This window comes from Sipha flava, unplaced genomic scaffold (assembly GCF_003268045.1).
Source record: "Sipha flava isolate LNK unplaced genomic scaffold, YSA_version1 258_pilon_pilon, whole genome shotgun sequence".
Classification (NCBI taxonomy): domain Eukaryota; kingdom Metazoa; phylum Arthropoda; class Insecta; order Hemiptera; family Aphididae; genus Sipha; species Sipha flava.
Window position 1 is genome coordinate 2,259,876 of NW_020272917.1, and position 62,084 is coordinate 2,321,959.

General features: G+C 29.5%; 4 protein-coding genes across 5 annotated transcripts; 2 read left to right on the forward strand and 2 right to left on the reverse strand.

The window, feature by feature from the left end:
* The first annotated feature begins 6,383 nt into the window (after positions 1 to 6,383).
* LOC112684910 lies at positions 6,384 to 38,258 on the forward strand. Its single transcript, XM_025556643.1, has 20 exons — positions 6,384 to 6,859; positions 17,549 to 17,727; positions 18,519 to 18,725; positions 19,365 to 19,520; positions 20,045 to 20,178; positions 20,248 to 20,398; positions 20,469 to 20,647; positions 20,731 to 21,056; positions 23,255 to 23,427; positions 23,540 to 23,757; positions 29,049 to 29,494; positions 30,079 to 30,283; positions 30,889 to 31,168; positions 32,184 to 32,317; positions 33,288 to 33,399; positions 33,990 to 34,424; positions 37,349 to 37,466; positions 37,545 to 37,705; positions 37,780 to 37,928; positions 37,989 to 38,258. Exons 1-20 carry the CDS (start codon positions 6,820 to 6,822, stop codon positions 38,176 to 38,178), a joined length of 3,993 nt encoding a protein of 1,330 aa, XP_025412428.1. The 5' UTR covers positions 6,384 to 6,819; the 3' UTR covers positions 38,179 to 38,258.
* LOC112684911 (dehydrodolichyl diphosphate synthase complex subunit DHDDS) lies at positions 38,251 to 43,903 on the reverse strand. 2 transcript variants are annotated; one of them, XM_025556644.1, is made up of 6 exons: positions 43,795 to 43,903; positions 40,908 to 41,094; positions 40,221 to 40,382; positions 39,388 to 39,536; positions 38,616 to 38,800; positions 38,251 to 38,533 (listed from the first exon to the last, which is right to left on the reverse strand). In XM_025556644.1, the coding sequence occupies exons 1-6, from the start codon at positions 43,841 to 43,843 to the stop codon at positions 38,327 to 38,329; spliced, it is 939 nt and encodes a 312-aa protein (XP_025412429.1). In that variant the 5' UTR covers positions 43,844 to 43,903; the 3' UTR covers positions 38,251 to 38,326. The 2 variants fall into 2 exon arrangements, with proteins under 2 accessions (XP_025412429.1, XP_025412430.1); XM_025556645.1 differs by lacking the exon at positions 43,795 to 43,903 and adding an exon at positions 41,710 to 42,404.
* A 3,438-nt stretch (positions 43,904 to 47,341) lies between these two features.
* Positions 47,342 to 52,756, forward strand: LOC112684886 (protein wos2). The gene is made up of 5 exons (XM_025556607.1): positions 47,342 to 47,579; positions 50,377 to 50,563; positions 50,631 to 50,846; positions 52,284 to 52,430; positions 52,515 to 52,756. The coding sequence occupies exons 1-5, from the start codon at positions 47,566 to 47,568 to the stop codon at positions 52,584 to 52,586; spliced, it is 636 nt and encodes a 211-aa protein (XP_025412392.1). The 5' UTR covers positions 47,342 to 47,565; the 3' UTR covers positions 52,587 to 52,756.
* A 5,571-nt stretch (positions 52,757 to 58,327) lies between these two features.
* On the reverse strand, positions 58,328 to 60,386 carry LOC112684834 (proteasome subunit beta type-6). The gene is made up of 6 exons (XM_025556535.1): positions 60,186 to 60,386; positions 59,652 to 59,719; positions 59,461 to 59,592; positions 59,268 to 59,397; positions 58,672 to 58,816; positions 58,328 to 58,602 (listed from the first exon to the last, which is right to left on the reverse strand). The coding sequence occupies exons 1-6, from the start codon at positions 60,261 to 60,263 to the stop codon at positions 58,421 to 58,423; spliced, it is 735 nt and encodes a 244-aa protein (XP_025412320.1). The 5' UTR covers positions 60,264 to 60,386; the 3' UTR covers positions 58,328 to 58,420.
* Positions 60,387 to 62,084: the final 1,698 nt, after the last annotated feature.

A 62,084-nucleotide genomic window follows, 5' to 3' on the forward strand; every position in this document is an offset into this window, starting at 1 on the left:
AATAGTCCAATAAACATAATTATACCCAGTACTTGTTTTTCAGTTCTTCATAACCTACATATTTCTAACATCCTACTTATAAAACAATAAAGCTTGAAGTAGGTACAGCTTATAAAAGTAGTTAAACAATAATATTTTCAAACAATTTTAGGTATTCATGACTTATGCGGTCTACCGCACACTTGTCGTCTACCACGTATATTTCTACACGTCATATGCGGTCTATTGCCGCGCATCTAAATATATATTTTAGGTCATTCCCGTTGATCCGACGGCGGCATTTGACGACTATTAAGCTTTATCTTAACAATTTATAATCTTAATGGACTCGATGTCGTCTTATAGCAATATAGGTAATCAAACAGAGCAATAATCGTGTTTATAATCGTAAACGTATGAGAAAATCAGTTACAGTTTAGTTTGTGCCGTTATACGTGATACATTATTTTGTAATTCTGCAATATTATATTGAAATTCTATATTAATAAATATATTGTAATTCCACATTTATGTATTCATTCATTCAACTCAAAGGCATATTTGAGTTGTAGCCACGGAGGGGAACTAATTTTTCTTCAATACAAACTTAAAAATAATTTATAGTTCATTACCTACAGCACATGTTCCTGTTATAATAACATATAATGATAGACTAGTAATTTATATTCTTAATTATTTATACATTCCATTTTTTAAATAAATCAATGTATTATATTCAAAAAAAAATATGAGCTATGGAGGGAGAACGCCCCCTTCGCCCCCCCCCCCATCAAATACGCCCTTGATTCAACTATATGGTAGACGACAAATGTGCGGTAGACCACATATGACGTGTAGAAACGGGTGGTACACCGCATACGACATGAATACCTAATTTTGCAGAAAAATATATCCACTAGAATATCTGATTATCTATAAAAATATTGAAATTATCTTCTGCCAATATAATGAATAAGCGCGAAAAATCTCACGATGTATGCGCGGGTACATTTGACACATTAATACGATAGAAAAATATCGACCGATGTGGAATGTTTCGATGACGCACTCTCGATGATTGAACGCACTGGGATCGTTTTATTTATGCAAGTAAACGATTCGTTTGAATATACATAATACAAGGTCTAATAGCATGAGACTTGGAAAAACAACAATATAAAAGGAAATAGATCATTTTGAAACTCGTTCGATACACGTCATATATCCCTCGAACAGTAATTTTTGTGTATGCAGCTTTCGTAAGCACCAATCAACCACAGAATTATATACGTAGTCAATAGGGTTGAACTTAACTTCTATCGATTCTTTAGATGTGAATAAAAAAAGAATAATATACAATAATAGTTTTATATATGATTAGAAAGTACGGTTTACGAGTAAAGAAACTAGATAGTACAATGTGGGTTGTACAATTGAACAAACCTGTGGCAGTACATTTTATCCTCAGACCTCCATATGTATACAAATACAAGTTGAAAGTATGTTACTAATTATATAAACTAGGAGGCTCAAGAAAACATGAACTTTTAAATTTATGGTATAAGTGATAGAAAACGTTTTTTATATTTTTAATTCTTATTAAATAAATTTCGCATAGCTCGATGTAACATGTTATCAAAAAAGTGATTGCCTTTGGATTCTTGTTTCTGAATTTATAAATATTGTCGAGCGTGAAATGCTGTCTTTTAAATTGTTCTCATTAAAAATTATCCCTAACTGTCAGATCAGGGGATCTCAAATAGTATAGAATTACTCGGCTGTCAAATTGTTTTCGTGTTTCATTCCAAAACTCTGTAATACGAACTAAATACTTATTAAGTGTTATATAAACAGTGGTTATTGATTCCACAATGTCACAAATCTCACGCATCTAATCTACGACGACAAATGACTAACATTTCCATTAATCTAGCCTTACTCTGTGTATATATATATATATATAATACGTCTATCTACCCTTTTCCTAACGGTTTCAAATTTAAATATTTTACAGCTAAAGACAGAATAATTATACAAAGTGCCGTAGCAATCAAACATTACGCCCAGGATGAAATTTCATAATGCGCCCTTATGTATTTTTAATTTAAAAATATTATGCTTATTAGATGTTATTTGTCAACGATTGTTTTAATTAATATGAAGGATGTTAAAAATTTAGTAAACAAAATATACGACATTAACCGTTGTAATTTTTAACATTAAATGCAAGATTTTCATTTTTGCGCTTTTCCAGGAATTGCGCCCGGGGTGTAGGCACCTCTCATCACCCCCTTGCTACGGCTCTGATTATACACGCTTATCTCTTCCCTCACTAATATACCTCAATACCTACTACAATTTGAACCAGCAACTTTATATAATTGGTAATATATGTGCATTAGTTTCAATAAAAGTATAATTATGATTATAAAAAATAACAGGTATACATTTATATACCATGAGTTTAATATTTTCAATCTCTAAATACATATGATATAATGAAGAATTAAAGAAACAGCAATTAATACAGGTGATTACAATTTTTTTAAGAATTTGGAACTTTAACATAAGTACATTACTTTCTAAATATTTTATATATATTATATTATTATTATGTCATTATAAAATATATTATTATTAATGACGCATGCCACGAACTAGTTACCTGATAAATAAGTTAATTACGTTCTGTAAAAAATAGTAAGAAATAATAATTATTTACAATTATTGGCGCGAATATTAAGTAATCTTGAAATATAGTACAACTTCTAAAATATCCTTAAGATTAACATCGGAAAACGAAAAATTTAGTTAATTATCATTGTACCAATTCACAATTGTATACTATAACAGGCGCGGATCCAATCTAAATTAATGGGATGGGTGAATTATTATAAATATGTATACATATTTAGTATTTAGATACCTACTGGCAAATGCGACATATATTATAAAGACATATATATACTAGGTGTACTAGGTTAGGTAGTATAGGCAATAGTACTTAATGCAATAATTATTTTTAATTATGATTAATACTTTTTTTTCATAAACTACATTGAATGTCTTTATTGAATTATTTACAATTTGAAATTGCCCTTTTCTTATAAAAAAAATATGCCACTTTTAACTGCGGCGCGCATTAACAAATAATTAGGTAGGTTGTAAGTATACGTAGTACGTGTGCATCAATGATTGTCAATTTTCGAACTGTTGACAGAGTTATCTTTATTCTACGGTAGACAGTCAACATAACAATATTAGTGTTTTGCGGGAGCAATGAACGGATAACTAATAAATATAGATATATTTCAGATGATGGAATATAGAAGATATTTTAAGAGCAAAGCCCTATGAGCGCGGCGATCGGCAGTTGATAATCGTCATCTCTCAGTCAGTCAAAATATTAATTAGATGTTGATTTTTATGATTTTACATATTTGTTTCTAGTCTATGCAGTTAAATGGGAATAAAATATCTTTACGATTCATAAAATATAGAATTCACAAAAAAAAAATGTATTTTAAGGGTTAGGGAATATTCAGTACGTTACAAAATTTTTGAGCATATTTTATAAACATTTTTATTTTTGAAAGTTTTATTTTTGTAAAATTATTTAGAAGTAAAATAATTTATCATAATTATACGATTATATTACCAATTATTTTCAAAATATTATTATAAATCAAATTAATAATAACAATTAATAAATAATAAATTATAAATTTAAACCGATTAATTAAAATAATTTTTTTTTTTACAGAATATTGAAAGATTATTTGTATTTGTAAGGACATAAAACATCATATATTTGGAATTTTTAAAGAATATTTAAAAAATATATTGTCTTTTTTAAACGAAATAAAAACATATTTTAAAGATTTTATGAGAATATAAATCCAACCTCTAATAATAATGTTGACATCAACAATTTATAAATTTGTTATAAAAATAAAATTCGAAGATTTTTGAATAAATAATATACAAATACATTTACATAGAAAAACACAAGATATTAAATTTAAAAAAATTAAATAGGTAACACATTTTGATTCGAACAACAGGAGTGACGCCCCTCCCCTCCCCTCTTACTGAATCCACATCTTTACTATAATGTTTGAAAATAATAAACGAATCATACACATTTTAATGTAATTTCATCTAATATTAAGGAATAATGAAAGGATATAACCTTTCCATAAATATTTTTTTGGTATGGTCTTGTAATACAATATGCTATTGTGTTTTTTTTAAATTAAATTTAAAAAGTATGGGTATGTATAATATGGACTAAAACAAAAATTTGAACATCGAATACATTTGCTTCATACATTAAAATCATAACTGTTCAACCCCAAAATGTTGTTATTTATCTTCCGATATGACTAAAAATAAATCCAAACATACTCAGATTGAAAACAAAAAACAATCGTCAATTTTGTGAAAAACGATTATAAATGATAGAAGTAACTCAAGTTTAAAGCATTGATTATAATTAGCGATGAAATTAATTGTATTTTTTTTTATCTTTAAGTTAGTTTTTTAAAACCATATAATATTAATCTACTTGCTTTTGCTTAAAATTTTAGTACAAATTAAATTTATTGCTAGAAAATTTATTAACCGAAGAAAAAAACATAAATTTTACAATCAATTCCATTTCAATCTCAGAATCTATAAATTGCAACCTTCTCCCCATCCAAAATATTTACCAGACCATGCGTGTAGGGCCCGTGATTCTCAACCACGAAAAAAATATTTTTGAAATTTGATATTAATTAAATATAATTTATATTATGCGTGTTTCAAAAATATTGACATTTAACACAATTATGACGTTACGAAACTATATGGTTGAAACTGAAGAATTGTTTAAAACGTACTGGCGTGAAAAAAAAAAACGGTCCAGAGGTAAAAACTACTGATGCAGCAAGTGTCTAAAATCAGATACTGTTCAAGTTTTACCGATGTTTTGTAAATTAGTAATGTTAGGATGACCAAAATGGCGTCGACGCCACGGCGTGGCATGTGACAGCCGACGGGCACGAGTGACTCTCGTCGCTGACACACGTGCATTGCAAGTAACAGCCAATAATAAGCGCTCGGTAAGTATAATAGCGAATAGTAAGCGCTACACGTCACGAATAATGTGTGTCACGTTGAATATGTACCCCCTCCCCATAGGCACGGGATATGAGAAAGGAGAAAGAAAAACGACGTTTACCGCCTTTTCTTTTAACATTAGAGCGAGTTGATGAAAAATGTCGTTAAATATCAGTGGCGTGATGCCAAAATCTCAGACCTCGGGCGCAATCATATAAAACCACCCCGTACTGTATAATATTGACCGACACTTTTATCATATACATCGTCGGTGGTTGTTACTTGTAGAAAGTGGCACCCAAGTAGGGTATCAAGTAGTTATTAAAATGTCAAATGACAGGACTGCAAAAATATCAATGTTGATGAACAATCGTCGTCGACAAACACGTCGCGTTTCATCGTCAAATGATTTTGCCCACGCACTTTTTCAATTTTACTTCATGTTCTTGAAGTTATTTTCAGTAGAGGATAAAAAATTACGAATTATATACATTTTTAAAGTTTTTTTTTTTTTTTTCAACCGCCATAAATTCAACGCAACTTATAGCAGTGGCGGTGGCAAGTGCCATTTTAACGAAGAAAAATGATAAAAAAAACGTTCGCTATAAACCAAAGAGTGGTTGTAGTGATAAACTTTAAATAAACTCGTCGGTTCTTATCGAAAAATCCATACGATTCGTAACGATAACTGGCATAACCGTGGTGTTTAAAATCAAACAGTGACAGATATTAAAACTGTGTGATCATATCATCGGTTTTCGATCATAAACTTCGATTTTGCTCGACGCGTTTATTCATAAAGATGGAAATAAACGTTAGTATATAAGGGAAAAGGGGCTAAACGATATAATATTATTATAATATATTCTTTGCGATATTATCAGAGGAATAAAAAAAATAAATATATTTTCTATGCTATGACTTTTTGTACGCTCCATTTCTACTTTCTATTTCTAGTCGAACATAATGATTCTATGTATAAAACACGGTGGACCGTTGAACCTTGTCCATCGGTACGTTTTTCGAATGCTCGTCATAACAATATTATTATTGAATATTTCCGGATCCTAGAAACGAGTTTGAATGCAAAAAGTCTGTCCGATGTACATAATTGGCGTCGAAGGCAAATAAATATTATAATATTATATTGATACAAACTCTCTTATGTGCACATAATATCTCAATCAGTGGGGATTGACGGGGCTATGGTAAAAATTCGATAAGAAAATCCGATCGATCGAGTCCATAGGTCTTGCTCGTCTAAAATGTATGGGTCCGACCTGTTTCGACGATAACCGCTTCTACCAGTCGTCAGTGTGTGATAAAACGCGACGGATGAGAAAAACACATACACGCGCCAAGAAAAATAACATCGTATCATCGTCGTTACAGTTAACCCCATCAGCTCCATCACAATAAATAATAATAGTAATAATAATAATAATTATAATAGTGTAATCAACGAGTCGGATCAACATTCGGTACATTTGCTCGCGTTTCCGGTAACTCATTTCGTGCGACGGTCAGTTTGTTTCCGGTACGTAAACAGTGTGTGCACACGGGTCGAGCGTCCACCCGTCGTCCGGCGAACCGTCGCTGTTGACATGTGATCTTCAAAAACGAAGAAAAATAAGGAAAACCTGAGAAACAGATAAGCCACAGGTTATTGTTTTCAAAGTCGTCTGAACGGGACGCACAACACTCTAGGTCATAGCCACCGCTGAATCTTACTACACCATGCACGATCGACTGGGCATCATAGTCGCTGTCGCATCATGTGAGTATACATTATATTAATGTGTCCATGAAATAATTAGGTGCGTGCTTTTCCAATCTGAAACATGTCTAGGTGAAAGAGGCCATCTCACTTCTGAACAGCCATGTTAAGAGTACAAAATAATATTTCATCGAATAAATAAAAAAACCATCCAAAAATTATCGACAGTCCAAAGTTGACCTGTAATAGCATTTAAATGTGCACGGTTTTCGTATTCTATCGCTACTAAAGTATACGGATTTGTGCCAAATTGCATCAAATTATAGTGCCATTTACAGACACAACTAAGGAGGGGGGATATCTATGAACAGTTGTACAGTGCCTCTTAGAAAAAACTCTATTGTAGTCTATCAAAAGCAAAATAAAAAGTCGACATTTCGGTGATAACCGAATAAAATCACGAGTTCAAGATTATTAAGACAGTCAAGGTATTGAGACTCTTGTAGATTTTAAAAAGTACTTTTTTTTTAATTACATACTTACATAATTACGAATGAGAATGACATGGTTTTTATTTAGCACATTCTCTCGAAATTTAAAAGTACTCTTATTTTATGGAATTCGTTTCGGAAAAAAACTCAGTCGACCAAGAGACATATTATGAGAGAATACTGACTGAAAAGTTGAAGCTTTATTCTAAACAATATTGGTATTCAATCATAGGTGGATATCAAGGGGGGCTTGAGAGGCTTAGACCCCTCCAAATATTTTAATAGCCTCTCCCCCAAATCGAAACTTTGTTAAAAATTGTATTCGTTGTTTCTATAATTTATTTATAATTATCTGTTCATTTTTTTTGAAAATCGTAAAATAAGATATAATAAAAAATTATTTACAATAGCATTAACAATACCAATTACATAGTTTGGCTACTTGCGAAAGAAGTTTCAGTGCAATGAAAAAAATAAAAACTTGGTTAAGGACATTGTTGGTTCAAGATAGGTTCAACAATCTTTCAATATTATATATTGAAAAAGATATATCGAAAAATATAAAAAGCGATGATATTTTGAGTATCTTTGCTAATACAAATAGTTATTTGTCATTCCAATAAAATATCAATTATTTTTAAATACACGTTATTTAATGTTTTTTTATTACAATTTAAACATATCTATATTTTTAATGGTAATAAGTTATACTTGTGTATAGGAAGGGAGTGTGGAGGCGAAGCCCCTACGGGTTATTTTACATTGAATTATTATAGCCCCCCCCCCAAAAAAAATTCAACCAAATGTCCGCCTATGTATTCAATAATAATTAAGGCATTACTCGTGTGAGAAAAATGAAATCCAAAGATTTGATAAAAATGTTATGGCAATGTATGAAAATTATGATTTTGTAAATGCCTTGAAACAGATTGTAAATGATTATATGAGGAGCGCAGGATACTTGGATCTTTTTAAATACCGCGGAAGGATATCCCATGAGAAAAGAGATGCTATTCTTTGCTCATTACACTTTAGATAACGCGTCTAAAAACTTTGGAAACCCTCAATTTGCACGTATTTAGATATGCATAGATAACAGGCGCAACGGTTAATGAGATATATTTAATTAAATGTAATCATTTTAAAGCGTAGGTATATACACATAATGATATACATTGAATTGTCAGATTCGAGTACATAATTATCGAAGTATCGATAAATATACTTGTATTATTGTTATCTTCGATTATTTCCATGCATGATACTCACCAAAAACATCAGTTCGCTATATTCACATAAAATTTCCAAACTTTTTAAACGTCCTAATTCCAAGTACAATGGGATAAGATAAAATGTTCAGCCATCAAACGAATTGTAAGAATATCAAGGGATTTTTCAGTGTTTTATTTTCATTTAACGGCGAGTTTTAAATCATCGATATTGGGCTATAAATATTATCACGCGATTATTGTTATTTTAAAACGTGGTCATTATGACGGACATAAGTAATATTTGGGTCATTAGGTCCTTTATATTTGAAGTATGGGTCAATGTCAGAGAAATTTTTTCGAAAAAAATTTTAACCGCTGCATGAATGATTTTTAGCCGACAACATCTGGTGCATTATATTATACATATTATTTACTTGAGTGTAATCCCAAATAAAATTTTTTGTAGCACAAATCGTACGTATTCAAAACTAGGTATTCGATTATAGTGCTTTTCTGTGAATGTTTTCGTTGTAAATGAACAAATAAACAAAGGTCAGTGCGCATACCCATACAATTATTATAATTTATTATTCTACAAATACCACCAATAAATATAAACATACGTATATCAGTATCGAAATGTTACATGTCAATTTTCATTATTACATTGGTATACAGGGTGTTCAAAAATCTTGGAAACTTTCATTACGCTACGTTAGCCATTTGGACTGCTCGAACGCCCAGTAAATGTTCCTGCTCTTGCGTCATCGTCATCTATAATTGATCTTTAAAACAAATACTAGAGGTTACTTATAATTAACACAATGCACATACAAATACTCAATGTTAAGTTTTAGCATTTTAACAATACATTCTTCGATAAACAATAATTTCTACGTTCGTTTTCATTCTATTGGTGTCGTGTAAATAGACTGCAGAAGTGCAAACTTCGTATAATAATGTACACAATAATATAACATTATAACTCGAAACCGGATATTTATGATTTTAATCTTATGCTATGGTTTGGATTGAATAATATTTTACATATGATTTTTAATTAATATTTATACAAATTATATGACTTTATTGTAGCAAAATACATGTTTCGAGATAGATAAATGTTTCTTTCAACAATCAATCACGCGATTATAATATTTCAGAGGTAGGTAACTGTTATTATTTTTATAAAGTTAAAATATATCAAATATATATATATACATTTAATATGAAGTCTGTAGAATATTTGAGATTTTATTCAGTTACAACGAACCAAAAAAATCATAATTTCTGTGCTATATTGTTAACTTTTAAAATTATAATTGTAATATAATAATTTAAATCCAGTCATTACAATGTTTGAATATATGTAGCTCGATGAAAATAAAAACTTTTTTAGTTAACGCATAAGGATTTAAACTTAAAGTATTTTTAAAACTTTGAAGTAATAAATTCGAAAATGACAAAGAATTATAAAAAATTTGAGAAATTTATATGCCCAATAGGCAATAATACAACAATATATACTACGATGGGTGACCATGGTATAAGTGAAGCAAGCATAAGTTTAAGTTTGAAACCAAAAATAAATCGTCGCAGTGTAAAATTTACTGCGCCGATTTATTAAGCATCGATTAAGCATGTAACATTTTTGTCTAGAAGAACAATATAATTATGTCGTTAAAATATGTAATCACAATTAAGTACCGAAATAAATGGATGGATGAGTAAGGGATAATGAGTAAAGTATACTCGTATATACATTATAATTATGGTCCAACTTGAAATACACAAATCTACAGACAGGCAACTTAAAATCAATTTTGTAAAAAACAAGTTCTAACATCTCAATGTGTTAAAAATTAGTCCAAGAAAACGAAATTGCCAAAACTATTTTACTATAATGATAAAAATGGATGGAATTCAATTTATAGGATTAAAAGAACATTTTGGAGAACTTTTCTACTATTGCAATTTGCTGGAAACCCAATTCAGTCCTTTTTTTGTTTTTAAGAAAAATAATCATTTTAGTTCAGTGAACGGTTTCAAAAATCCAAGTGCCAACCTACATCATGTATTCATGTTATAATAAGATAACAAGTTAAATAATATATATAAGGTATATAACATTATCATATTACTGATTTATGAAGCGTACTAAATGTAAGGTATTTTTAATCAAATATTAAACGTCACCAAAATTCATTCTATAGGTATTCTATACTCGTGCAGTTATTTCATATTTCAAATTAAAAACCTGAATTGTGAGTTTAATGCACAAAAATCATAAAAAATGCATTCAATTAAACACTAAGATCTCCAGTATATAAAAATCTAACAAAAAAATGTAAAAAACTCTTAGTAAATTTAATTAACATTTCTATCCATCTCGCGACCGAAACCATTGCATGTAAAACAAAAGTGAATTTTACATTACTTCTTTTATATCAATCAATATAAAAAATAAACGTAATGAATAAAATGTAAGTATAAAATTAATAAATGAAAATAGGACTATGATAATGTAAAATATTTTAATTTTTAATCACCGACCTATATCAATAATTACATTTAAAATAAAAAAAGTAATATAGAACAAAATATTCAATATAACATATAAAACTGGTGTATATTCAAAGGATCATAATAAATGGTTGTGTTTAAAATGGTGATGAGAAACGTATTTCAATCATTTTATTTTCCAAGAAAAAATACAACAGTCTTAGCTTTTTAAATTATAAACATATCGAAGACTAAATAACATTATGCAATGTTTACCGATAAATAAAATACAACTAAAAAACGATAATAAAACACAACCTCCCATTATGGTGTACCACTAATAGAACCATTTAAAATTGAAACCCCAAAAAACATGCTCCTGATGATTTTTGAACGTCGATAAACGATTTTCATTTTATTTAAAACGTACTAAGATAAATTAAATTAGAAGCTCCGCTTGTACGAACACTTAATTTGTTTCAAAAGAAAAAATGATCGCACGCTATGTGTATCTTAAGCAATAAGAATATTCATAAAGTACAAGATACAAGTTACAAAAGTACTCTTAAGCAATACGGTCCTCGGTAAAACAATATTAAACGCGAAAAAAATAATACCCGGCCAGCAATTATACGTGATACCGCATGGCTTGTTTGTTTTATAGAACTCTTGTCGAACCACCGCCTCCTCAACCGACCTATAGGAACTGTTTTTACAGTCTGCTATATTAATTGTTTTCTTCGTATACGTTTGTTAGTTTGTCACATTATTAACGACTCAATAATTGATACAATAACATAACATCTATTGTCCAGAAATGTTGGCCCACAGACCGCGGTTTAATTAAAACAACCGTCTAATCAGTATATTTGACTATAATCAAATGTACACCTTTATGTTATTGTGCACGGTGATTATTAGAACGTCAACTGTCGTATATAGAATAAACAGTTTTCGTATAATCATATTAATAGGCCTGTGTATAATACATGCTTATTACAAAATTACACAATATTTATTACATTTTTAAATTTCACATTCTTAGGTAAACATATTTCCGTAAAAAATCTCTGTACCCACAGGAAAACCTAAGTCTATAATAAACAAAACGATAGTATATTTTTAATTATCATAAAACAAACAGAAGCTTAATTTTCTCTGACTATAATCATTCATATGTATCATATGTGACCATTTTGTTATTAATATAATACTTAATTTTATTTTATACTTATTTTACAAATGTTATTATTACTAACCACATCGATTACACTGTATGACTTCTAATTGAATAATTAATTAAATTACGTACAAAGAACATTTTTTTCTTTTTTTATTACACCCCAGTTCAAAAGCGCTAATCATTATTATTTTTGTCTCCTTCTATCAACAATATCTAAAACCTTGGTTTATATTATGGTCTGATGTTTAATTTAATATTATTATAACTTTCAGCCGTATAAAGTAAAGGTATTAAAGATTACTTTCTTAGAAATTAAATATTAATTTGGTTTGAATAAATATAAGGTTGCTAAACGGTTTTTATTTTTTTGAGGAAATTTCTCTTAGGCAAGTTTCAAACAATTTTATAAAAACATAATAAATAAAACAATTATTTATCATTCAATTTTTTAATAAAAATTATATATCACATATACATATAGCATATACATATAGCTTGTACGATGCTACTATACACTATATACATTACTATGGTAATTTTTGCAATGTATATATGGATTTTTTAGAGGAAATACTTGAATAATACAAAAAAGTATGTATTAGTATAATAGTTCCAAATATTAAGTGAAAAAATCCGACGATATATTTCTTCAAAATTCAGAAAAATTTATATTCCAATGCTTATCCCTCCGTCGTTGAAACTGCGCCGAAACATTACCGTAATCTACCGTAATATATGTAATTTATTTATTAATTAAAAATATAGTTTTTAGACAATATTTTTAATTATTAAATGTTCTTATAGATATTCTTTGAGGATATTATACAGTCGAATTTTCACTGGGAGGGAATAACTCAATGTCACTCGAAAAAATAATTTATAACCAACTATCACTCTTAGATCTTACGTCCACCATAAAATTATAACTATTACCTCATAAGATACTCAACATTAAATATTATTTTATCTAAAGACTGAAATAGTGAAATATTGCAGTATTCTCGTTTAATATAATTTGAATTTAAACATTTTAAAAGCTTGGAATTTATGATAGTATATTACTAAAAGTCAAATTTTCTTTATGTTAGATGGTGACTCATTTTTGTATAGTTGGGCTTTCTTATTTTTTAAGTTAAAATACTTTAAAATAAGACGAATATGAACCCTATGTTAAAACTCACCATAGTAGATTTTATAACTCAATGGCTAAAATTAATCAACTCTGGTAACGATAATTTTGTTTAATAAATTGTAAATTAACTTTTGTCACTTAAAAAAATAATCTAACATAAATAAATAAAGTAATTACTGCACTATTATCCACAAATTAAGATTTTAATAAAAATTTTATTGGAATTATAAAACTCGGTATATTTGAACCTAATTGGCAATTTACCATAATGTTGTTCGTCGGACGTTTGTCATATAAATACTTGAGAAACAAATATACTTAGTTAAAAATTATGTAAATACCTATTGTAATAAAATTTAATGAAATGCTATTGTGCTAACACACTCAAAGCTACAAATTCAAGCTGATATAAATCTATATAATACTCAAGCAAAACTTTGAAAAAAAAATTAAAAATAAAATAAATAAAATAAAAAAAAAATTCAAAATAATGATACTTTTATTTTGAATTGAACACGTTTCATTGCTATTTAAAAGGTATAAGTAGGATTACAAAAACCAATTACACGAAACGACGGTTTTCTGATTATATATAATAAAATAATAACAAAAATAGCGTTTAAACTAAACATAAAAACTTTTAAATTTTCAAAATAAAAGTTACAGCTAATTTGATTATATTAAAACTAAAAACAACTATTTTAGATTTCAAAAATTGGTAGCAATATATTTCATTCAGTTCTAATTCTTCCAAGAATAATCGTTAAGAATAGTAATTTTTTATTGTAAAAACTGTTTAAAGTATATTCAATTTGAATTCTTAAGCTTTAATTATAAATATTGAAAATTGTATTCGTTAACTAAAAAAAATTTGCATAACCAGCATTATTATTCAGTAAAATTGTCAGATCTGTTTTGTAATTTTTCGTAATTTTTAATCTACTTTTTTTCAGCTATTTGAAAAACTATAGAAAATAATCTCCCGAATTCACCCATAGAATAACATTATATCAGGAATCATCTTTCCTATTGATGATTGTTGCAATCGTCCTGGTCGCTGTTATGTATAGACAGACACAAAAATAAAAACATACATCATATTCAGAATCTGAACAAAAAAAACATTTTCACCTTATAAAATATTCCGTTATAAATACACCTAAATACCCTTACTAACACTGTTACACATATTACTTATCACTTTATCAAAGGACAGTGGTCTGTTTCCAAAAAATATTCACCAAAAAAAAAAAAAAACATTTTCCGACTGATATTTAAGTCTACGAGCGTACGTTAGCATCTTGTAAATTAAATCTATATTTTTACGTCCATTTGCAGCGTAGTATTATAAAATGTAAATGCAATAAATGTCTTATGCTATATTTTCTTTCTTTCCCCATTTATATATTTACATACACATATTTTACATATTTTCCCATTCACATTAAAAGTTAAGTCAACTCATTTTTAAATTCAACCGACATCGCAGAACAATTATTTTACTATAACGTCCCAGAATCGAGTTTTCTATATTACAAAAAAAAATCTAATTCAAACGTTTCAATTCGATCTAAAACATTTTGAATATCTTGACTGAAGATGCTAACGACAAATATTATCATTTGTACATCGGATATCTTGTTATTTTTTGTGCGAAATGAAATTCGTTGAAATTACTTTAATGTTATTATGCGTACAGCGATGTTTTTAATAGCATTTGCATGGGTAAAAAGTTTCATCGAAAACGAAAATTTAATGTAATTTGTTTAATGGTTCTCTGCCAACGACGGGTTTAAACCGCATTGGAATAAAAATATCTCATCCAATAAAACATTAATGTGTACATCGGTATACATTAAAAAATATATTTACATTAATCAGTGACTTTTTAAATTTTTTTTAATTTTAATTGACATAATCTGTTTTACACATTGTGATAAAATAAGAACGATTGAAAATATCAATATAGAAATATTGAATGAAACAAAAAGGATATAGAGATTCCCAGTAGAAAGACTACGGATATTTTAATTTCATTATTACTTTTTTTTCTGTCATTTCAAATCGAATAATAAATATCCTAAATATCTAGCTTTTATAAAAAATTACAATGTATAACTATAGAATATATCCAAAAAGATCTTATGATATGATTGCATTTTAATCGATTATTAAATCAACGAAGCTTGCACCGAATATAATAATTAATGATGTAAATTAAATATGAACACATGTTTTCAACAGAAGTCCATATAGATTATATTCATATATGCAATAGAATATTTTAAGAAATGTATTTCTAATCGATTGTATATTTATATTGCATATTGCAAAATGTATAGTATATTGATAATCATCAAAACAATAAATTATGAAGTATCACGTAGAATAACGTTCTCTTATAAATTACGAGACACTAGTATTCCTAGTATTCACTAGTATAACTGATAATAAATTCACTGAACAACGAAAAATATAAATAAACCAAAATGACTTCAAGTCACAGAATGTATTGTAAAAAACTAAATTACATTGAAAACATTTTTTCCTTGGGCAAATTATCGAATCATTGTGTGTATTCAAATTAAATCAAAATTATAACTACAAAACAATGACGTTTAAGTAAGTAGTTTTGCTAAAATCTGATAACAAATCATCTAGGTAAACGGGCCACGGTATACATTCACGTGAACGTATTATACTTGTTAGCTGATAAATTAATTAGTCTAACCCATTAATGTATAAATATTAATATTCGTTATGTGAATTGTTTTTCTTCGTATCTGTATTACAATTTGTACGTCGTAACAAAATATAATGTTCCAAACATAATCTGTATATATAAGAATTTGAGTAGTAATTAAAGATTGGTTTTATTCGATTTTTTTTTTTTTTTAATCTAAAAAGATTACGTAAATATAATACTTATACCCATAGATCACACGTACAATATCAATATTACCCTTTCCAGTCGTTTTTTCATTGTACAACCATATTGAGAATCAATAGAATTTAAAAGAAATATGATAATCGAATTACAGTATTGTTGTTTTTTTTTAACTATTAATGTTAATTTTCAGCTAGGTACTAAAAAAAGTCAATTGTTAGTAATATTTCATCAAATGTCATCATCAATATATTTTTTTATTATAATGAATTATTTTTTTTGTGGCTAATAAAAAAACCCTTCTCTTGATTGTATAAAACTGATTGTTCGTTTATCAAATAAATACTTGACCTTCCATAACATAGATGTTCAGAGAGTTGATATCGTTTTATTTAATATTAACCATATAATTTTCAAGGTTCATAGTTTTTTTTTTTTATTGACTAGAAAAATTGTCTACAAAAACTATTTAACTTTTTTTAGATTAATTTTAGATTTAAATATTATTTAATACATTTTGGATTTCACATAGCACTAATAAATTGTTGGTATTAGAAAAATTCACGAACATATCTATGATTAAAATAAATTTCATTTTTCATTTTTCCATGAAAAGTGTGATGAATATGTTAACCGAGAAAAGCTAACATATTTAATTTACATGTAAATTTTCAAAAGTATTAAAATTTGGCAAAACTTTCTAAAACAAAATGACAGTTAAGCAACAAAAAAATTTAGTGAATACATTTGTATAATTTGTATATGAAAATTAAGTAACCATATATCTAAATAATGATTTATTATAATTTTGAATAATTAATTTAATACCTGTGTTATACAATTACTCTAAAAATACATATTTGTACATTTCATCAAGTTTATACTGCGTGACTTACGTTATTCTTATAATATACATTTATATATATATAACCCAATAAGCAACTGGTAAACCAGAAATATCTTAATGTAATTTATAGTGTATCGACGCACAATTGTGTTTAGAGTTATATTGACCATCATGCTAATTTCATTACACATCAATACAGCATGCATTAATACAATGGCACACGCAATTTTATCTCTCGCGAAGCATACCTCATGGACACTGTATATTATGCCTATAAATTATAATTAGTAATTAGCTCGTTTTACGGTTTTAATTGATATTTTCTTCACATCATAAATGATTAAATTAAATGACGTATTAGATCACATAAATTTAATATGAAATTTTATATGTATAATATTACGTCAACGTGTATAATATTCTACGAGCACAAATCGCCGTTTCTGCGATTATTACATTATTAAATTATTACATTCTACGTTTTTGCATTTAACAGGTTATCTGGTTCAAAGTAGCTTTTGCGATCGTGACCTATTTCCTGAAGGCTTTCAACTCGGTTACAGATGGAGAGCCATAACGCATGTGGGAACCGTGTTCCCTTCAGAGCACCTGACCAAATACTCATTGGACGCATACTTTTCCGTTCAAACCTATCAGAATGTTACTACGTTTCAAGTACGTGTTATTGTAGTCGCGAAGGCCTTGACCTCAGAGCCGTCCCAAAGGGGAGTCTTTGGGGGGGAAGGTCACCTCCCTAACGAAAATACCAGTCGGCAGTCGGACTTATTTCATTATGGCCTAGAAGGACCTAATTTTACTTACGGAAAACAAATATTACATATTTCGTAATACAGTGTATACACTAATAATATTTATATAACTACTTATTATACAATATAAAATATTAATATTTTATATATATAAAATATTAATTTTTTATATATATATATATTAATATTATATATATATAATTAAATTGTCAATTTTAAGAACGTGCGACACTGACACATGTATACATGTTAAAAAGTAAAAATACGACTACATATAGTTAATTATACTACATACATTAAGTAAAAAAATTGTAGTAGGCATTTTTCATATTATTCATCCCCCCTCCTTTGATTTTCATCTTCGGGACGGCTCTGCGTGACCCCCCGTAGGTGGACTGGGTACTTGGTAAACGGGATGCACCGAGAAGTTCTTGAAACCATCTGTGCACGGGTAACCCCAAAAAAACCTCAAACACGATTGGTCGTGACAAAAAACACCGGTGAAAACGTGAAATATATTACCAGAGGGTACTTCTCCCCACGAAAAATAAAAATAAGAAAATAACACAAAAAACGTTCACATTCACTGTTCGCCTACGGATGTAACTCGCGGCCGAAACGAACTCGTCATTTTTTAGCACAGCACTCGCATCGCTGTTGTGTACATAATGCAATTGATTCCTATGCAAATGTTAGATCAAAGAGTTCAAGACAAGCGAGGCGCAACAAGAATTCCCGTGGATCACATTGCCGTTTCGTTGCTCGTACAAAGACGGCGAAGTGCAAACGTTCGAGAGAGAAAGTGCCGACGTGCTGGGGTCGTTGAACATAAAACGCGCACTCGTCGGAATGCTCCAGCTGAAATTGGGTTCCCCGTTACGGCCGTCGTTTGTTACAGAAGAGGTAAATACTATTGTAATATGCTCATCAATTATGTGCTTGTGCTTGTATTGCGCACACTTCCGGATACTCAGATGTTTGAAAGTTCATCAGTTTTCTTAAACGAAATAATAAAGGGGAAAAAACATGTTTTTATTTTTTAAAAATACTGACAAAATGACAAAATCCCATCCCGTCGCCTGAATCCGTAATTACCGATATAGTACAATTCTTATAAAATCGTGAAAACAACAACACTTTTATACGTATGTTTAGATCAATTCGATGCTTATGCACAAATGGCAATGACCAGTAATAGTAAATATAGAATTCCAGAGAAGGTAAAATTTTAATATTCTGTGATTATGTTTTTGATATAACTATTTTTTTATAAAAACATTTTCATTGTCTATTCTTTTCATACAGTATAAAGACATATTACACATTTATGAATTAAAATTAAGTTCTCATCTTATCATTTCATTGTTCAAAATAAGTTCGATCTTAAGTAGATTTAATTTTTCCAAAAAAAAAAAAAAAAAAAAAAAAATGTACAAAACGGTTGCTGTTTCTTTCTTTTTAAGTCTATAACAATTTGAATACTAATTCGTTAGACATTACGATGTAGTTACACGCTACGTATTTTAAAATTTAATTTTACAGACCGGCGTTTATGGAAGATGCAATGTCCAATACTTGGTAACCAAAGAAAATAACAGCACAAATGTAAAGAAAATAGTCAACTTTTCGGCTTGTAACAATAAACTTGGACAACAGTGGAGTAACACGCCGGCATTCACGTGCCCATCGAACTATCAAGTAAACTCATATACTCAAACGCTGACTACATTGTTTGAACTTTACGAGGATTGTACACGTCTGATATTCAACACATAATCGTTTATCATAATATATATTATACATATATTATTATAAACATTTTTATGCATGCATAACTTGTATACCTAACAAATTATTTTGATTTATAGAAGAAGTTTAACAAACGAATTGTGTAAGAATATTCTTTCAGGCAAATTCAATTTCCGTTAAATAATAATAAAATAGTTTTATTAATTTTGAAATGGTTTTTCTAAGTTTTTTCTAAAAAAAAAAGTTTACGTTAAATAAGTAGTTACATAAAAAAATTTAACTTGACTCTTTAAAAATTCTTTAGGTATACCTACAAAATATATATTTAGAAAAAATTCTTCCTTCGAAGTTAAATGGCATCCATTTTGAAATATATTATTAATAATTATATTATTGTAACTTATTATTATGATATATATAATATATATATATATATATATATATATATATATATCGTAAATTCAAATTTTTAGAATGGAAGCATGAGTCATAGTGTTCGAACTTATACTTTGGATGAAACCAATACAATTCAATACTTGAACGTTATCGGCACAGTAGAATTCCAACCATTTCAAGCATTAGCAGAATCGCATCATATATTTGTTAAGTGAGTTAATTGTAAAAAATACAATATAACAATAATAGTTTCACTGACACGAAAATATGCTCTCCGCAGTCAAACGATTGAGCTGGAAGAAATGGTCCCTATCACCGATCCAATCACGTTGGAAGCAAAAACAGAAGACTCGATCGAATACGATTTTAAGCACTACGAAGACCCTACATTAGGTTATAAGTCGTCCAATAAATCCCAACTGTTGGCAGAAGTAAATTGTTCATAACCTTTGCGTACGATAGAATATGACGAGATCTAAATTGTCATTATTTTATTTACAGATACACGATATACTTGGTCAACTAACAGAAAGCTTAAGCTGGGAACTCGGAACAACTGACCTAGACAATCAAACGGAATTTAGAGCTTTGGAACTCATGTGGTGGTTGGACACTTCCGATTGGACAACATTATACGATACTATAAAAATCGGAACTAGTTACTCGCAAGAAACCATACAGTTCGTATTAATGATATGATTTGCTTGGATTACATTGTAACAAATGATTGTAGCGTGTCAACGTTTTGCTTGCGTTTTTCCAGACATTTTTTTTGGGACTTAGTACCTCAAGTTGGATCAGCTTCTTCCGTAGCGTTCATCCGAGAACTGATTAAGTCACAAAGAGTTACGAGTTTTTTGGCTACCGGGTTGTTGATAACGTTTCCTTACCACGTTAGATATCCTGACGAAAAACTTCTTAAAGAATCAGAAATGTTACTGTACCTTGATGAAGATAATACTAAAGCTGAAGTAAGAAAAGTAGCGATTTTAAGTTTTGCTTCATTGATACATAAAACGTGCAGTAAAGGAATGTGCTCGGAAGACACACAAAACCATTTCATACGACTGTTCTTAGACAAATTCAAAGGTCAGTTGTTTAAATGTTTATGTTTATGTTTTAATGTTAATGTAGTTTATATATAACTAAAATATGATCAACCAATGATTATAAAAATAAAGAGATATTTGATCGGTCTATTAAATGTATTTTATATGTATTTCAATTAATAATTTAAAATTTAGAACGAAAGTACCTGCATAATCGATACAGATCGTAAACTTTGAATAATAATAAATTTTTTTTAAACGTCCATTATTCCAACTGTTATATTTACAATTTACTTGACATCATATAAAAGCGATTAAATCAAGAATAATACCTATAATATGCAAAGAATATAAAAAAAAAAAAGACTAAAATGTGTAAACAATCAACAGCGATTGAGCACGCCGACACCGAGTGACTCCACAATATTAACACGATAGTCCACTATCTATCATCCAGATTTCGAATCACCACCGTATTGGATTATAAGGACATAACTAAATTATAAAGTTTCATAAATTTTGTTGAAAGTCGATAGTATGTTAAATCCAATGAATAATTCATATATATTTAAGTCAACTGCAAAATATTAAGAAAAGTTTATTTAAACATTGTCGTACGCCATTTTCCGCAATCTAATGTAAATATAGAAATACACTTTGGTATCGCCATTATAAAAATATTGATGTACTACGTCGTATTATATTTCAATTACCAAACACTTTAAAACAAAAAAATGGTTTAAAATATCATAAATCACATCTCGCAATTAAATAATATAACGTTAACATTTTTCAAACATTCAAAAATACGAGTACTTCTAAAACGTTAAAAATAACTTTAATTGAATGAGAACAATTATTAGTTGATTTTAAATTTTTTGATTGTCGTAAATATTAAATATCGTTACCACAAAATACATGCAACTCAACAACAACTTCAACATATCACGACGATAATTTTTACATTAATCTAGAAACGAAAATTAAAAATTATCACCATAAAATGTTTGCAACTGCACTATATTAAAATATTAGATTTACAAGTATATACTTACAGTGCTAGTAACCAAATTCTTATTTTTCCATTTCGTGGTGCATTAATCGTGAACATGTATCTGGTACTGAAACATTTCCACAACACAATTTAAACTTAAGCCCGTGACATGTATTCTACTAGACCGTGTTCTTTGAAATTGTGTGATACCAATATATATCTTACGGTGATTTATCAAATTTTAGTTACATATTTTCGTGGTTTTTTTATTAGATATGAAATATTTTCATAAGTTCAATAAATAATAACTGATGAATATTAAATTATATAATAGACAGTATGTATTATATTATTATTAGGACTCGGAACTTAATGCACTTAAAAAGTACTAAATATGCATGCACTGATGCGCTTAGAAAAGTACAAATATGCTTTAAAAATATGCACTTAATTTTTTTTTAACGAAAAAATGTTCATAAATAAATATATTTTATTTAATATACTCGTACATGACAACAATGCAAATGGTGTTAGTATATTATACTACGCTAAATATAATTTCTAGGTTTAAATATATAAGATAAAATAAAATAAAATAAATAGCTTAAAATTTGAAATTTTCTTTCAAAATGTTCCCGTTAGGTTTTTCGTGGTGTCATGAAAATAATTTCAAGGTTACTAAACAATAAATTGAATAGCCCAATAAAACCATGCAAATGCAACATCTTCCGATTATTATGTATAATTTTATCATAGAATATTAAACTATAACTATTAAAATCGGTAACCACACGTTCAAAAGTTGGCTGAAATCAACTTCACGGTAACATTGTTAGTGAAGTAACTTGTGATTTATTATATTGTATACCTTGATGTAACAATATGGTTCAGCCAATTAGAGATAATTATTTTAGAAGACACGAAACAGCACGATGTAGTGTGAACCCTGCTTTAGTATTTATTAAGTATATGTGGTTATATTTTAAATTTTAATTAAAACATCGGTTATGGTTACCCAAATCCGAAAATACCTATGTTTTATAACCGATATAGATACGCCACAAACAGTAATGTATCTATTTCTTTGGTTGATATTTCGTATTAAATTCTATGATCTCGTAGTTCGCACTTACGAGTTAAGTGTTACGAATTATTTTTAAATTACACTTACTCGTATTTAATTTATTGTTGTACATTTTTGTCGTGCAGCACAAAGTGTAGTACTTTTGAATGTTTCGTTTTAGAATCTACGACGCACAACGAGCAAATGTTGTACATCGAAGCATTTAGTAACATGAAAATTGATAATACCTTAGAATTCTTGCAACCGATTATTACGGACCATGACCGTAACAGACATATCAGGCTAGTGGCGATTTGGGCGACAAAATCTGCTACCACCGATCATCCCGAAAAGGTACGCATATTGTAGAATACTGTAATACATCCCATTCACATAATCCACCCCGGGCGCAGTAGGTAACATGACGATAATGATGCGAACAGTGTAAAATATTACATCCTTACAGGTCTCCGAAGTATTTTGGCCAATATTGATGAACCGTTCTGAACCGGTCGAAATCCGAACATCCGCGTTAAACATGCTCATGATGTCACAGCCGACTGTGTCACGGTTTTTGACGCTTTACTGGTTCATGCAGGAGGAGCCCAGCCAACAGATCTACAACTTTTACTACACGACGATCAACTCGATAGCCAATTCCAAATACCCGTGCTACAACAAGTAGTAAGTGAATCGATGATTGTAAAAACCATACGTCACATATTTTTTGAAATCGTTTTTATTTTAGTTATTTAATCTACTATAATAGACGCATGTTTTATATAAAAACCACATTTGTCCTGGATAAGTGGGGTTTTTACACTCAATATCCGCTAAGATAAATTTGTGCATGTTAAATGTACAAATATAAAGACTATTATTTTGATGATAATATTGTTATAACGTGGTATACAATGATAAAAGTACACAGTGTGAGGTTATTGTTGTTTATTTTTAATAGTTTATATTTTTCAATCTGTTTATTGTGTTTAACGAGTAGTTAAAAAAGTTTTTCTAAGAGTTAGTAGTTATTTTATTTTATAATGGAAAACAGTAATTCTGTTAGTGATTATGAGCATACGGATGATGTTACTCCTGTCAAAAGGAAAAAGGGAGTGTCAAATGTTTCTAGTTACAAGAGAAACGTTATTAAAGAGGCTATCCTCAAAGGTAAGGCTTACACAAACCATGCAGACAAACAAATAACAGCATACTCTGTGGACGAATCTTGCAAGTAAGTTTACAAATAAATAGAAACAATATAAGTAATAATAATTAAATAATGGCTAATCACATCCTTTTTTTGTCGCATTTTTTCACCGCGAATTTTCATTGAATTCTGCCATACAGGTTATTCACAACATTTTAATTCGGAATTTGTCATTTCATTATTTTATTTTTACAATATTTAACAAATATTTAAAATATTATTATTATTTATTATAAAATATAAAGTACCTATATGTACTTAAAATATTATATTTAATCTAATACTGGTGATATAATTATTCATTATATATTTAAATTCCTATATTAGATACTGATATTTTACTTATATTTTTCAGATGTATTATGAAGTGTTTTGAGCGAACTTGAGAGCACGAGCATTTAGATATTTTTATGGGTTTCAGATCACTTGCAGACAAAAAATCAACAGGATACTTTTCTTCAGGGTCTTATTGAGAAAACCGATATGGTACGTAAACGACCAAGAAATCTGGAGGGTTTAAACAATAAGCCCAGAGCTGCGAACTTTTATTATAAAAATTTGGTTTCCGAAGGTAACATTAAAATTAACAAAATTAGAGTTTTTAAAAAAGCATTCTGTTCAATCTACGGTGTCACTGACAATAGAGTAAGAAGACTTACGTGCCTTTTACTGTCTGGAAAATCTCCTGTAGATATGCGTGGCTCTACACTATGTTCATTTGCCAAAAAAGGAAATTCAGTGTTGCAAGTGATCGATCATATTAAGTCATTTTCCCAAAAAGTATCAGATTATAGCTCTAAAGAAATTTATTACTTCTCAGCTGAACTTAATGTACAACTTATGCGTGAATTATTTAAGATGAAATATCCAGAAAATGACATTAAGTATGAATACAACTTATAAATTTTTCATAAAAGTTTCTCATTAAAATTTGGTAGACCTCAAGTTGACAGTTGTGCCACATGTGAGACTATTAATGTTCGTCTTAAAAATCCTCACCTTAACCCTGTAGCAAAAAGAGTGGCAGATGCTGAAAAGTTGGTTTATCAGAGACGTGCCAATAAATTTTACAAGAAACTCAAAGAAATAAAAAAAAAATTCCAGAAAAAACTTGTGTTGCTCTATGTTATAATTTCATGATGAACCTTTCTCTGCTTAATATTCCAGTTCAGGATATTTTTTATTATAAACAGTTAACGGTAAATGTATTTTGTGTAACTAATCTATCTACAAATAAGTCCAAACTTTATGTTTACCACCAAGGTGTAGGTGGAAATGGACCTGATTCAGTTACTTCTTTTTTACATGATTATATTTCAACTAATGTGTTAAATAAAGATATAAAAAATCTGTATTTGTTTTCTGACAGCTGTGGAGGTCAAAATAAGAATCACATGGTCGTACGATACTTCAATGAGCTTACTGTACTGAAATTATTTGACATCATTATTCAGTTCTACGCCAACAGAGGTCACTCTTTCTTACCATGTGACAGGATTTTTGGGGCTATTAAGAGAAATTTAAAAAAGCATAATAGAGTGTATACTGTAAGGCATATTATAGCCAACTCAATGAAAAATTTGAAAATTTAAAAGGTGAAACAGCAAGATATTTTAAATTTCAAAGATTATTTTATTATAAGAAAAAATGTCTTTCAGAAGCTTCTTATGGCAGAAATGTCCCAAAAACACAAAAAATTACATTTTCAATTTCCAAATATAACCAATTTATCCACTTTAGTAAACCGATCTTGAAAAATAAAATCAATTGTTCAAGTTTTATTGATGGTTTTGTTTCTCATAACATCGATCTGAGGTTACCACATCAAACAGCTGGAAACAAAATGAAGCTCACCACCGAAGTAGCCTCAAAACAAAAAGTTCCTATTTCTGTAGAAAAAGTTGAGGACCTCAAAAAACCATGCAATATATACCAATAAACTACCAAAGATTTTATTTGTCTCTTTACAACTGGCCTACATGTATTAATGAAGGAGAAGACTGAACCATATTGTGAAAAAAATCAGGGAAATTAAGAGTACATAGCTACTGATGATATTATATTGCTTTGAAATCATGATACATTTTTAAATAATGTGTAATATAAATTGATGAAATAAAATATAATATACAGTATAATAATTATCTTTATTTTTTCTAGATATGTTTTCTAAACCTTAAAACTCGTTTATGTAAGCATAACATTTTAATTTAGTATATTACCTACCAGAGTTGGGCAAAATTTTATCTAGATAATTAAACGAATAAATATGTATTCGAATAAAAATTTATTCAAATAGTTTTTTTACAATTCATCGAATAAAAAATTATTCGACTAATTTAGAAACAATATTATTCGAATAAAAATTTATTCGACTAATTTAGAAACAATATTAATCGAATAAAAATGTATTCGAATAATTTGGAAACAATATTATTGGAATAATTTGTGATCATAATATTATTTGAATAATTTTTAAACATAGTTATCCTATACTAGTATATATAGTAGTAGTTAGTACTAATTATTAAATATGTATTATGAAATAATGATTATAATATTCTTCTATTTTGTCTACATGTATTTAGTATGAACCTTAATAGTAACTAATTATCAATATTGAAGATGTTATTATTATATCTAGTTTAGTCCAGTTTCTGTACTATATTATATGGTTTCAGACATTTTGGTACTATGTACTAACTACGTATGTTCAATGTTGTATTTCATATTTATAAGTTCAAATATATAGAGCTCTACACAAAAATATAAAGATACTAGATATATACGGGCATGTAGCTATAAAAATTATCTGTTTGAATCAGTGGCGTATTTAGGAATTTTGCTAGGGGGGGATGAAATATATAATAATACATCCTAACACCCATAAATTCGTACATAATATACATTTTTAAAATCCCCTAACTTGTTACCTATTGAGGTTAGTGTGGATCAAGGCAAAATAAGAATTAATCTTTATAATTACCTCATCATTTTCCAAACAAATTTTTTTATTTGTACTAAAATAAGAAAATAAAGTTTTTTTTTGTTTTTGAGTATTACTCATATTGTCTTAAAACTTCACAGTTACAACTTACAAGACGCAAAAAATAAAGTCGAACAATAGTCAATTCGGCAGTAAGTCAGTACTCAGAATGGCGCGGCGTCGCTATCCGTCAACGACCAACGACCGTACATATCTACTTTTAACGAATCACGATATCATACGATAATATATATATATATATATATAGCTATACATTAGCCATAAATCTACTAGTAACAAATTTTCTAAAAATAAACCCGCCCGGCCGCCCTATGGTTAATCCACGGTCTTCATGGTAATTTTGTTTTGTTTACCGATTGCTTATCGGGTTTATTATAAACACTCTTGCATGAAAAATAATTCGCAGAAACGTACAAAATACAGTACACCATAATATAGGTATAGTTTTTGTTGCCTGATAGTCGTACATGCCGCCAACGATAAACGATTAGTGGCGATTAGTATACCAGACTATCAGAGCGGTACAATTACCGCGACAAGAACATTTAGAAAACAGAAAACATACATGCTTGAAAGTAATATCATATTAAGAATATTAGAGAAAATGAGACAACTTATAGCTACCTAGGAAAAAAAAAAAGGTCAAGGGGGGGATCTATCCCCCATATCCCCCCCCCCCGTAAATACGCCACTGGTTTGAATTTATGATATCTAATAATAATTGTGTTTGAAAATTAGTCGAATAATAATTTATTCGAATAATTGTATTTGAAAATTAATCGAATAATAATTTATTCGAATAAAATTCTATCTAAATAATCATCTAAATAAAATTTTATTCGAATAACGCCCAAATCTGCTACCTACTAAGTAAGTAATATACAACTCTTCAGTGCCTACCACCAAATGTAGGCTATACCTTTAAAAATGCGGAATAGCTAATAAGTTAAAATAGTAATAAAATATTAACTATATAGCAAGACTTTTACTGCTTTAAACTTATTACTGCAGTTAAAAATTGAAGTATTTAACAAATAATTCACTCACATACCATGCTTACATTTAAATGAAAAATGTGGACCATTGAATGCAATAGTTATAAAGATATGAAAAAAAAATCATGTTGCTACACCATTTAATTTAGGCGTGTGTACCATTAAAACTAACGTGACCGGTAAGACATTATAGAATATATGGTACACGCGCAAAAAACTAAAATATGTGAACATGTATGTGGGTGGACAGATACGGTGTAACAGATGTGAAATTACCGTAAGTGGAAAAAGAGCGCAAATAGTGTCAAACGTGAAAATAAACACGCAGAAAAAATGCAGCACGTTTTGTCTGATCCGTATAATTATGTAGTAAATAACATATTTAGTATTTATATTAGGACTAAAATATTGAATTCATAAATTATACGACACTTAAATTTTTATCAACTATACAATTGTATTATATACATTTTTATGAACATTTTTATTAAAAATCAGAGTACATACACGCTAGCTTTACTATCCGGGACGAATTTTCCATGTTAACACGGTATATATCTATAAATTAACTTTCGATTTTAAAATATAACATTAATAATACTTATTTACATGCGTAAAGAACAATATGATGACGATACGTTAAGCTTTCTTTTTTTGATCGGTCTCTGTAGTGTTATACTTTTGAGAATTCGGAGCTCATACGTAAAAAATCATATTACAGACCGACCGGTAATGTGTATTAACGATTGGTTTTTCATTGCAGCAGAAAAATAGCCTCACAGATCGTGAGGTTCGTGCAACACAAATGGCACCATTGGGCCACCGGCAACTATCTATTGGACTACGAGGATCCGTTGCGAGGGTACGGGGGTATCATGCAGACCATCCTGGTGGCCAATCAGCGCACGGGACTGCCATCCTTACTCCGGTTGACGGCCGAACAACATTCGTTTGGCATGTCCTCGGAATTTGAGATCCACGTGAAAGCCGAAGGGTTCGCAGACAGCTTAAAAATAGAACTGATCGGTGCGATGGCCAATTCGCCGGGCGAGCCGGTCGACATTTCCAAGCTGCTGGAGTTACTAAAAAAAGCCAAGTTAGAAATCCAGAACGACGAGGACCTTCATCTTGAAACGATAGTCAAAATCAACGGGCAGACCATTTACTGTCACCACTTGAATATGACTACGTTCAACAATTACGCACTTGGTGAGAACAATACACGACATTACGTATGGTTATAGACGCGTATTGACTACACGAAATAAAACGTATGCAATTATTGCGAAATGGGTAATATTTTATTCGTTCGCACGTCGTCCGCGTAGAAACAATATTTGACAACTCGATGTTATCAAATCATCATGCACTCGTAGACTTTTTTCAGTCGAGTAATTCTCAAAAGTCAAGTAAACGTATAAATTACCATAGTTTTTCGCAATTCATCCGATAAAAAAGTTAAAAATATGCTCCTGACGGGTACTACCAAACTCCTCTAGTAATTCGCTCGTCTTGAATAATTGCGCTGCCTCACTAGCGATTACTTTGTGCACATATGTACCGTTGATTTTCGAATAGTCCCTACACAACAAATCGGTGACCAACACGTTATCAGCCGAATCGCGATCACTTAACAGCGTGACACTTTTACACGTTGCACACCTATTTTGGGTAGCAAACAATATACTGTCCTAACCGATCTAACTCATCTGTTTAGTGCACCACATCGATCTCGATCTTCATGAACGTATAATATACAATATTATTGTATGTAAAATTTTATGTCTGCGCAGTGTTCAGGAAGCTGAGTTCGTTGTACTTCCAGTTTAGTTTGAACTACCAACGCCTCTCGTTCCCATTGCGTTTCCAGCAGACACAGTTCACAGATTTTGGCACTCCGATTCTTCTTCAGTTTAGAACGGCTTCGTTGTTGTCGCTGCGCGGGAGTATCAAACAGACGGAGAGTGGAAAATCCAGGGACGCGGAATTGGATTTTCGGTAAACACATTTACAGCCACGACTTAAAAACAACATGTATCGCGATTAATAGTAGTATTGAAAGCCTAAAGTACTAAGGTAGAATACGAATAGTAAAGTACAGACCGTGGAATATTGTAAGAGAATGTTTAAGATTAATTTGTATGTATCAGTAAAAGTGGAATCGTGTAAACGAGTTAAAAGTTCATTTAAACTATTAATGGACAGGTATGGTGAAGTAAGATATTTTCGTGATATTATTTGTCGAACGTATAATTTAATTCCCTATTACACGATTGACTTGAAAATTATATTGATCCTTAAAACGACTATGCTTTTAAGGATCAATATTCATCTATCTTCATCCATCGCTGTATTCAAATTTCATCAAAATCGATTAATTAGCTTAGGAATGCATAAAGGTAAAAACAATTTTTGTGTTTTATAGATATATAGATTGCAGTAAAATAATATAATATACAGCATTCAATTTTAATTGGAGTGAACGGTAATTGATAATTAAAAAAACAGCATCGCGTCCAGTGGAAAATCTCCCTAAACAATAACCACTGTTGATCATTATGCTTCAGAAATCCTGTTACCTTAACACGTATGTACGGTTTCAGGTATTCCATGAACACCGTGACCAGTCTGAAAACATTCAACCCACTGAGTAATACGTGGCGCGGTGCAGACCGTTTCCGTTGCATCCACGCAAGAATACCGTTTTCCACCGAGATAATATATCATTACTCCAGGTCTTACGTGAAAGCGTCAGCTTACAGGTACAAAAATTTCGTCGACGGTTCAAAACTGGGAGTGGTGTGGCACTCCGCAACTAAGCTGTTTCCTCTAGAAAACACTACGTCACCGACAATTAAAACAGACGAATTGCCGCTCACCGACGTACGTAAAATATATTTTTTCCCGTCTTAAACGCTCCCAATTTCATTATACACGTACAGTATAACCATAGGCGTGCGCACTAAGCAAACTGAACGAACTAAGCCACAACCGAATATTTTTTACAGGCGTATACCTACATTTTATAATAATCATTACCTGGAAAACAGCACACGTAAACCAAAAAAAAAAAAAAAATCTGTATAAATAATTTGAAAATAATCTGATTATTGAATTTATGAATTAAAAATTCGTTCAATCTAATTACTTTTTTATTGCATACGTTTAGCGTTGATTAACGTTACCGATAAAGTCAGTATTTACCAGAATTGGACATTAGTCGAATAGAAAATTATCTGATTGATTATTTAAAATTGGACATATTACAAAGAGATAAAAGTGAATTTTGCGATATGATTTTTCCCACACTATTATGTTTGCAACAAAAATTAAAGGTTATTATCAGTAAATAATTGATGTATAGTAAATTAATTCGAAAAAGTCTTCTAGTCTTCTGGCATTGGAAAAAAAGATTTTCTAATATTTTAAGTTTTAATACAGTTACAACTGACAATGCAACTAGTACCGCAATGGTCAAGCAACACAAATATTTCCAATAATTGGATATTATTCACATTTTATTTTATTTATTTATTCAGAACAATTTTTAATTTTTATTCAAAACTAAAACTATTTAAAATAAATTATTATTCTTTATTTACAAAATAATTAGTTATTCATGCTTTTATTTTTTATTCATCAGTTTGATTTGTTTTTGTCCTACTCTGATATATACCCATACATACATAAATATATTATACGAAAATACGTGGTCCCGTTACATTTGAAATGTGTTGCAATAGAGTAATTATAGTATACAATGTAATCGTTTACGTACACGGATACACGAAACAAATTAAGACACCGTGCAGACGCCTATATATCCATGTTACCCGTACGTGCGTTATACGACTGTGTGTAACACAGCTTATTAATTATGCAATATTAATGTACAAAGGATTGGGCTTTCGAGTCGAGAGATTTGGGAGCGAAAATTGCTACTACGGTTTTCGATTGCCAAGACGAGGGCAAGTTTTCGAATTCGCTAATGATCATCAAAGAAGCATTTCAAATTAGTAACAAAAACTATCAGTGAGTGTATAATTTATTATACTTATTATTTTCTGTTTGAAAAATGTATAAATAGTAAACATTCATACACCGCCCATGCATGTCATTGATTATTTTATTCTTAACATCGAGTGAATTTCAAATAATTGAATTTTGAATTTCAAATTATTTTTATGCACATTTTTTAATTGAAAATTTATAAATTATTACAAACACACAAGAATTGACTCAACTATTTTTTAAATAAAGAATAAAGAGTATTTTTAAAATTATTCAACCGTTTTTAAAATTATTTTATTGTTTTATAGTTTATCAAATTAAAATCTATTTTGACTTGATCAAATATGAAAGGCATTTTTAAGGAAAAACTTACAGCCTATACCATTTTTTTTTTTCATAGACGTAATAGGTAAATTGGGAATTTTTAATTTTAAAAAATTTAATTTAAATTTTAATTTATTAAATCTTATGACCATGTAGAGGGTTGTCCAGTAGGTAAACATTTACGGTGCATAGTATGCACTGCATACTACTTGCGTCCTAAATTTTATTTAGTAGGTAAGTTGTGATAACAGGCCATTACCTACTTGCGTCCCGATAATTGATAGAAAAAGTATTGATTATTTGATCGGGAAAATACCAATTGTATACTATTTATAACTTCATATAAATACATGGATATTGGATATATAAAAAAAAACATTGGTGTAAAATAATTGTTTAGCCTAATATTACTAATATAATGACCAAATGAGGATTCACTCAATTTATTGGACCAATATAGTAAATTTAATGAGTTATTGATAGATATCACATATTTTAGTAAACATATCGATAGTTATGACATAGCTGACTTGCGTCCCGATATCGGGACGCAAGTAGTATGCAGCCGACGTTTAAGTTAAACCTTGAACTTACCAATCGAATAACACATCACCATTGTTGCTAAGTCCGTAACATTAGAATTTTACGAAACGTTTTCATTCCTCAGGTCAATACCCGGCGGAGTTGCTCTTCTGGGTATCTATTCGCTGTCAAACTATTTTACGTTCATCCCACCAGAGGATAGCTGCGGATTGATATTGTCCATATCGCCATTACAGGTATGTCAACGGACAGACCCACATCTTCGATTATTTATACAAATACTGCCTACCCTTGTGACGGGCGTAGAATAATTTTTGCTCGTGAGGTGCAATTCAACGCGACACCGCCAAAATCCCCGAAACCAGCATAATCCTTTGTTTATTTTTCCGATCGCATGTTTGACATAACATCGGAGTTATTTAACATAGCCACAGAATACAATCCCAACACATACGTTTGATTCGTATTTTATGCGAACAACGGAATATCCATCCCAGAGCGCTTCAAATCTAAGCTGCGTAAGATTTGATCGGATGCGACAGCTTCGTAATCGTGACACGTATCCGATCGATTCGACCCGTCCGAGTCCGGTGAAAATGCATCAAACGTGGCATCGAACCGCAGTGCACGGTGTAGTATGTTTGGTAATACGGTAGTAGTTTTGGATAAGGGTGACCAAAGGCAATGACGACATTGTCATCTGCAACGATCGCACTTCGGACAAGGAATACATGGCGGCCCTGTGGAAATATATATACATTTATTGTTATTATTATCATTTTCTTTTCCGACAACATGACCGCAAACCACACGATTTTTGCCACAGGTCGTGCCCAGGTTCATCCAGGAGGGTAACACCGTGCGCGTGACGATGAACCATTACGACCAGATCCTCTGGGGACTGATCGCGCATTACGGCCGCATCGCCGACGGCAACCAAGAGATATCGTTCAAGCTGAGCCACACGAACTTGGAGCGCAACATCACCATCACCAACGGCTACTGGCGCCTGTTGAGGTTCGAGGGTTCGTTCATCCTGCCATCCCGCAAGTCCGGCGCCCTGCACCCGCCGCCGCCGTTGCACGGCAATGCCACGGTCTCCTGGGGGTACCATGACTCGGCAACCACGATGATCATGTCCATCGAGCCGGCGAATGCGAACGAGGCGTGGCCCGACCAGTGCATCGTCGACTCGCCGACGTGCCTACAAACTGCCAGCGACATATCCACCAGTCAGATCATATCGCTACAGTTCGTCAACGTGAGTGATCGAAGTGCACAGAAGTGCGCGCCGTTGTTATTTTGTAATTAACACGACGAACAACGATTGCGCGTTATCAAGAGCGATATGACCTATGTTCCGATAGGGCACCGCGGGTCCGAAGAGTTTGGGAGCCGCAAATGGTGTAAGACGCTTGTAGGGGGTTGGGAAATGGGAATCGCGTGCTGAAAATACTATGTAGATCAATTTCTAGATGGGACAAAAAAACAATACGAACATCTGAGCTCCAACATACCTCACTACAAAATGTACATACATCAACAACGAATGATGAAATATATATGTTACGCCCAATTTACACATTGTTCGGGCAAATTTGGCGCTGCTTACGAATTGCGTCCCGTATAAAAAGGTATAAAAAGGTATAATACTAATTGCGTCCCGGGTTTTTCTTGAGCACGTCTGAATTGCGTCCCCATTACCTGTGATATCTTTAAAGTCGAAATTATTGGTTATGTTGATTGTAATGTTATTGTAATGTTGATACAATTTTTGTTGACGGAACTTTCAAAAGTTGCCCAAGCCTTTTTACTCAAATCTTCACAGTTCATGGCTTACAAAATGATAAATATATACCACTATTATTTTTTCTACTTCCTGATAAGGAATTAAAAACCTACGAAAAGGCATAATATTTTTAACATACCTGTAGTAGTAAACTAGTAACTATTACTACAGACAGTCCTAAGTCTGTATAAAAATGGGAAGGGAAATATTGTTTAGTTTTTATAATATACGAGACTCAATTGGTACCTATAAAAGTTAAAAAAATTCGGGACGCAATTAGTATGACCACCAAAAAAACCCGGGACGCAATTAGTATGACCTCCAAAAGAACCCGGGACGCAATTCGGAATGAATTTTTGCCGCGGGACGCAATTCGTATGCAGCCAAATTTGGTCCTACCTGGGGAATTTGAGTTTCGAATATGAATAAATATATGAATAAATAATTACAAAGTACAAAGTTTCTTGAGAACCACGAAAAATTGACTGTTTAATCATAGATATCAATTGTTATTAATATATTATTGTCTGATTATGTCAACGTAGCCTATGTAACCTATGGGAAAACAATATATATATATAAGATAGAAGAATACAAACAGTAAGAAATATTACACTGATACTTTATTCTGTATTATAATAAAAGTATAATAAATTATTAATAAAATATTGCACAGTTATAACAATAAGTATTGTTAATATTTCTATTCGAGGTCCAAATTATCCAGACAGGACCAAATTGCCCGAGCATTGTGTACATCGACTAGTATTCTATATTGCCTGTAACATATACGTCGATAAATTCGATTAATGAAATAAGAGATAGGTAAGTAATATGATTACAATACCTAATCAATACCATTTATAGACCAAACCTAATATTTACATATTTTTCTTACAAATTGTACCAGATACCCACCAACCTCACTGTTGTAATGTTAATTTTATGTCAATTTAAAAATAATTTCTAAATCAAATAGTTACATTTTTCAATGTTATCTTCTTAAAAATATTGAGCTGTAAAATAAGTACAGTACGCATATTAATATGGTATGTTTTAAATCGATTGGGTTTAAAACCGTAAGGTAATTTAAATCGTAGAGTCTTATTACCAAAGTAAACATTACATTTTTACTGTTATTATTATTTACTTTAGAAACGTCATTGTTGGTAATATTTCTTTCTATAGTGCTAGTGCTTCACTATTTTCTTTTAATTAAATCAAATTTAAACTTACATTACTACATAAGACAGACTATATTGTTACCTATTTACAAAAATCATTAGACCAGCTACATCGGTAATACTGAAAGCTTAATTAATAAATTACTCAAAACAAAAAAATAAAAAATAAAATAAGCATACGGTAACATATCACATTAGTTATTATACCGTATCATATTTTATCAATTACATTTATTTGATTCATCCTTTTGTACTTGTTGTACTTTATTTTTGTTCAATATACACCAGTGATGCCAGTAGTGTGGCAAGCATATTTCAAACCCTATGCAAAGTATTTATGTTTACCCACTACCGCCTCTCTCCTACTATATAATGATTTAACTAATCTATTGTACTATAGGATTTTACTTAACTCTTTCAATTACCTGTCTTTCATATACGCATATTATATAATTTTTCAATGCATGTCATTAACTAATTAATTGAATTATTTAAATAATATATGTTCGTAAATACATCGTAAATCCATGAGTCAAGGGATACCCATTCCCTTAGTAGATTTCTAGGACTAAGCAATTTCATTAGAAAAACATCATTCACTAGGCCACTGAGTGATGCCTAACCTTTTTTCTCGGTGGGCCAGTTTAGTAAACAATTATCTCCAAGCGAACCACCAAGTACAAAAGTACTAATGTTAATATTAATCTAATTTACATAATTTTATAACACATGGTATAGTAGGTATACAATATGTATGAAGGTACATATTGAATTTATTTTCGTCTATTTGAAAATGTAAAAAATAAAATCAATAAAAAATTATATTTTATAATACTTTTACTTTTTTTTTTTTTTAATATTATGTTTGATTTTAAAAATGTTGAACGAACCACATAGAATACCATCGCGGACCACATGTGAATATGCAGTGCATATTAAAAACCATAAAATTTCTATTTTTTTTTTTTTTTTATAAACAGATATTTAACATTTTTTGCAATGATTTCCCAATGAATGTATGAGCATTTCACTAGCCAAATGAAGTAGTTATGATGTATGTTGCAATCCAGTTCACAAATTTTAATTGGTTGGGTAAATTTAATAGAATTATAATTCAATATTAATTTAAACAAAAGAGGTGCACAGTAACTATCGAAATAAATAAATTACTTCACATTTATTCACAATGTTAATTTTTTTATTTGTTTCTAGTTACCGAGTTGGATGATAATCACAATGCATTCATTGTTTCCAAATGTTGTAATTGATGATGGCAATAAGACCACAGTAAAATTTACATTCCCCACCAAACTTCCTTGGACTACAAGAGGTATTCTTATAGTTTAGTAAATTTATTACATATGTTTATGAAAATAAAGAAATTCAACAAAAAATGTTTGGTTTTAAGGAATTTGCGCAGTAAATTCCAAAACAGCATTGACTTTGGACAACTCAACAATGCACAATTTCAAGTTAAATCAAGACTGTTATACAGTAGCTTTAGCAGACTGTTCACCGTTAGCACGCTTTGCGGTTGGTATCAAAATGAACACTAGTAATTCCACTTTGGTGAGTTTAAATATAACAATCATATAAAATATATATTTTGACTAACTTGTAATTTTACACATGTGGTTCCATAGAATGTACGTGTATCAAGTCAGAACAGTATAATAGACATGATTCAAGATAATTCAAACATAAAAATATATGTGAATGGTACAGAGATTGAAGTCACTTCTACTGGAGTACAATATCCACCAAAAAATAAAGATGATTGGTTTCTTTATAGGTAACTGTTTCTAATTTCAATTAACAAAAGACATTTATTTAAAATTGTATACATTTAAAGAGCAAAAAAATGGGACCAAGAAATGACTGACCTTGAGATTATTTCCGGTATAACTATTCAACACTATGGCCATACAGTAGTTATGCTGGTTGAAAGTAAATTGCGAGGATTTACATGTGGTTTATGTGGAAATTTTAACAGTGAAAACAGTGATGAATTAAATGTACCACCAAAATGTATAGAATTGTAAAAAAGGACTTATTAAAAAAAAAATATTATATTTAAAAATATGTATAACTTTCAAGTATAAATATATATACCATTTGTATATATACACACATATATAATTATGTAAATAAATTATTTTGATAAATGAAGAAAAAATAACAACAATATTATCACGCAATTGTATACAGACTATTCAATCGTTTTTGTTTTACATTTTCAACAAATTTTTCAGCTCTTGAACTCAATCTTCTAGATGGTGATCTATAACGCAAAAATTCTCGAAGATTTCTTTGATACATGAAAATAGCAATCATAAAATCCCATGCGGAAAATTCTGGCCATAATGTTGATGTAAAATATATGTAACTGTAAGAACACTGGAACACAAAAACAAAATGTTAAATAGTACTTAATTAAAAAAAAAAACATATTTTTAACTAGTGAAAACGATTAAATCACCTGCCATATCATAAAATCACTCAGTCTAGTCTCACCAGATGTGCGTATTAATAAATCAGGTGGCGGGGACGGATATGTATATAAACAATTATCAATTATTTCAACAGATAAATCCGATTCCTCCAAATCTTTATTTTTAATACCATTAGATATATGATTAAAGGCATTTGTTAATTCATCATGTCCTAGAAAAATATATAATAAATAATAAAACTTTAGTATGAACTATTTTGTACATAATAAATTTTAATGTATCAAAATAAAAATATTATTTTAATTACATTGCAATCTACTATAATAGGTACAAAGGTATACACTATTAATAGGTCTAAAATTGTGTTCATGCATAAAACTAGCAGTTGATTTTTTAAAGTAAATTAGGTACAACATTGTGAGTTCACAATAATTTATTAAATTTATTAATATTTTATAAATATACTAATGATATTTAACTTGGGTGATCAGATAAATTCAAATAAAGTATTATTTTTATGTTTTAAAAATACCTCTATTTATTATATAATATTTAGATAACATACATATATTAATAAGTAAATTAGATGTATCCTACAAAAATTAATAAATTACAATTTTAAGAAATATATAAAATATAAAATAATTTTATCAGTGATGAATGATAACAATTTAATTAAAATTGTAAGTAATGCATAAATTTTAGTCACAAATTGAAGATAAAAAAAAATAAAATACAATTGCAGACTACTTCATTGAACTATGTAATAATATTTTAAACAGCAAAGTACTAACTAACCTGTATAGGAAAATGCAACATTTAAAAATGTCTTATTATTTTGCTTTGTTATAAACATTGACTCAGCTATTAACTTAACTAAATCTTCAGGAAGTTGTTTAAAGTTGCCAACAAAATTTATACATACACCATGTTCATTTAACTTATCCCTATAACAGAATTAAATTTTAATATTCATAAACCATAAAATATTAATACATAAAAATATATAAATTTAATTTAAATAGCAAACTTATTTGAAATTTATAAAGCAATAAATATCTCTATAAGAGGATTGTAAACCATTATTTTTTATTGCAATCTATTACATTTGCAATATAATTTTTTATCTCCGATGCACCGATCAAACAATTGATGCAATAAGGATTTTTATAATTGATTTAAACTTGTCATACAATTTACTTTAATTAGACTTTCCCATTTTTTTGATTTTGTCTCCCAAAATTTTTGCAAAATAGAATTAAAAAATCATAATATAAAAAAATCAAGTTAATTTTTTGGTATATTAAATACAACATTTAAAAAATTGGAAAAGTCTAATTAAAGTATATTTTTACTAAAAATTCAAATCAACTTTCAAATCTTTTTTGCATCTATTGATTGATCCGTAGGGTAGAAATAGAAAACATCTGAATTTCTATATTGTGTATGTGATAGATAAAGACAACCGTGACTAGAAATCTTTTTACTAAAAATAATAATATAAAAAAATGTTTTCATTACATTATTAAAAAAAACATTTAGTCAAATTTACCTATACATTCATACATTAAATTATAGGTAGGTTAATAACTAAACTTGGTATTATATCAATAACTAAAATATTATATTACTTTTCTTCCAAAAGTCTTTTAAACTTTTCTCGTGCAAGATCAAATAGGATATCAATTTCTTCTTGTGTTCTTCGAAAATTGTCTAAACTGAATGCGTATACAGTAACTTCTTTAATACCTAAATGTAAACACCATTGTAAAGTTTCAGACAATTTGTCAAACCTAAAAATGAAATAAACATACATTAATTAATATAAAATATACATCTGAAAACAGAAATAATTAATAAAATAAAAAAAAAAAAATAGAATTATTACAGAGACATTAAGATTGGATTTTCAATCAATAACAGCTTAAATTTACTAGGTTACATTCTAAAAGTAATGAAAAAATAAATACCCGAATTCTATAAAATCCGAATGGCTGTTAGTAATGATACTGTTTAAATATTTTTCATTTAACATCCACATTTTAGAAATATAGTTAAGTACAATAATGAATGCAATATAATTTGGACATTGCAAGTTATTTCAATACCATGAAACTGGACATTGAAAAATACTTTTGAGCCCTTACTTATGACAATATGTCTGTGTTCAAATAATTTAAAGCCGTGTAAAACATAGTTATGTTAAAATGGAAAAGAGCACAATACTATTATGATGTTGCCACCAGAACATGACAGAAGTTGAAAATATTTTATAATTCATTTATTTTTTTTTATTTTAAAAAAATATCACAACTCACCCTCGTACATGTCCATCTTTCTTCCCAACATGATTTTTCCTAGCGTAACGCCTGTTGCCATCCATTATAAACGCTACATGTTTCGGTATCTCTCCATACCTCAGCACTTGGGCGCAAAAACGCTGCGTCCACGTCATAGAATTGTCACGTATCCAAGACATGTCTGGGTGAGTAAGGCACAGCACATCTAAACCGTCGCGAAAACGTCGAAAACTATTAATTTTAGTAACATGATTGGCGGCCGACCTTTAACCGGTGTTTTATCTGAGCGACGTTTCTTTTATAAAGCGTAACATCGCTTAACTATCCGGATGATTCGACACGAGGTACGCCCAACTTACGAAGCTGTCATAAGAGTCGCGCACGAATCCACTTGCGACGTCAAGGAGAATGACATTGAAAGCGGGCGCTTAACAAGTAAATACTCGGGACAATAATATTGCATAGACCCCTAAGCGGATGAACAGAATCGTAAGAAAAACAAAAACCCCCGAACCCGTTTGAATGGGAAAAAAACCTCCCGTTCTGAATTGTAATAATTGTTTCGTTACACCTAATGATAATATATTTTAACAATCGCAGGTTTCATTATCGCACACGGTTGATAATAATAAAAAAAAAAAAAAAATGTAGACACGGATTGATAAAAAGCAGCCAATAAACAGATACAGTTGGGTTATAAGGACCCAACTTCGAAATCATTTTCCGATACGTGTTTCCAGTCGGGTGGACGTCGGCCGAACGGCCCGGGGGGTTATTCGAACGGCGCGCACTGGCTGCACTGTGGGCGCGGCGTGTTTACCTTCGGTCGTCGCGGCAGTCTGCTTCATGCTGACGCGGCCACCTTACGATCTTCTACCTCTTGCGCCGGTATCGTCGACGCTCCAGACAGCGGTCGCGGTTAGCGGAGCCGGTCACTGTGTCGCCTAGTTACCGTGCCACGACTGATCCGATTGCCGTGGAACGATTTGCTTTTCACGCGATCGACGTCCGATCGTTTAAATTTCGACACGCTCCGCAGTTGATATATCGCACTAATTTCGTTCGATAAAACCGTCATAAAACGTATACGCGCGTTGAATTACGGACGAAACAATTAACTAACCGAACGGAAAAAAAATTTATTGCACATTAAACATGAACCCAACGATAAGCTGGTGCCCGCGGAACCCGGTTAACCGTCTGGACCTATGCGTACGCGTAGAATAATAGGCGAGAGTCAAGCGGGTTAATTGTGCTATTCCGATGATTTATGAATATTGGTTTTTTTTTTCCCAAATAATCATTACGATTTTCCGTGTTGATAACATTAATGGTGGTATGTATGAGCGAACCGTACGGGCAGATGTTGCTCGGCCGGTTGGTATTATTCTGTCGAGTAATCCAATCGCCTCCTACCCGCTGCAACGAGCGGAGTCTTCAATTATTATCTTCTCGTGCTTTCCCGTGTGCAAACACCTCGAAGGATCGCTGACACTGTGGCGCCGAAGTTCTAATGATTTAGTCGGTCGAAAAGGAATTAAAAAAGCCACAATATATAAATATCGGGCCACGGCGCGGAAGGGGGGGGAGGTAGTGATTTTTACCCAAAAAATATTGTAATGAACTTTTCGTTTGGTTTGGCAGTCAAACTTCGGCGGCCCAACATGAAGCGGTCCCATCGTAAACTTTCAAAAGATTGACCCGATCCAGCATCATCACGCAATTTTTTTTTCCTCGGAGCCTCTTGTATTTAATTTGAAAAAAGGTAGTAATTCGATTGCCACCCTTCTTCAAGAAATTATTTTTATGCACATTGTATTGAACACATTGAATTAAAAAATGTAATATAAAATTAATAAATTATTTAATCGTCCTCATTTAACCATTTATACAAATTAATAACCAAACCTTAGTAAGATTCAAGTTTACAAATGCAAAATATTTAAAACAATTAGGTAATTATTAAAAACATTATTTTCTGGCTGCTGAAAATCTATTTTTTTTTTCTATTAATCTATTAATTTTAGAGGGTGTAATGTTTGGGGTATGTAATCTATTATTGACTACTAGTTTGATGTTTTTAACTTTGTTTCTGATAGTATGTTTAAAACTTCATAATCATGATTGTAGGCTAATTATTAGAAACAAATTGTAAGGAAGGGTATTTGGTTCTTGGTCTATGATGGAACGTAAAAATTCCTAGTCCTGTCTCTGGGACCCGTGGCTCGTTTTGTAATCAAAATATTTTAATCGTCAAGCTGTAAAACTATGATAAATGTTTGAGTTCTCAGTCCATTTGAAAATATTTGCGAAACATAAAAACTGGATCGAATAACACACGAGCCCACTCTTCAATCTCCGGCCGTTTCGCTCCGACTTATTGTATATAGATCACCAGCTTTATACGTTTAATACACGTTTTTTTTTCGTACTGATAAAAAAACTCGCTTTAAAATCTCCGTAATAACTTTTGCGATAACCCCTCGACACGTTCGTATATAAACATTGAGAAATTTATTGTTTTCAATATCTTTCGCAATAAACCTTTGCTCAGACGGTTATTAATAAGTGGGTGAGATGATACGACTCACTACGCACAGCATTGACATCTTCAATGGGTGTTGCGAAATATTCTCGATCGTAAATAATTTCAACTTAATACAAATATAATGAAATGTATCTAAAATGAAAAAACAGAAGATTATATGTATTCAGATTTTGGTACCTATTTTTATATTTTTAATTATATCACAAAGCTTTTAATAAATCCCACAATAAAATATTTTATAGGTTTTCTTAAAAATAACCGCATAACATATCGCATCATTTAGATAAATCCTTATGAATAAACATTTTATCATAAATATAATATATAATTGCATTGAAGTAATATAATCGTGCTTACTTTTTACCAAATTATCCCAACTCCAGGTTTTTGTTGGAACAGTGCTCATTATTTATATGTACAAATTCGTAATTTATTAACAATTATCTTCTACAAAAGTACATAAAAGTATTTGTGATTCAAAAATAGATTTCAATATCTAAATGCTATTATACTTATGTGAATACTCAAATATACACTAATATAATAGTAAAACACAATAACGAAATATGAAACAGAGATAATAATTCACTGACAAATTGTAAAATAACATGTAATAGTTTTACTAATATTCCATATGCATAAGTCTATAATTCTACTAATTACAGTATGTTTTTTCTGCATCACGATCGTCATTCATCGTATGTAAATATTTATTAAATTATAATATTATATTAGTATATACTATTAACTTAACTACATAACTACATACATTATATTATATATATATATACATACTAGTATTTTTGAGTGTCAACTAATACTATGTACTAAATACTGAACAGGTAAATAGGTATAACGTGAATAAAGACAATAAACAAAACAATAATGCATACATATATGATATATTTATAAGATTTAAAACTTAATATAGAAGTTGTTGACTTGTTGATCAATTACAACTTCAAATTTTACAAAGCTATATTTTTTTTTTTTTACATATAAAACGTATGAATTGTGTATTTGTCATTCAAAAATCAGGGTGATATATGTACATATATTTAATACCCAGCTTTAATATAAAATAATACTTAGGTATATGAAATCAGATATAATTACTACTAGTTGGTGAGGAAGCATAATATTACCATTGATTAAGTTACCAATACCAAAAATCTCACATACGTATATAATATATTAATAAGCGCGTATAAATAATGTATTAATTTATTTATTGTTTTCTGATTACCATAAATTACAATATCACTTCCAAATGCAAATGAGTACTCGGCTGTTTTATAGCATTTTAACAATTCATATTGTAACCATACATACATATCAAAAAATTAATATATGTATGTATATATAGAATATAATGAGTGACTGTAGGCAACATAATATGAATATTTTAATTACCACTAATATTAATGTATTGCCTAGTCCGCCATATATCTAAGGCCTAACGTTCAGAGTAAAAAAAAATGTAATAATCAATGTATCAATCAAGTGTTAAAATTTATGAGATGATTTAATGAAAAATATTGAAAAAAATAGGAAACAGGCGTATTCGCACTGTGCAGATCTAGATAAATTGCAGCAGTCATAATTAGTTCAAACTTGGATGAATTTTTAACAGAGAAAGAATAGTACATTTTGTTATTGAATGAAATGTTGAGTTATTTGAAATTATTTCTAATAAAAAAATGTTGAATTAAATAGAAACCTTTAATTTTTAATCTCGGTTACATTAAATTGGATGATAAAAGTTAAGGGTTTGTCTTTGCACCACCAACAAATAGTATCAAAATAACATATAATTTTTTTAATTTATCATTATATGTAAGTATGTTCAGTCTACACTTTCATTATTTTATATGAATCTGACAAAAATGTACCTAATAAAAAGAAATTCTACATTCTAATTACATTCAGTTGAATCAACTATAACTAAATTTAAAACATTCTCGGTGGGTAAAGACACATAATTAACATTATTTTTTAAATGTGCTTGCCAACCATTACATACCTCTTTTATGTTAGCTGCTTCATCAAATAAGCAACCCACTGTTTTAGAATTATTTTAACTTAATTCATCAAATTCATATTAAACATAAAAGCGTTTGTCACTGGAATCATTTACTATCATTAGTTTTAAAAGTTACTAACTTCAAAAAGTTTTTGAAAACTTGGATTCCTTATTTATGGTTAGTTGAAATTTACTCAATTACATCACAAAAATGTTAATTTGTGTTTGTTTAAGAAAAAAATTTAATTATTACTCTTGTTATAAGTTTTGTGACAGGAAACCGGGCTTGGGGGAAAAACTGATTGGGGGCCCAGTTCACGATCCCGAACCTGCGATCCGACCCAATTAGACCATGATTATTATTCTAAGCGCATTATATAATATTATTAAAACACTTGTGCGTTTCCGCGGACATAAATCAGTGTACTATAAATCAGACTATTATCGTTTAATATATAATATATTATATATAAATGTATTGCGATAAGAACAACAGCACTGCAGCCGGAATAATTACAGTGGTGGGCGTTATACTGATATACAGCAATTGGCAACTTTAGTCGGTTTGTCCTCAAGACGACCAAAAATAATATACAACGAAAAAAAAACTCGCGTTCGTCAATATAATATCATTCATCAACGGTTCTGGTAACGTGATGAGTTTGAACATCCAAGTCAGAGTCAATAGTTTTACTTTACAATTTTATACAATGTCCATCCTCCTCGCAGTAACCTCCCTCAAGTGGTTTTTCAATTCATTATTATTCTGGTATGAATGTTATAAGTTATAACATTATATTCATATTTCTCATCATGTCATTTTACCAAGACAGCACCGTCGCTTAACCAGTGCTCGACTTGAGGGGGGACGCAGGGGGACGGAGTATCCTAACTAATTTTCAGAAATTTTAGGGTCCCCCTTCTATTATTAAGCTATAATCATAACGCTCAGCCAGTTTTGTGGACGTTCTTTTTTTAAAGTAAATAGAATCCCCCATATTTAATTTTGCCAAGTTGAGCACTGCGCCTAACACACAACATTCCTCGAGGAATAAGGCGGCCGCCATGGCCAAGTGCATTTTACGAATACCCTTCATCTTATACATGTATGTTTAGGTAGGTACGTGGTTTTAAAAGAATAGCGGATTCAGTAAGGTCAGACTAGTATTTACCGGTCACTTGTCGATTTTCTTGGTAATTTTTTTAAATGGAAACTCTGAATTTCGTTATTTTGTTCAAAAAATACTTTATGTTGAATCGATGAAAGCTCTCATGTCAATCGTACACATATTTATGCATGAATATTTACTTTCATAAATGTTCAAGAGAATATTAACGGTATAAAATGCACATTTCAAATATGATAAAAAAATCAACATTAGATAGGTATTTTACTTTACATAACGCTATATCTAGTGGCGAAACTAGGGGATTTCTCCCCCCCCCCTCTCGGGTTTCTATAATTTCACCCGACTAAACTTACACCGTTCTCCCCACCAAACAACATCCTTAATTAATTTTTTTTCAAATGTATAGCCTCCCCCCCTCCTCGACAATAAATCATGGTTGCACCACTGGTCATATTGGTCGTTCAAAATAATTTTGAAAATAATTATAATGGGACATGATATTTGCGATGCGCAGCGTGTCGTCCATACTAATAGTAATAGTACAAATTATGGGTGACGATTATATTAAACTCAAATACATGACGGGCGTTTATAATGAAGTTATATAGGCGGTATCTATGAAAAATTAAAATAATTGTCTTGTCATTGTCGGCGGCATCGTTGTAGATTTATTTTTCCATGCGCAAGCTGTTTTTCTTCCATAAGTCCTATATAGTACCTCACTGCTGGTCACTCAACCACCGCCCTCCAGTCAATCCAGTGCGGTCGTTTTTCGTTCCATTCGGTTGTCGTGAGCGTAACGAGGTGTTATTTTTCTTTCGTCGAACCTGTGCTACGAAGCCGGTTAACTGTTCGCTGTATCGAAATACAAAATATCTTCCGCAGCATACAACTGATAAGTCCGCGGCATCTACGCTACATCGAATTCAGTTTTGCACACGTGCATTCTATCCAAGGCCAAAAACATCAAAGAAAATGACTAGCGAACAGTAAGTGCATTTATTTTTCTCGTGGTTACATATTTGTCGCGCTCAGTGGCGCCGGTAAAACCGCCCCGCCTCGTGGTCAACCCGCAATATCTTGATGCGAGTCGCGTGCATAAGTTAAGTGAAACAAATTTATGGACGACGAGGCGCGTTCGGCTTTCAAGGGGATTTTCCCCGGAAGTCGCTCGACTACCGTCAGCACTCTCGCACGCACACGAGCCTGGTGGTACCCGTTCCGTTCGTCCACGTGAACTTAGGGTTGGTTTCTCTCGTCGGTTGCGTACACCGCGAGTACCTTTCGTACATGCCAGGAACGTATTACCTTCCATCACCCATGCTTATTTGCGGTGTACGTAGTTTTTTCTAACGATCATCGGCTTTTGATGGCGTCGTCGAGCGTGTGACTCTTATCGATTTAACAGAACAGCGATTCCCCCCCTCATCTATGCTCGCTCCTACCTCTACCCTGGCCTGTGTGAACAAAAGAAACTGGGAAAATAACCCACTGAAGTGTTATTTTTCATTTATTATTTTCTCCCTCAACGGATTATTCTCTGAAAGTGCGATATTCATTAAACTCCTAGAAACCCTAATTGCCACAACAGTTTTTTCACTATTCTACTGTCATTCAATTGTAAAATTATTTCTATCAGTGATGAGTTTTTTTTCATTAGCGTTAAGTGTTTCACAATAAAGAACTTTTTATTATACTGTGATATTTGTCAAACAAATATAACCACTAAATATTTGCTCTGGTTAATATAGGAATATATTAGTTGTGGAATACAAATTAATTTTAGCAAGAATATTTTTTATTTTTTTCAAGTTGCTCCAGTGAGTCATTAGATTTTTAGATGCTTTCTTTGATGTTATTCCTATTGTGCAGTTTATTAGACGCTGTATGCTAAAGTACCAATTTCTCTATAATTTATTTTTATTTCTCTGTTCCAAGTTACAGATTTAATTTTTAAACCCGTTTAAATTTTCAATATTATTTTCATTCAGACATAATAATATGTACAATATTCTTAATATTATTATTACATTTTCATTCATCACAATATGTATGGGGTGGTTATGCATTTTGTTTAAGTTAACAATTGGTTAAAGGTATCAAACATATCCTAGATATGAAGAATAATTACTATAGAAATAGCATCTCACATCTAGTTTATTTTAAGGTTATCTAACATTTTAAATTAACTTTTTTACTATGGCATATCTACTTCATAATATTTAAGATATAAAATCTAAAATTTTTTGAGTATTTTCAAGTGCTTTTAACTATTATACTACTTATCCGAAAGAGGTTAGAAGTACTTACATTTTAAATATTAAGTATTTGTTTTAAGTTGATAATCAATTTTGAAGTCATAGATAATATTAAGAAATAATTGCAGTTTAGTTGCCGAGAGATTTTTGCAAACTTTTTTTTTTGAAACGTATGTTAATCAACGTTTTAAAAATGATGGTGCCGAACAAAAATCGGCACTGACATTTACTTATTGAGTTATAATGGTTTGAAATATCCCTCGACAGTGACTATTTGTGTATCGGCATTCCATAAATTGAAAATATCTCTTAATTTGTCATGCTAAATCATCTCAAGTAGGTAACAGGGATAAAAAAATAGTAGAATTGTTAAAATTTTAATTAAAAATTTTATTTTGCTTGAGCAGTGATTACGTGTGTATTGGCACTCGTCGCTACACTCCTCGGTGCTGTCGCTCCTCTCCGAAAATTAAAAATATCCCTCGATTTGTTATTCAAAACTACCTCATGTAGGTCACAGTCCACTGGGTAAAAACTAAATATATTAAAGTATTTATATTATTATATTAATGAGAGACGACAATCCGATACAATCTCTAGGTAGGTATACTGAAGTAGTTTCCAAAACTCGAGAATTCTCGAATTTCAAACCTTAATAACTCAAAAACTAAGCGTCTGTGCTGATTTTTTTTGGTACTGTTGCGGACATACATAAATGTAGGTCCTTACAACTCATAATACATGGATGGGACCACGTAGATTATAAATAATAGAAATCGGGAAATGATTATTATTAATATAATATTCGTATTCGTATAAAGAGAAAGGAATGATTCAGAACCGAGGGTAACACGAATATGAGCTGTCAGACTACATTTCAAAGAATTATAAAAAAGCAATTAATAAAAGCGCATAACAAAATATATATATGTTCGAATAGTAATATTACCGAGGTCAACCATTTTAATTACAATTTAACATCTCCAGGTAGTAACAGTAATTGGAAATAATGTATTACATAGAAATGCGCGGCCAATTCCCACGAGACCTAAGTATATAAGGGGGTTGGGAACAGACCAATATTCAGATGTGGTTTACAGGTATAAGCGCAAGCACCTTCATGCCAGATCATTTCTTAAATTAATGTTTTGTACTTAGAAAAATTCTTAAATAAACAGTTTAATTATATTTGAGTATTTTTATTTGGAGTATTATCCTATAAAAACTTAACCATTGTTACGATTGAACGACGGCACGCAACAGTACCATCATTTTTAAAATGTTGATTTACATAGGTTTTGAACAAAAAAAATTTGCAAAAATCTCTGTGGCTAAACTGCAATATTGAATAATATTAACCAATATTAAAAATAATTTATGTTGAAATTTTTATTAAAATAGGATGGATTTTAATTCATTAAACTATATATTGTTATTAATTTTTAAAACTGTATTTTAGTGGCTGATGATTATTGCTATAAATTTGTGTGTACAGATTGTTTTTAATGCTAATAATAATTTGTTTTAGGCCTTTGATACCTCCAGTTATTTGGGCACAACGTAACGATGTAGTATTTGTTACTATTTGTGTAGAAGATTGTTTAAATCCAGGAGTAAAAATTGAATCTGAACAGATAATATTCCGTGGTGTTGCTGGTTTGCAAAAAAAAATTTATGCTATAACTATACCATTATATTCTGAAGTTGTTGTAGAGGTAAGTAAAATACAAATATTTTTTACTGTAAACATTATTTTAATATTTATATATTATAAATTTAAAGAAAAGCAAGACTTCATTTGGTGGTAGATATGTTGAAATTGTTTTGGCAAAACCTGAAGATAACCGGTCATACTGGCCACATTTAACCAAAGAGAAGAAAAAGTACCATTGGTTAAAAGTTGATTTTAAAAAGTGGAAAGATGAAGATGATTCTGGAGATGATGACTCACAAGATATTGATCCAAGAGTTAGCCAAGAAACTGCAAACCTTGATCAAGTATATAAACATATTTTAACAATTTTATAATATTAGGGAAAACAATCACTTAATTCTCATTAGTAGGGCCCGGATTTAAATGCACTGTAAACCATACAAATATGCTTTAAAAATTAGCCAAAAATGTCCTTAAAAAAAAAAATCCATTTTACCACAAAAATGACAAACATTATTTTATTTTAGGCATTATTTAACACACTATTTAATACATTAAAATCACAAACATACATAATACAAGCAACGTCTTCGATTTAAAACGAACTGACTGATTATTTGTTATTTGACCAAATACTGATAACGTTCCATAGTTTATAATAAATTAAAATAAGGTAAAAACTGAATCGAAAAATAATGATTGACTATGTGTATGGAAAAACCCAATAAACCTATTTAAATATCAAGAAAATAATTTGTCTTTTGATTTTATTTTGAATAGGTTAAACTTGTTTAGTATATCAAACAAACAAAAATGCATTAAAAACCAACAAAATGACTCAATACTACTAAAAATGAAAAAACGTAATATGCAAAAAATATGCTAAATAAAATTTGTAGTTTTGAAACTCTCATGATAAACCAAAGAAATATGCACTTTGCACTGAAATCCGATCCCTACTCATTAGTGATTGGTTTTCTTCGGTATTATACATTTCAAATAGTATTCAATATTATTTGTATTGACAAAAAAAGATTTAAAAAACTTAATTATTCAATATTTTACATTTATACTGAATTCTTACATTAATGCAGTACTGTATATTTATATAGCATAATATACTCATTGATTTATCATTTATTTATTTAAATATATTAATGTGATATGCCATGTAGTTTTTTATAAGAATATAGTTCGGTCAGTTTATTATAATACATTTACTTATAGGTTATAGCCTATAAGGAAGTGGTAAATTATATATAATAAATAAATAAATAATATACTTATAGTATCTTCATCTATAATATATTGTTGTCAATGTTTTCGACGATAAGGTATTTCCTAAGGAAAAAAACCAATTTTCATTATAATGCTGTAGTCAAAAACAAGATCCAATATGGTAATATTATGTCAAACCATGGTACTCATTCCATTAATATCGATGATTATACCTAAAAATAAAAATTTAAGATTATATAATTAATAATTGATAAATAATCATTGATATTTGTATTATAAAAAATTCAAAGTTTCACGTTTTTGTAAAATATTTCATACTTAGAACATTATGACCGATTTCAAATTAAATAAAAATTCATCATCAGTGTATAAAAATTAAATAAAATTGCAACAGTATAAAAAAATTAATAAAAATTATTTTATTAAATTTATTTTAAAACTTTTATTTATTTGCAAATATTAACCATTTGCTAATTTTTTATTTTATTTTTATTATTATTATATAAAACTATCTTTCTATTTATCTAATTTATGTGTTTTAGATGCTTAGTATGATGGGTGGAGGATCTAAAGGAGGAAAGGATGACGATAATTATAGAGACTTAGGAAACATGGAGGATGATGACAGTACCGAAGATTCCGATGATGAAGAAATGCCTGAGTTAGATGACATTGAAAGTGAAAATGCTGTAATTATCAAGCTTTATTTTAAATAATAATTCTAACTAACTTAAAATTTTTGATTTATTATGTTTATTTTATTTATTTTACAGGGAAGAGGAAAAGAGAAAAATGAAGGAAAAGTTCCTGATCTTGGAGGAGTAAAACCGGCACCTACCGCCTAACTCTACTATTGTCATTATCTCATACTTCCGAATTTTTGTTCATATAATAATACGGTATAATTTAAATGATTTTGTATGTGTAATTTTTACATCAATTGAACTAAGCGAACATAATTCGTACCTAGTGTGTGCATTAACATTTTTCATTTAGTTAAAACGCCTATTGTTCACTCTGCCTGTTTAATTTGTGGAACATTGTTGAAACTTGAATTTTCTCTCCATTCCCCTTGCACCTCTAGAAGTAAAACCTATTCCTGAATTTTTTTTAATAAATTTTTTTTCGTTTTAAATGAAACTCTTTAAATTTCTACTTCAAATCTTTTTACAGAATTACATGTTAACTATTGATAAAAAGGTTAATATTTTATACTATTTTAATAACACTAAATAAAATTTATATTGTTTCATTAATTATTGATTGTTGAGATAAAATCTTAATATAATTACAGGTCTGCAATTGTCATTATAAAACAATTATCTATTTAAGCTACTAGTTTTTTTTTAGATGTTACTTTACATACACATTCAATTATTTATAAAATAAATTAACAATTCTTAATTCGTATTTCAAACTCTTCGGCTTTATTTTATTTATACTAATATAATTATGTTTAAGGATTAATAAATATAATATATGGAGAAAACTAGTAACATCTGCTCAATTTTTAATGGACAAATATAGACTGAATGTAATTTTTATGTTTTTAGCATTAAACATTACAAGTTTATAAAATCAAATAAATTTCTGAGTATTCTGTCTCATTTTTATTTTTAAGTAAAAGAAAAAAAACGATTGCTAACTTAAATGAATAAATTATGTTATGTACTTATAACCTAGGATGAATAAATTACCATTTACCTTTTTGGATAATATATAGGAATGATTCCTATCTTCCCCCTCCATAAACTTGAAAAATTTTAGTTTTTTTTTATACATTAAAAATGGTGTTTATAAAATAATTGCATTATCCTATTACATATTTAAACTAAAATATTAGTTTATGAATTTAAAGAAAAATTACATCAATATTAAATTTTTAATTCGTCTTATATAAATATGTATTGATTATATCATAAATTACAATTATTTGGTAACAATATTTTGATAATCTTTTAGTATCTGGGAAAATGTCAGTTTCTTAAAAATTCATTTATTTTAAGTAAATTATTTACTTTTTGGTGATATATTTGTGTTAATATTTAACTAAATTATCTTGGTTAATCATTAAATTTATGTATAATATTTGAAGTGATGAAAGATTGCTTTTAAAAATTGATTCTTAATTAATTTTCATTTTCATTTATTATTAACCTCTACATTCATTTTTATGTGTTGAGGAATAAGTAAATGAATATACTGGAACTAAAGAAGTTTGGTATTGTTCAATATTATAGTTGTACATAATTTAAACTTTTTAACATCATCATTTAAAAGTTATGTATTTTTGAACTAGTATCTGTAACGTGAGCAAATTGTTATACCAAATTCAATGTTAACAGACTGAATTGTTATAGCATTAGGCTTTCTGAAAAATAGATTATAATAATGATTTTAAGTAAAATTTACGTTTAATGTATTTTTAATGGTTTATGGATAATTAATAATTAAACATTTTCATTTATTTATATTATAATTATTACATCTTATGAGTGGAAATCGTATAATCCCTTAAAATATATTTTGCCCTAGTTATTAATATGTGAACTATACAAAATAAAGTATAATGTACAGCGTTTACAAATTTTGTTAAAAGTGGAAAAAACATCAAAATATTGGTCTTCTACTGGAGTCATCTGATCAAATATCTAATATACAACTTGCAATTATAATTTTTCAGTTTATAGATAATTTTAAGAAACAAACCTTATTTTAATAAGAACAATATAGTATAAAAAACAGTTATTTGTTATTGCTCAAATTCAACTTTTAACCTAGAAAAGTTACAAGTCTTTTTGTAAGCAATATAAGCAAAATTTAGAGGTCCATATAATTTTCATGTGTACACTGTGTCTATGCTCTGATATATATAAAGTGGAAGAGGACAACCCTTACCTTCCGTTAAACAAATTTAAAAAGGCTATATTTTATTCATTTATAAATATATAAAAAATGAATAATATATTTTTTGTAAATTGTCAATATAATACATAATTTATATTTGTCTATATGAATGATAGATAAATTTGTAAATTTTTCTTAACATTGAATTTCGCAGCCAGTTTTTAATTCTCTTTATGGCCAAGAAAGAACGCTCACTGGTATTGTTGAAGCTAATTATAATTAATGTAATACCTATACATATAATAACTGTTTTGTGCAAATTTGGGTACATTTCTGCAACAATAACTTTTTAAATTAACAATTGTTATAATATGTCCATTCATATTGCAACAATTTCTGAGTTGATTCATTGATTTTATAATATATAATATATTTATATTATAAAATCAATTGTTGATTGTTACTTTATCAATGTTAAGTAATTCCTAAAATATAATTGTTATGATAAGAGAAGGCGAAATGTATAATTATTTAATTAAACTTTTTTATAAATAATAAATTTCCTATAAAATCTAGTTTTATAAAGTTATCAATTGCATTTGCCGTCTTTAAACTTTCGGGTGAAAACGACGTTTATTCATATTAACAACTATAACATCTAAGAATGAAAATACTTTACTTTCCAACACTTCTATTTTATGAAAATTATTTTCCGGAATTTGATCTTACATGATACTAGCTGTAGTTGTCAAAAAATAATTTTTTAAATGAGTTGGTTCTTTTTTAGTCTGGTTTTAAATGATTAAATTCTAAAAATAATAAAATATCGCTGATTTAATAATATTTAATTAAGAATAAAATTAATATTACCATTTATTTCTGTATCAGTTAGGCTATGAATTGATACATTATTTGTTTTTAAAAATTCTTTTATTTCTTCCCACACTTCACTCCATGATTTGATTGAACGATTGTTTTCAAATATGTCAATAATGCTTTCAATTAAATTCACAGCATTCACTTATGTATCAGACTCTCGTTGTCTCGACACAGGAACCAAAGAATGGAGAATTTGAACCAATGAGGAAGTGTATAACTTGTTCCAAAGACCAAGTATTTTAAGGGAAGTCGCAAAAAGAAGACCGTTGTGGGTAGGTCACGCTTGGAGGAAAAAAGACGCTATGATGAACACAGTAATTAAAGAGGAACCGAAAGGAAAAAGACCAATAGGCAGACTACGCCTCAGATGGGAAGACTGTGTGAAGAGAGAAGTAAAATAAGTAAACCCAAGAGCAAACTGGAGAGAAATAACTGAAAATAGAATAAGATGGAGGGAAATTTGTTTTACGGATGGTCTTAAAGGCCGGAAACCCCCCCCCCAAAAAAAAAAAAATCAGACTCTCGTTGTAATTTAAGACTTAGTATATTTATTGTTTGCAAACTGTTTTCCAAAATGAACAAATATACCAAGAATCTTATTGATCTTATTATATATAAAATATCTGAAAAGGTAATATGAAGATGAAGTTTAAATAATAATGCATACTATTATACCTGTAGCTTGTGAGTGATCAATGTTTGTACAGTCTTCAAAATCTTCAGTCAATATATTATATCTTCGGTCATACATAATTTCTGGGTAGTTTTTTTTTTTTATTGCTCTACAGCAGTGCTTGATTTGTCAAAAATAAAGAAGGGGGACTCTGTTTAGTTTAAAGAAAATAGCGCCCCCAAGACTTGTTAAGCGTTATATTTATAACGTAATAATAGTAGGGGGACACTAACATTTCTGAAAATTAGTTTGGGTACTCCGTCCCTCTGCGTCCCCCCTCAAGTCAAGCACTGCTCTACAGTCGTGAAACCTATACTGTCACCACATTAAACCTAAGACACTTGACATTTTGAAGCTTCGTGTCATTGAGATAATGGCTTTTAACTTTTACCAAAAACATGACTGAACTTGATTTGAAAATACTGATTTAAACATAGATATATATCAAAATATTAATATATATCTGTAGAATTAACGAACATATTTTCAAGTGAACATACCGCTGGCCGACCGCACACGGATAAATGAGAACAAATGAAATAATATGACTAAATTAACATCAACACTAATCAAAAGTTAGCTTAAAATTCTATGATTTAATTTTAGTCGTAAGTCGGTTATATTTATACATTTTATCAAAAGTTGTATAAATTTCGGTAGATTAAAATTTAATCTACCGAAGCGCCTTCTAAATGTAATGAACATTTAATGTTCATTACATTTAGAAGGCGCTAGTTCTATAATAAAGTACATTTTATCATCATCATACTTCACCATTTGTAGCCACATGGCTACTATCAGCCCCTATTTTTCATAAAATTTCATACAAAATTTTTTAATGTACAATGATATGATACAGAGCACCCCCCCTGATCAATATGATTATAATTTGTAGTATAATGTCGGTGATAATTGTTAGTAATAGTTCTATTTTACTAATCAAATTTCATATTATAATTAGGTAACTCTACCAATCTGTTATTATTTTTTTAACTGAAAATATACATTTGACTAGTATAAATCTGAAAACAATTTACAAATTATTTTAATATTTGGGGCATATCATGTGATATATTCAAGTCCTCATCAGCTGTCTTGCTTAAATAGACTTCCTGAAAGAACACCTTCATATAAGTCTTATTTATTAGTATTAAGTAGGTACACACTTTGTTCTCTTGGTTCACTAAAAAATAGGAGCTGGTTACTATGGTCTTTAGGGATATACCAAACATACCATTTAACAAAATCATCAAGAATAATATTTTCTGTTTCGAAACTTAATTAAGTTAACTTTAAATATTTTAACTGAGCCTTTTATCATTTGTTTTTAAGTTACCAAACTTTTACTTAATTATATAATTATATAATCGTAAATAACCAGTAATACATGAGTGTAATTGATTAATTTTACAACATTGCAGCTCTTGGACAATATTATAGACGTTTAGCTCTAGTATACATATCAATGAATAGGTCTAATGGTTAATGTTGAATATATTTGATATGTCAGAATATTATAACATGTTTATAAAAATAAATTCCTTGTGAAAAAACGGATTAAATTTGACAACATATTTTTGTTAGCTTTGGATTGTTTTTAAAAATTATGATTGGTAATGGAATTACTATTAACAGAAAATTATATAATAAATTAATGGTAGCAGCAATGGATCTACAAAGCCTAATTAGCTTTTTACAAGTGACATCAACTTAAATGTAATATGTATTAAGAAATAAAGAAGACATATATTCATAAAGTTTTTTTTTTTTTTCATACTAAAATACCAATCTATAAAATAAAATGATAGAAACGATTGTCATCCAGATTTGATAAAACAATAAAATATGAATATGACTGTTAACGATATAAAAATATTTTGGCTTAATTCTGACAAATTGGCTACAACAATAAGTTGAATTGAATGTCCCATAGGAAAAACAAAGCAATATTGAAAATGGTTGAGTTAAATTATTAGAGGCACAATCTGAGTGGTAGTTTTGTCACCAGACGATACTACTTCAAAAATTCAGTATTAAGTAATTAAGCCGATCATATTCCTACACCTTATATATAATTGTAAAAATAATAACAGAAGAATTGTAGTCTCAAATGTTGAATTCTCATGAAAAAAAAAAACCATGAATTACATAACAACTATACATGAATAAATACAGGTTTACAGTAGTTTTAGAATTTAATATATTAGCAGAATAAAAAATTAATTGTTTTGCTGAAACAATTAAATACACGAATGGATTTATAAATATAAATAAAAAAAATTAAGCCATAGTAGTATCTCCTCCGGATATATCACCTTGAGGTTTTACTAACACATTATCATAAAACTTGGGTAATTGGTCTCCCAAGAACAATTTTCTTTGAATAGAACCAGTATGGTTTAACACTCCCAAACGTACAACACCACCACTTGAACCATCACGTTTGATAGCCAATGAAATTGCTAAACAAAAATTTGTTTATTAAAACAACAATATAGTAAATAAATTAAGTACTATTGTATGATACTTACCGTTAAGTACAAGATTTTCACATTCTTCTTGTGTCATTCCATCTTTATACTGTGAATCCATATAACCATACAAATAGGAACTACCTGAGCCACCAATAGAAATATTTTGTTGAACTATTGTACCACTTACATTGACAGCATATACCTGATAAAAATTACACCATATTAATGCACTACCCTTTAATAGCATATCATTCTTACAAGTAACTTTTAATATCTATCAATTTTTAATTGAAAATCAAAGTTTTTTACTAGATCGAGTTACTCAGTAATTTAAAAGCAATTCAAATTGAATCGTTTGCTAAAAATAAAAAAAAAACTAGTAAAAAAATCTTTATAAAATTCATGTAATGGTGACAAATGTAAGAAGGAAGGGTAACCACTAATCTTAAAATAATAATTAATATTTATATCCATTAATATGAAAATAAAATTTGATTTAAAATATGTATAACTTGAATTTATATTATTTTTTTGTTTTACAGTCAGTTGATAATTTTCCCATTATAAAATTTAAGTACAGAATATTTAAATACTTTTTAAAACCTTTTTTTATTAATTTTAGTTATAATTCTATAGTCTTCAATATAAATTACTTGTCCGCCAAATTTCTTATCCCACCCAGCAACAATGATACCAGCAGTCAATTGATGTCTATTCTCATAAATTAAATTCCTGAATATAGTGGCAGCGGCTCTGACAAGTGGTGGTTCACCCATTTGAATGCTAAGGAATAAATACAATTGTTGATTGATTAAGTTATAAGAGCAATATACATTCATAAATTACCTAGATAGGTCCATGTAATATGAAACAATGTCAGTGATAGCTTGCGTATCTGCAGCTGATCCAGACCGACAGCAGAAGATATTATCACATACTTTAGTCAACTTATCAGTAACTCGATTAGCAATATATGATCTGGAAAATAATTCAATGGGTACAATAATATATTGATAAAATATATATTTATTAATTACCCAGTAGTTGTGCGAGAGTCAGCTCCAACTATAACCCCGCCATCATAAGTTGCTGCAACAATGGTAGTCTGAAAGTTTAAAAAAAAAACCATTCATTTTATAATATGCTAAATGACTATAGATATAGAATGTGTGTAACATATGGAATACTTAAGGTATAAGAAATTATATACAATTATTTTTTTACACTGAAAGCAATTTTAATGGAAAAGATACAACAATTTAGGTTTTTTTTTTTTTTTTCGTTTATATGTACAATAGCGCTATAATATATATGTTATAACAATATTCTGTAATAATTTATAACAAATAAAAAATAAATACAGGCGGTAAAAATAATTTAATAATGAATATTTTAACTGTACAATATTGAAATTATTTTTTTCTTGCACAATTTAATAATAGTTCGTAGTTAGAGACGTGTAGAAGAAAAGTAATGTTTATACCAATGGTTTTTAAATACACTATATACTTAAGAGACAAAATGAAAAGGATTTGCAACGACTTGTTTGTAGGTAACGTATGATTACTTACACCTGTGGACACTTCATCTTTCTCGAGGTCGTGAACACTGTTTTCTTGAAGTCCTCCGCAATGACTGATCAAAGACATTTTCTGAAAAAAATGTTCTCACGAACGTCTTGGTAATGGCAAAATATTGGAATATACTGAATTCAAAACTTTAAACCAAAGTTTTGCTAATAATAACACAAAATTTTGCTGATAATACTTATATGTTTTATACATAACCTACAAATAAAATCGCATAATCATGGCAATGGTTTTTCTTCCCGGATGGTCACGAGCCATCATTCACTCAAAAATACGTATAAAATGTCGAATCGCAACCGAAGTCGAATAGCCTCCATCCCATAGGCGCAATTTGGGGGGGGGCTTGGGTGTGCTTAGCACCCCCATTTTCAAAATTAGCACCACCAAATGTGTTTATGTTTATATTTAAATACTCATTACTCATTATGTATAGAAAAACATAGTAGTTTTTGAGTTTTTTTATATAAATAGGTATATACATTTTTATACAATACGAAAAAAAAAAATATCTTTGCTATAGGGTAAAAGTTTCAAATTTCTAGCCACATTACTTTTGGAATTATGACTAAATAACTAAAATTTGAAATGTGAAAGTCTTATTTACAGCGTATTTTTACTGTTTCAGGACAGTTTTTTCCTCACGTCCAGAAAAAATATTAAGATTTAAAAGAATTTTTTTTTACATTTTAAATTGGCCGCATGCCAATTTAAAATCTAAAAAAGGTCCAAAAAAACTTTTGGGCCAGTATTTCTATCCGAAAAGGTGTTAAACAAATAAAATACAAATATCATTATAAAACCATAATATCCTTCGCTTCAGTCAGAATTTAAAAGTGATCATGTGATAAAACATTTGTGTTTACAGACAGGTAATTCGTTATACGCACAATAAAAATACAAAATCAAAGTGAACAATTTAAATTTAGAAATATTCATATATTTACCAAATATTTTAGTAACTGTTGAATTGTGCGGTTTGCGGGTGTCTATAACCATTAAGAAACATGAAAAAGATAGAAGGGCTTCAGCACCCCCAGTTTTTTTCATTGGAATTGCACCCCTGCTCCATCCGCCGGTCACCGAAACGTTCGTGTCTCTGTAACACAGTTGAGATGTTTAATACGAAATGTTTTAAACATGTTTAAATTAAACGAACTTGGTTTTGTTTAAATCGTTTAGAACATTTGAATTAAACAATGTAAAAAAATTAAAGCGTTTGTTTAAAACGGAAAAAACACAATTTTTGGCTCATTGGTACCATTTATAAGTTTTTATTTTAATTTTCTGCAATAGTTAATTATTTATTTGATTTTCTATTGTTCAGTAATCAATTGAGAATCCAGTTAAATACTCACATTTTAACTTTTAAAATTCAGAGTATCTACTTCAATAAGTAAATTAGAGAATGATTCTAATCGTCAATATTTATATCTACTGTAAAATAAGTAATAGGTAAGTTCCGTCTCTTGTGATAACAACAATATAATTTTAAAGATAAACAATTAGATTACAACACAATCCTATAAATAAATATAAAATAATATAAAAACCAACATTTAGAACAAGTTCATAAATTACAATACATCTTACAAACATAGATATAACTAAATTTAAGACAACTTAAAATAGAATCAATTAATATTTATTAATTAATATTAGTTTGTTGACGGACATGCATGAAATATTTTTAATATATTTTTAAACGTTCAAATTTTTTCGATTACTAGTATGAACACTTAATTGTAGATATAATGTAAAAGATGATATTTAAAGTTAATTTACTTAATACTTAACTACCTAACTAACATTTTCTTGTTTTTAAGCGTATTAATTATTATATTCAGTAGCGTAGATACAATTCTTTTCTGGGGGGGGGGGGGG

Coding starts and splice junctions, on each gene's coding strand:
- LOC112684910 (XM_025556643.1), top strand. CDS start 6,820: ATGCACGATCGACTGGGCATCATAGTCGCTGTCGCATCAT. Junction 20,648..20,730: donor TACTCGCAAGAAACCATACA/GTTCGTATTAAT, acceptor GCGTTTTTCCAG/ACATTTTTTTTGGGACTTAG. Junction 30,284..30,888: donor GACGCGGAATTGGATTTTCG/GTAAACACATTT, acceptor GTACGGTTTCAG/GTATTCCATGAACACCGTGA.
- LOC112684911 (XM_025556644.1), bottom strand. CDS start 43,843: ATGAGCACTGTTCCAACAAAAACCTGGAGTTGGGATAATTTGGTAAAA. Junction 38,801..39,387: donor TGTTGCATTTTCCTATACAG/GTTAGTTAGTAC, acceptor ATATTTTTCTAG/GACATGATGAATTAACAAAT. Junction 38,534..38,615: donor GTGATTTTATGATATGGCAG/GTGATTTAATCG, acceptor TTTGTGTTCCAG/TGTTCTTACAGTTACATATA.
- LOC112684886 (XM_025556607.1), top strand. Junction 50,847..52,283: donor AAACTGCAAACCTTGATCAA/GTATATAAACAT, acceptor TATGTGTTTTAG/ATGCTTAGTATGATGGGTGG. Junction 52,431..52,514: donor ACATTGAAAGTGAAAATGCT/GTAATTATCAAG, acceptor TTTATTTTACAG/GGAAGAGGAAAAGAGAAAAA.
- LOC112684834 (XM_025556535.1), bottom strand. CDS start 60,263: ATGTCTTTGATCAGTCATTGCGGAGGACTTCAAGAAAACAGTGTTCAC. Junction 59,720..60,185: donor AAGATGAAGTGTCCACAGGT/GTAAGTAATCAT, acceptor TTAAACTTTCAG/ACTACCATTGTTGCAGCAAC. Junction 59,593..59,651: donor GACTCTCGCACAACTACTGG/GTAATTAATAAA, acceptor ATTATTTTCCAG/ATCATATATTGCTAATCGAG.